General features: G+C 44.9%; 1 protein-coding gene across 1 annotated transcript; it reads left to right on the top strand.

Annotated features, from left to right (window-relative positions):
- Nucleotides 1-23,158: 23,158 nt before the first annotated feature.
- Nucleotides 23,159-28,762, top strand: TMEM17 (transmembrane protein 17). The gene is made up of 4 exons (XM_065402155.1): nucleotides 23,159-23,267; nucleotides 25,556-25,659; nucleotides 26,330-26,443; nucleotides 28,409-28,762. Exons 1-4 carry the CDS (start codon nucleotides 23,159-23,161, stop codon nucleotides 28,760-28,762), a joined length of 681 nt encoding a protein of 226 aa, XP_065258227.1.
- The last annotated feature ends 43,327 nt before the right edge of the window (nucleotides 28,763-72,089 follow it).

The following is a 72,089-nucleotide window of genomic DNA, read 5'->3' on the forward strand; positions in this document are numbered from 1 at the left end:
AGAGGTGTATTCTGTCCCTAGAGAAATGCCAGGCAGTATAAAGTAAAAATCCTACATGAAAGTTGTAATAGTTTGTAGCAAGGGATGAGTTATTGAGGACCCAAAAGTATCCTTTTGTACAATGTAAATCCAGCCCAAGTGTTGCTAATACAATGGAACATAAAGTTTGGCAGAAAAAATGGAGATTAAGAGGAAAATGGGAAGAATAAATTGCCAAACTGAAATAATAATACAACAATACTTTAAGTAGGTCAGAAAAAGAGAAGTCTATGGCGAGTCAGTGGGTGTGCTAGAGTCCTGGGGAGGTGAGGGGGCAATCAAAGATAAGGAGATTGCAAAGAAATCATTTAGCTTGGCTGCAATCAGTCTGCACCAGAGAGGATGATTGGGGTTAGGGTGGGGAAGAAGCAATGCCTATTCCAGAAGTCACTATTTGCGGTGAGGCACTGTCAGAGATACAGATATTAAAAAAGAAAAGAAGAGGTGATGGAAAAATTCAAGACATTCAATTGCAGTGAATCAGCAGGGACTAGATGACAGCTAATTCTGAAGGAACAAAACAGCTGAGCTACTAATAAAAATATGTAATTTATCATTAAACAGCTATTACTGGAGGGGGACCAAAATTACACCCATCTTTTTAAAAAGGAGCAAGTGCATGGTGATTCCAAGATTTATAAAGCAGAGAGCCTAGGAAAAACTGCTGAGGAAAAATCAAGTTACAGGACACCTCAGACAAAACATTACGATCAGTTATACTGTAAATCCAAAGCAATTATAAAGTTATTCTGCATTTATACTGGAGCAAATGTGTTTAGGATCTGGCTCCTACTAGCCAAATGCTAGTGTTTATTCATGAAAAATACTCCTACTGAAGTCAATGAAGGGAATTTTGGCTGAGTAAGGACTGGAGTATTTGACCCCTCGCTGAGCAGCGTGGGTTTTGGAAGGCATAAATTATGCCTTTCTAATCTGTTAGAATTATGTGAAAGAGTTTACAGAGTAATTAATGGTTCGGAAAAAGTTAAAAGAGTGGATGAAAGACAATGTCATTACTTAAATTGACGGTATGGCCTAATGAAAACTGTGCTCAGTTATGGTCCTCATATCTCATTTGACACAGCAGAAAAGATCTTCCTACTGAAGACAAGGGCAACAAAAATGGCCGGGTGGGAGTGGCCTTCAACTCCGAAAGACAAGACCTCTGCCTAGTGAGCTAAAGGAGCAGCTCAAAGCAAACAATGATGAACATGGTTGTGAGAAACTTATTCTGATCCCCATTGAAGCTAAATTCTGATCCCCATTGAAGCTAAAAGATCAAAATCCCATTGATTTCAGTGAGACCAGAATTTGATCCTAAATGAGTAGATATTGTCCAGTATAATGTATTTTTGTGCTCCTTAGACTCAACTTTTCTTTGCTGGTATATCTTGCTTTACATCTCTTACACTCTGAACAACTTTGCAACAGACTCCTTGAAAGGAAGTGTGATGGGGTGTTTGCCTCCACACTAGCCTGGAAAGGATTCATGTGGCCAAGGAGGAGTTAACCTGATGAGCCACACCTGCGGCAGAGTTAGGCTTGATAGGAGAGCACTGATTCAGAATGGAACCCAGCTGGACAGGAGCAGGCGGGGCTGGTGTAAAGTCAGGAAGTTTGCAGCAGAATGAGGGCATACACACACAAAAAAGGCAAGCACATGCTGTAAGAAATGGAATGACAGATTCTGAAATACCCTTGGGTACACAAGAATTCAAAAGCCTAGTACAGAAAATATTAAAAAAGAGGAAGGGCAAAAAAATTGGATTAATGAAAAAAAAAAAAAAAAAAGGGAAGAATTTTTGGATTGTGCCCTAGAACTGAGGACTACGACATAGTTCAGGGCCTTGACAGGACTAATGAAGTGCTTTCGTTTAGAGCAGTGGTTCTCAAAGTCGGTCCGCCGCTTGTTCCAGGCCAATGGGGGCTGCGGGAAGTGGCGCGGGCTGAGGGATGTGCTGGCCACCGCTTCCCGCTGCCCCCATTGGCCTGGAGCGGCGAACCGCAGCCAGTGGGAGCCGCGATCGGCCGAACCTGCGGACGTGGCGGATAAACAAACCGGCCAGGCCCACCAGGGGCTTTCCCTGAACAAGCGGCGGACCGGCTTTGAGAACCACTGGTTTAGAGTACTAACTGGCCGATGTGGCTTAAAGAAAAATATTTTTCAAATAAATAGATAAAGATGGACTATGTGTGCTCTAAGGTGGAAGAAACACATAAAATGATCACATTTTATGGGTCTGCAAAGGCTTTGACAGAGAAAGGGAAATGCTTTTTGAGAAATTCAAATGTCTTAAGTTAAAAAATACATTAGGTTATTTAGTAAAACCATCAGGGAAATGGAGTATTATTAAAAAGGCGCTGTTACATTACCAGACAGACACAGGGCAGAGTGAGAGGATATAAACGGTTAAGGATTGAGGAATTATAGTTGGTGGCAGCTGTAGACTATTCAGTCAACTCTGCTTCGCCATAAAAAAAAAGAAAAAGAGAGAAAAATAAAGACGGGGGCTGCAGAGTGGAAGCCTACAGTCACTCTCTGGGCTTAGGGAAGGAAAGGAGGACAGATGTGGGAGATTAGAAGCCTGGCATTCCAGTCATCAAGGAAGGAGTTTACCGAGAAGGGTGGTAGAGCAGAAGCCTGATAGAGGTGGAGTACAAAAAGGTTCAGGAAAATGGCAGCAAGATTTGGGATGATGGAGACCTTGGCCTCTGATTTGAGAGTCCCTGAGCTGGAATCCAGAGTAGTGCGCAGACCCGGGTTCCCCTACCAGCCATTGGTGAAGTGGCATAGGTTGGAATTGGAGTACTACCAGGAACAATATCCGGACAGGCAGTCTGGTGAGACTTTGATACACTGGAAAGGGAAAACTATAGTGCCCTCGGTGGAGGGCCAAGCCACGAAGAGGGAGCATCCTGATTCACAAAGGGAGCATTGCAACTCCTGAAACATGAGAGGGGTCACAGCACAAACAAGAGACAGCAGGGGGCATCAGACTGGGCGGAGCTATTCCTCAGACAACCACGAGAAGGGGCCACAGCAGTGCATGTGCCCTGTTACGGCAGGACAAGACATCCTGACATTCTGTACATCAAAGTCTTGCCCTTTACTGACAGACTGTGAAATGCTAGAAATTGTCAGCACTAAATGCTATTTAAGGATCCGACTTTCCCTCAGTTAAATAAACTGCAGAAAAGATATCAAACTTGTTGTAACAAAGCAATTTTAAATTCTAATCACATTCTGGAATAGGAAAGAAGCACTTCAGTTTTACCCTTTAACAGTGCTTCAGCGAGGGCAATACAGAGCAAAACTACTCCAGAATTGCAAGGTCCAGGGCCACATCCTCAACTGCTTAGTTCTATTACAGAGTAGTGCAGCTCCACTGATTGAATCAACGGAAGATCTGGCCCATAACAGTTTTTTCCTACCACCTTCCCTATGTTGCCATCCTCCCTGTTTTGACAGCCAGCCAGCATGGAGCTATGAGCTCAAACAGGAAAGCAATGCAAATTTCCTATGTGTACACAGGCCTTGGAAGACAATTTTGGATTCAGTTTTATTGTTACAATGAGTAGCGTCGAAAACAACAACGAATATAAGGGTTTGTACAACGGCAAGTATGCAAAACTAATGACAAGCAAGTGCAACTTATTAGCGGCAGTGGATCTGCCAAGTTTACTTCTTTTTCCTGCAGACTACCAACTTTTGGTCTTGTCTACAGATATATTGGAAAACTAGACCAAGCGACTGCTTTTTCTCATTCCAAGCTCAGTGAAATGAGAGAGTGATTTGTGTGTTAAGTAACTTTGCCATTAAAAAGTTTAATAGTCAGCTTTTATTTCCCTGTCGTCTCAGAATTTACATAATCAGAATCCAGATTCTTCACTCTCTCACAAGACAGAATTGCAAGCAACTATTTCCTCTTTTGTTTTAATGCCCACGTCTCTCAGATTTCCCTGCTTCAAGCCATTCAAGCTCGATACTTGCTAGAAAAATTTCTTGAGGCTATTGGAAAATTTTCAGCTTGCTCCTTAGGACCAGAGAGCTAACTGCCCAAAGCAAAAACACTGCAATACATTTTTGGATCCTTGACTTTCCATTGTATAACCTTAAGGTGTCATCATCAGTTCTTCAAACCACCACAGCAGAGAGTATTGAAAGTGGCTTGACAATTTTGGCATTAAGTGATAACTGAGAGCTAGATCTTGAAAACACTCAGACTGGTAATCCATACTCGGGTGAATAATCCTACTGAAATCACTGGGGCTACACACATAAAAAAGGAACTATTTATAAGCATTTTCAGGATCTGGCTTCAAGTTACCCATCATTCTCTTATGACTCTTTGCCATAAATCAAAGGAACAATAGTGGGAATAATACATGGACTTTTATTTATAAAAATAACCCTACATTTTCAGATTCATGATTTTAGGCACTTCAGTGTTTTGGCTGCCTAACTTCAGACAACTTAAAGGGGTCAGACTATCAGAAGGCACAGATGCTCAGCACTTTCTGAAAATCAGGCCTCTGTAAAGTATCTCAAGTTGGGTACCCAAAAATTAAGGCAACCAAAATCATGAGTCACTTTTGAAAATTTACACCTATACTTGCATGTGCAGAAGAGTATTTGCAAAAAGCTAGCTGTGCAAGTGCCCAGCCTGCAGATTCCTATCTGTGTGCGCAAAAGTGATGAAAGCCATGTTTAAAGTCAGGGTCCAGAGGGGGGTAAACAAACTGTTTTTTAAATGGTTATTTCTTGGTAAGTGTGCTCGGTTAGTTGGGTTTTTTTTTAAAGTTTACCTGAAAAGCAACAAAACCAAAAACCCTATAGGGGTTTTCACCTTTTTCACCAAGTGGATATATGCCTTGACTTCTTCTTCCCCTCATCCTTACACTGGGTTTCTTAGCAATGCTTAAAGTTGGGACCTGATTCTGGTCCCACTGATGTCAAAGGGAATTGGTAATTGATTTCAGTGGGAGCTAATCAACTCCTATGTGCTGAGTAGTCACATCTAATCATCTATCTACCCCCAGTGAATTAGTGTATCAAAAATCCTTTACGTATTTAGCCCTGAATCAGCAAGGTCCTTAAGCATATGCTTTACTCTAAACATCGAGACTGGATGTCTTTCTAAGAAATATGCTCTAATTCCATTCCGAGTTACTAAACTAGATGCAGAAATTAATGGGTGAAATTCATGGCTTGCGTTAGACAAGAGGTCAAGGTCCCTCTTGCACTTCAAATCTAATGATGTGCTTAGTCCATCCATCTTCAGCAAAGTGTGCAGTGCTGTGCTGAATTGAGGCCTTTATCAAGCTGAGAATTGAAAGTATTTCTACCCTTGCTGCTGTCCATTTTACAGAAATAAATTAGCCCTAAGAAATTAAAGCCTTCTGCTTATCCCAGCAGAAACAGTAGGTGATGAATACTTTTTTCTTTAGTAATGCGACATTCTGAAATTAAGTTCACCTTGGCACCTTTCCCCTTAAAATGCATACTGTATAAATAGCAACAAAATATTGGTCTAACAGGAGTTCTCTGCTGCAGAGGAAAGAGAGTGTATTGTAAAAGCAATGGAAATACCACAAGTCATTTGATCCAAAGACTACAGTGGTTATGACACAGGTTAATTCTATCTGTCATTATGAGGACTTAAGAACTAAATGTGGAGTGTGATTTTGTGATTAGAACCATAGGTGCCGACTCCATGGGTGCTCCGGGGCTGGAGCACCCACGGGGAAAAATTAGTGGGTGCTCTGCACCCACTAGCAGCCAAGCTCCCCTCACACCCCAGCCCACCTCCTCCTCTTCCTCCGCCTGCCTCCCAGCATTTCCTGCCCAGCTGCCGCCAAACAGCAGAGGGAAGGGAAGGAGCGGGAACGTGGCGCGCTCAGGGGAGGAGGCGGGGAAGAGGCGGGGCTGGGGCGAAGATTTGGGGAAGGAGTTGGAATAGGGACAGGGAGGGGGCACAGTTGGGGCGGGGACTTTGGGGAAGGGGTTGGAATGGGGGCGGGGCCGGGGGTAGATTGGGGGTCGAGCACTCATGGGAAAGAGGGGAAGTCGGTGCCTATGATTAGAGCAAGATTCAGGGGAATCCGATTCTTCAGACTGGCTGAGCTGGGGTGAGGAGGCAAAAGTGTCTCTAAGCCAGGTGGTAGGCCCAGTCCCTTATACAAGTTGGAGCAGCCTGAAGGCTACTTTACTTTGTGCCAGCTACCAGAGGCTCCCAGGAGCTGTTCCAGCAGACAAGGATCAGCAGGATGCAGGAAAACTCCAGCTACATCCTTTCCACCAGCCATGTTCACTGCAAAAAATGCTCTGAGGTGGCAGCATAGGAACCACGTCAACAGCTACCCAAGGATTTCACTATGCAAAGGCAAACATCTAGTGTTCTTCAACCAGTTTGATGCCTTCGTATAAGTGAATTCACCTGCATACAGTAAAACAGCAGTTCTCAAACTGGGGGTCGGGACCCCACAGGGAGTCGCGAGGTTATTACATGGGGGAGTTGCGAGCTGTCAACCTCCACCCGAAACCCCGCTTTGCCTCCAGCATTTATAATGGTGTTAAATATATAAAAAAGGGTTTTTAAATTTATAAGGGGGGGGTCGCACTCAGAGGCTTGCTGTGTGAAAGGGGTCACCCGTACAAAAGTTTGAGAACCACTGCAGTAAAAGAAAACCTGGCTCAGAGGGAGACGGTACACTGTGTCGTGTACAAATGTGATATGCATTTTGGTGCATCTAGGAAAGTAATTAAATTTAGAAGAGAGAGAGCAAAAAAGATGATCTAATTCTGAAAGGGAATTAAAGAAATTCTTTGAGTTAGACTCCAGCCTTTAAGGATTTTCCTTTTACTCCTGAATGCCTTTCTATGCCTGGCACTGTGTTTTCTCCTATTTCTGTGTTAGCACATACTGTCCTTTAGGGAAAAATACATTAGTGCTAGACCACTGGCCATGATTTCATAACATATATTTATGAAGTTAATCATATTCAGGTCTCTCAAGGCCTCCATTAATCAGAGAGTGGCAAGTTTCTAATTATCCTAACAGGACAGGACTATCAATCATGAATTCTAGTACACTGCAGTAGGTTGCCATGTTTAATACTCAAGGAAAGAATAAATGACACAGACCTTTAGGCATGATCAATGAAGGCTGTTCGGTACTGGAACAGGCAATTTACAAAGGCTACTGAAACTTTTCTAATGTATTAATCCCCTTGTAATTTTCGGCCCACTAAAGCGTCTCTGTTTCTTAGAAGAGGAGAAAGTCTTCGCACTGTAGGGTCAGAGCTCATCTGGTGTAAATTTACCTGGCTCCATCAAAATCAATGGAGAGAGATCAGTTTACACTAGATGAGGCTCTATCCCATGATTTTTTAATAATACAAATTAGATTGGGTGACCAGACAGCAAATGTGAAAAATTGGGATGGGGGGGTAATAGGAGCCTATATAAGAAAAAGACCCAAAAATCGGGACATCTGGTCACCCTAAAATTAGAACTACCAAATCCAGTGAATTGCTAATATCTACTCTCCCTTTTCATTGCCTCTGGATGATCAGGGTTGTGTGGCATATATTTGGCCCAAATCAAGAGAGTACCTAAAACACATACGGAAAAGTTCTCTATTACCCCATTACAGCTTCAGTGACGTTACAGCAGTGGACTGGAGTGAGTCTGACCCAAAGTGAATTAACTCAAATTAAAGTAGAAAGTCAATGTATAGTGCTACTTCAATACAGTCTTCAACTTTCCCAATAGCTCAGGCATGAAAGGTCAGAGCCATGCTAAGAACCCCTTGAGCTATATATTTAAAATGTGCTCATGTACTTGTCTCTTGATCTAATAACTGAGGTTTAGAAACCTCTCTTTACAACTGCGTTTTATTGGGACGTGGGTTGAATTGTCCAAGAATTCAGTGTGTTTCTAATAAGAGTTCCTGTACTAGCTTAATGTTTATGACCCAATACGCTGCTATAATCTACATCTGCAGCTGTGCAGTCAATAGTTCACAAAAGCAGGCAAGATCCTGTTGATAAAGTCGGAATGGGAGAGAGTTTCTTTTCAGAGTCCTGTCGTAAACAGTTTCAGAGAACAGCAAGAACACACAGCACTCTGGGTTAGGTGTTTAATCTTACCTCCATATCCAAGCAGGGGCGGCTCTATGTTTTTTGCTGCCCCAAGCACGGCAGTCAGGCGGCCTTCGGCGGCATGCCTGCGGGCGGTCCACTGGTCACGCGGATTTGGCAGCGTATCTGCGGGTGATCTGCCGGTCCCACGCCTTCGGCGTACCCGCCACCGAATTGCCGCCAAAGCCACGGGCCTCCCGCAGGCATGCCGCCAAAGGCTGCCTGACTGCTGCCCTCACGGCGACTGGCATGCCGCCCTCTGCGGCTTGCCGCCCCAGGCACACACTTGCTGTGCTGGTGCCTGGAGCCGCCCCTGTATCCAAGAGAACAAGGTGGAGTGCAGATTCCATTCACTATTTCCAGAAAATGATCACTTGTTTGTAAACTCCATGTTCCCAGTTCAAGAGCACTCATTATCTTGACTTTCCCCACAGACTTTTCTGGTAGTTTACAGATTTTTGTTGTACAAGACCAGGAAGGTCTTCAGAAGTATGTGGAGGTTTTTATACCTTGGAAGATGGCAGGTTGTATAGTTAATTAGTCACATTACAGTAGCATCAAGTGCCACAGGTGAGATCAAGGCCTCACAGTAGGGAAGGATGGTTCAGTGGTTAGGGCAGTAGCCTAGGACTTGGGACACCAGGCTGCAATTCCCTGCTCTGCCACAGACTTCCTGTGTGACCTTGGATAAATCACTTAGCCTCTGTGAACCTCAGTTCCCCATCTGCAAAAGAATTTCTTCACGCAACACACAGTCAACCTGTGGAACTTTTTGCCAAAGGATGTTGTGAAGGCCAAGACTATAACAGGGTATATTCATGGAGGATAGATCCATCAATGGCTCTATCAATTAGCCAGGATGGGCGGGGATGGTGTCCTGGCCTCTGTCTGCCAGAAGCTGGGAATGGGCAACGGGATGGATCACTTGATGATTACCTGTTCTGTTCATTCCCTCTGGGACACCTGGCATTGGCCACTGTCAGAAGACAGGACACTGGGCTAGATGGACCTTTGGGCTGGCCCAGTATGGCCGTTCTTATGTTCAAAATGAGGACATTAGCACTTCAAGACCTCACAGGGGTGATGATAAATACATTAATGGTTGTGAAGTGCTTTTAGATCTACTGATGGAAAGCACTATGTAAGAGCTAGGTACTATTGTGCTACACACTGTACACATATGTAGTAGTCCATCCCCCAAATAACTTATCATTTAAAATAAGAGAGACGACTGGACAGGACTAATACTCTTTCGGGAACTTAATGAGTTGTTACGGTCTTGCTCCTGCACCACTTGATGGGAACTTTGACCAAGTTTGCTTTGTATGGACACAAGGTACCATAGAAGAAGAAGAAGAAGAACCCAATTTATTGATTGTAGAACAAAAACAAATAGCCAAATCCTGGTTACACTGGTGCAATCCCCTTGGTTTCAGTGGCATTGCATTGATGTAACTGAGAGCAGAATTTAGCCAATTATGTTTTAAATTAGAGGCTTTGAACTAGCATTCTACTGGCATGCCTCAGCCATAGACAGTGCCTCTTACGGGATTTTCAGGCACTCTCAAAAATCTTTATTGGAACATAAAGAGGAACTGTAGGTGCAGGAATAAAGCACGGTTAAAGAAAATCTACTCAGTATAGACTAGTCAGCAAACAAGACACCTGAGAGTTTGCTATTAGTTAAGAACCTATATTTCAGGAACCAAATCCAAATGTAAGCATCTAACTGGTCTGATTTTCAGGATGCTGAACACCTGCAATTCCCACTGAAGTCATGGGTGTTCTGTGTACTCAGCATTTTTGAAAATTAAGCCATTTAACACAGATGCCTACATATAGATTTAGGTTTGAAAAAATGCTGGCCTAACCCCGTAAGTATTTCCTTACCTAAGTATAAAATAGTCCTCTTTGCCTTATGTTTTTTTAAGCAATCAGATTACAATTGTTCTCCTGCATTGTTTATTTAGGACCTAGGCCTGACCTTTTTGCCATGTTTGTGCATAACGCATGGTTTGCAGTGATCCGTCTCCACCGGCTGCAGGGGCACAATCTGCTCTGCCTCCAGTCCTTGCATGGTTTTAATCACACACTCTGATGTATGTCAGTTTGGAGGGAGATTTTTAAACATTGTGTATTTAACCATTGTGTTTGGAGTCTGTAATAAAACAGAACACTCTCTCTCCTAGCACTCTCAAAGCACAGCTCCCAAGAAGCATTCTGCATAAGTGGCTGTGTAGAACACAAGTAAAGCTTCTTGATTCTTCCTGCACAGAGGGAATCATGTTGTACTGGTCCTTGCAATCATGAGATTGGTGTGGTTCTGATGTGCAAGGGGCAACATTTATTGGGGTCATACAGGAGATGCACACCCCAACATGATGTGGAGCTCAGATCCACTATAGCTCCTTCTCTACTCTATTCATGGGGCGGGCCACGGGGGGGGGGGGGGCGGCCTACAGGATTTGCTGCTATGCAGATCCTCCCACTTTCCTCCCTCCCTACTGCAATTTAGGGCTTCAAAGTGGTTTCACAGCCTGGACAGAAGCAGGGATTTCCCTACACACACCCTTGAACTCCCCCATCCCCTGCGACCAGTGGTCAAACCAAGCAAGATGAAGAACACATCAACAATATACCAACATGTCATCTGAAAGTTTAAGTGGCGTATCTACATCCGAGCAGCCCTAAGCACAAATACAGCTACCTACTGAAGAAACAGTGTCTCCACAACCTAAAGACAGTTCCTGATGTTAGTAGGTCAAACTTTTCCCATTTATGGAAGTTACAAAAGATGGCTATTGGTGCACCTCTTGCAAAAAAGCTTATGAAGAAGGAAAGCTTCCCACTGCTACAATTGGTAAAAGTGGAGGAGCTTGATTTGCCAAACCAATCAGCAAGCCAATGCTGACAAACTACATGAAAAGGCTGCAAAACACCAAGCCTCTGGACTGCATCCACATGCAGAAAGCCTTATAAGCCAGTCACTGTAATAGCCAATTTTAGAAGTAATTTATGAGGCTGTTAAGAATGCTGGAGACACAACACAGTTTATGTGAACAAACATGGCTGTCGCATCATACTTTCCATTTAAGCAAGAGATACCACATGCTACAAACAGGAGGCCAATGTTAGGTGCATTGTCACTTGTTAACCCTGAGTTGGACTCTGGTTCTGAACAAGACCAGCAAATGCTCACTATCTTTCTGCAAGAAACTCAACTGATTGGTTAGAAGCACATGGTGCAACAGTGAAAGACTCAGCAGTTGAAAAAAAAAATGAAGAACTCTCTCATGACCTTAAAAAAATTTGCATTCATGGCTGATGAATGAATGCACCGATGCAAATGGGTGTCAAGTATTAAGTCATTGTGTATATTACCTTGATGTCAGTGGCAGGCCAGTAGATGCATTTCTAGATCTTCAGGTTATAGAAAACACATCGGCTGTATCTCTGACAACCCACATCTTAGAAGAGTTAAATGCTTGTAAATTGGACCCCAAACAGATGGCTGCTTGTGCATTTGATGAAGCTGCAAACTTCTCTGGAAGACATGGTGGAGTACAAGCTTTGCTCTGAGAAAAATGTAATCCTAATATCTTCTATACACACCGCAGAGGCCATCTTAACTTCAGTACCCAGAAAGATGATTGCTTAATTTTTGACTCCATTAATTGGCAAACACCTAGAAGATAATAATGTGATAAGTAACAGTCAGCATGGACTTGTCAAGAACAAATGGTGACGAACCAACCTAATAGCTTTCTTTGACAGGGTAACAATGGGAGGGATGTGGATGGGGGGGAAAGCAGAAGATGTGGTGTATCTTGACTTTAGTAAGGCTTATTATACTGTCTCACATGACCTTCTCATAAACAAACTAGGGAAATACAACCTAGATAGAGCTACTATAAGGTGGCAGCATAACTGGTTGGAAAACCATTTCCAGAGAATAGTTATCAGTGGTTCACAGTCAAGCTGGAAGGGCATATCAAGGGGGGACCCGTAGGGACTGGTCCTAGGTCTGGTTCAGTTCAATATCTTCATCAATGTTTAAGATAATGACAGAGGGAGTACACTTATAAAGTTTGCAGCCAATACCAAGCTGTGAGGAGTTGCAAGTGCTTTGGGGAATAGGATTAAAATTGAAAATGATCTGGACAAACTGGAGAAATGGTCTGAAGTTTATAGGATGAAATCAATAAGCAGAAATGCAAAGTACTCCACTTAGGAATGGACAATCACTTGCAGACATACAAAATGGGAAATGACTGCCTAGAAGGAGTACTGCGGAAAGGGATCCGGGGATCATAGTGGATCACAAGCTAAATATGAGTCAACAGTGTAACACTGTTGCAAAAAAAGAAAACATCATTCTGGAATGTATTAGCAGGAGTGTTGTAAGCAAGACACAAGAAGGAATTCTTCCACTCTACTTTGTGTTGATAAGGCCTCAAGTGGAGTATTGTATCCCGTTCTGGGTGCCACATTTCAAGAAAGATGTGGACAAATTGGAGAAAGTCCAAAGGAGAGCAACAAAAATGATTAAAGGTCTAGAAAATATGACCTATGAGGAAAGATTGAAAGAATTGGGTTTGTTTAGTCTGGAGAAGAGAAGACTATGGGGGAACTTGATGCCAGTTTTCAATACATAAAAGGTTGCTACAAGGAGGAAGGAGAAAAATGGTTCTCTTTACCCTCTGAAGATAGGACAAGAAGCAATGGGCTTAAATTGCAACCAGGGAGGTTTAGGTTGGACATTAGGAAAAACTTCCTTGACAGTTAGGAAGTTAAGTGCTGGAATAAATTGCCTAGGGAGGTTGTGGAATCTGTCATTGGAGGTTTTTAAGAGCAGGTTAGACAATCGCCTGTCAGAGATGGTCTTGATAATACTTAGTCCTGCCTTGAGTGCAGGGGACTGGACTAGAAGACCTCTCAAGGTCCCTTCCAGTCCTATGATTCTATGATCTACTCCAACTAGCACTAGTACGAGCCACAGAATCTTTAAAAAAAGCCATAAATTTAATGTCTTCATTATACTCTTTTCAACGAGAATCCAAAAAGACTGAACATCTTGGAAAAAATAGAAGATGCTCTGGAACTAAAGTTCAAATTAGTCCAACCTGGGAAAATCCACTGGCTTTCTCATGAGTGATCTTGGCTATTGTCTTAAAATACTGCATCTGTTATTGCTGGCTTTGGAAAGTATCTACCAAGAAGGGATGGATCTAAGTAGTGAGGCTGGTGGACTACTTTTGCTACTACATTCAGAGAAGACAATCACCAGTCTCTCTCTTGAAGGCTACTGTTGAAACCATTTGGATCATTAAAGAATGCCATCCAAGTATCTGCTAAAATAGTAGTAGATCTTTGTCCAGCAACAGAAGCTACACTTGGATCAGAGAGTTATCCATTGAAAACATACTGGAAAAATCGAAGACTTCAGTCTAAAAGTTGACTAATGAAGGCACTTATATCGAATCCTTAAATGAAGAGGACAAGAAGTGTTTGTTAAGCCAGCTGAAAAAGTACACAGACTTGATCCTTACAAATCTACATCAGCAACTTCTGGATTCTACTCAACCTCTACGTAGCTTTTACAGAAGCCTGTCTTATAAAACACTAACAGTTGAGTGGAGTGAGGCACTACCAGCAATGGGGCTGCCATGTGATCAGGACAAAACAGAGAATTTTAATACAGAGTGAAATGTCATACGACGCATGAATGAAGATTTGACTTCAGCTTCTTTTCTTATCATCACTAGTGGCTCAACCTGATCTTCATGCTATGTTTTCTGGGATGAAAGAAGCAGGAATTCATCTCTTGCTACTCCGAGTCCCAACAGCTACAATTGAGCATTCTTTTTTGTCATTGAATAGAATTGTGTGTTCTGAAAGAAGTCACATTCTGCCCGATCATGTGAACGAACTAATGAGCATATCAATTGAAGGACTGGAAGTACCGGACACACAAGAAGCCACCAAAGATGAACATGCTGCATTAGAGAAGTTCATTAACAGAGCTGTGCAAAACTACAACAAGAAACCAAGAATGATGTAGATTTAGTGCTTCATAGAAGGTAAGTTGGGTAGCCAACTTTAATTTGGGTGATGATTTTAAAACATGAGTTAAATCTAACAAAATGGTCGTCAAACATTTTTCAGTTTTTACTATGGTGCTATACAACCCACCTTCACCCTCACAGTCTCACGCTTCGGCCCTCACCCCCCTGTAAATCTGAACACACCATCTAATTTCAATTTCTGGGGAAAATACTGGATAGAAGGATTCTCGCTGCATAGCTCCCCACCAAGAGCATAGCCCAGCCCTACCGTGATGTGGATTTGCTTCTTTCAGAACTGCCGATAGCCATCTTGTACAAATGGAAAAAAATAAATCTGAGTAGACACCGTGGCCTGGATTCTGGCCTTGGTTATAAGTAGCTATAGAATCCTGTGACTGTGAGGAGGCATAGGTCTAAATGAGGGCTGAATTTGTCTATGCATTTTGAAGACAATCTAACACGTGTCGGCAAACTTTGGCACACGGCTCGCCAGGGTAAGCACCCTAGCAGGCTGGGCCGGTTTGTTTACCTGCTGCGTCCGCAGGTTCAGCCGATCGTGGCTCCCACTGGCTGCGGTTCGCCATTCCAGGCCAATGGGGGCTGCGGGAAGTGGCAGCCAGCACATCCCTCGTCCCGCGCCGCTTCCCGCAGCCCCCATTGGCCTGGAGCGGCGAACCGCGGCCAGTGGGAGCCACGATCAGCCGAACCTGCGAACGCGGCAGGTAAACAAACCTGCCCGGCCCGCCAGGGTGCTTACCCTGGCGAGCCGTGTGCCAAAGGTTGCCGATCCCTGATCTAACATAAACATACATATGTTAATACAGATGTTGTGGTAGAGAAGCATGATTTAAGGGTATGTCTACACTATGAAATTAGGTCGAATTTATAGAAGCCGGTTTTATAGAAATCGGTTGTATACAGCCGATTGTGTGTGTCCCCACATAAAATGCTCTAAGTGCTCTAGTCGGCGGACCGCGTCCACAGTACCGAGGCGCAGCCAGACACCAGGGCGGTTAGAAGAGCACAGCAGGGCGCGGTGCGCATCAGAGAAGCTTTGAAAACGAGTTTTGTGACTGGCCAGGCTACGGTGTGAAACTTCTGTTTGTTTCTCCTTGATGAACCCTCCGCCCCCCCCCCCCACCCGGTTCACTCTACTTCCCTGTAAACCAACCACCCCACCCTCCCCTCCCCGCTTCAAGCACCGCTTGCAGAGGCAATAAAGTCATTGTTACTTCACATTCATGCATTCTTTATTAATTCATCACACAACTAGGGGGATAATTGCCAAGGTAGCCCGGGATGGGTGGGGGAGGAGGGAAGGAAAAGGACACACTGCAGTTTAAAACTTTAAGTCTTATTGAAGGCCAGCCTTCTGATGCTCGGGCAATCATCTGGGGTGGAGTGACAGGGTGGCCGGAGGCCCCCCCACCGTGTTCTTGGGCGGCTGGGTGAGGAGGCTATGGAACTTGGGGAGGAGGGCTGTTGGTTACACAGGGGCTGTAGCAGCGGTCTCTGCTCCTGCTGCCTTTCCTGCAGCTCAACCATATGCTGGAGCATATCAGTTTGATGCTCCAGCAGCCGGAGCATCGACTCTTGCCTTCTGTCTGCAAGCTGACACCACCTGTCATCTTCAGCCCGCCACCTCTCCTCTCGTTCATACTGTGCTTTTCTGTAGTCTGACATTGACTGCCTCCACGCATTCTGCTGTGCTCTCTCAGCATGGGAGGACATCTGGAGCTCCGTGAACATATCATCCCGCGTCCTCCGTTTTCTCCTTCTAATCTTCACTAGCCTCTGTGAAGGAGAAACATTTGCAGCTGGTGGAGGAGAAGGGAGAGGTGGTTAAAAAAGACACATTTTAGAGAACAATGGGTACACTCTTTCACATTAAATTTTGCTGTTCACATTACACAGCACATGTGCTTTCGTTAAAAGGTCGCATTTTTCCTCTTATATTGAGGGCCTGCCGGTTTGGTGTGAGAGATCACTCACGCAGTGCCAGGCAACAGATTTCGGCTTGCAGGCAGCCATGGTAAGACACAGTCTTTTGGCTTTTTTAACCTTCTTAACATGTGGGAATGGTTTCAAACAGTAGCGCTCTCATTTCCCATACCAAGCACCCATTGGGTTGGCCATTTAAAATGGGTTTGCAATGTAAAAGGAGGGGCTGCGGTTTCCGGGTTAACATGCAGCACAAACCCAACTAACTCCCCTCCCCCCCCCACACCCAATTCTCTGGGATGATCACTTCACCCCTCCCCCCCACCGCGTGGCTAACACCGGGGAATATTTCTGTTCAGCAGAGCAGGAAGGTGCACCTCTGAATGTCCTCTTAATAAAATCGCCCCATTTCAACCAGGTGACCGTGAATGATATCACTCTCCTGAGGATACAAAGAGCGATAAGGAATGGATGTTGTCTGCATGCCAGCAAACACCGGGACCATACGCTGCCATGCTTTGTTATGCAATGATTCCAGACTACGTGCTACTGGCCTGGCGTGGTAAAGTGTCCTACCATGGCGGACGGGATAAGGCAGCCCTCCCCAGAAACCTTTTGCAAAGGCTTTGGGAGTACATGAAGGAGAGTTTTCTGGAGATGTCCCTGGAGGATTTCCGCTCCATCCCCATACACGTTAACAGACTTTTCCAGTAGCTGTACTGGCCGCGATTGCCAGGGCAAATTAATCATTAATCATTAAACACGCTTGCTTTTAAACCATGTGTAATATTTACAAAGATACACTCACCGGAGGTCCCCGTGTGCCCTCAGGGTCTGGGAGCACGCCTTGGATGAGTTCGGGGGTTACTGGTTCCAGGTCCAGGGTGATAAACATATCCTGGCTGTTGGGGAAACTGGTTTCTCCGCTTCCTTGCTGCTGTGAGCTATCTACATTATCTCCATCCTCATCTTCCTCATACCCCGAACCCGCTTCCCTGTGTGTTTCTCCAGTGAGGGAGTCATAGCACACGGTTGGGGTAGTGGTGGCTGCACCTCCTAGAATGGCATGCAGCTCCTCGTAGAAGCGGCATGTTTGCGGCTCTGCCCCGGACCTTCCGTTTGCTTCTCTGGCTTTGTGGTAGGCTTGCCGTAGCTCCTTAATTTTCACGCGGCACTGCTGTGCGTCCCTGTTATGGCCTCTGTCCTTCATGGCCTTGGAGACCTTTTCTAATATTTTGCCATTTCGTTTACTGCTACGGAGTTCAGCTAGCACTGATTCATCTCCCCATATGGCGAGCAGATCCCGTACCTCCCGTTCGGTCCATGATGGAGCTCTTTTGCGATCCTGGGACTCCATCACGGTTACCTGTGCTGATGAGCTCTGCGTGGTCATCTGTGCTCTCCACGCTGAGCAAACAGGAAATGAAATTCAAACGTTCGCGGGGCTTTTCCTGTCTACCTGGTCAGTGCATCTGAGTTGAGAGTGCTGTCCAGACCGGTCACAATGAAGCACTGTGGGATAGCTCCCGGAGGCCAATAACGTCGAATTCCGTCCACACTACCCCAATTCCGACCCGCTAAGGCCGATTTTATCGCTAATCCCCTTGTCGGAGGTGGAGTAAAGAAACTGGTTTAAAGGGCCCTTTAAGTCGAAAGAAAGGGCTTCGTCGTGTGAACGTGTCCAGGCTTAATTCGATTTAACGCTGCTAAAGTCGACCTAAACTCGTAGTGTAGACCAGGCCTAAGATATACAGTGTGCCAACAATGGCAGAAGTTAGCCTTTGATGGATGTTCCAAAGCCACATTTTAAAAATGAAGGGCCTGATTCTCATTTATACAAAGGCCCCTTTACACATGTAAAGAAGCCTTAAAATGGATGTAAATGTAAAAGGCTCTATGTATAAATAAATTTCTGGCTCAAAATGTTTACGCTTACGATAGCTCTCTGAACCATAAGGACCTTCCCTATTTCTGCACCAAGAATGTCATTGCCTGTTTTAACAGTTTCCCAATAGACTTAACAAAACTAAAAATCATAAATAATAGAGTAAGCGCTACAGTCATTTTAACTGAACACTGAAGCAGTGAAATCCGTCATCCTTTGAACTTGTTCAATGCTGTTGACTTCAACAGGAACAAGATCCAGCCTTATTTGCCACCTTCTTGATGCTGATTTTAGATTACAATAACAGAGATATATTTAACACATAGCATGTGTGTGTGTAAATATAAATAAATAACTGGTGAAAAAAGGGGACTTCAAGCAGGCCTCATCAGTAGTAATAATTATTGTTTACCAGACCAAAAAATCCTGTGGGTGTTAAATGAGCACTAGGCACCAGAGTGTTAGTGACAGAGAAAAGTAAATGTGCTGCAAGCCAGGAGCACAGCTGTAAAATTGCCCTGGCAGAGGCTGTCAAGCTAATAACATGATCTTTTCAAACATGCATATTATAGTCTTTGTGGTATTTGTAATTCGTTAAAACTCTCAGCCTGTCACTTCTTTACTCCTAACAGTGGAAAAGAGCCAGTCTTTGTACTCTAAGCTTGTATGTGCTGACCAACACTGGATCCATTTTACAGTCTTTATCTTAAAAAGGTAGAAGTTTATTAAAGGAAAAGCTGAGATGGGAATGATTTATACTGCACAGAGCTAGGACTATGACCTCACACTCGGGGCTGGGATGTACTGTACGCACCCAGAAGAAAACAATGTCAGTAAGACCCAAATCAACACATTTCGTAGTACCGCTATAACGATTCAGGTGGAAAGATAAACCTCTGGCACCATTTAAATGAACTCCGTGTTTCTGAAATGCCAAATGTAGAAACTGCTGATATTAAATTTTGTTAGATATACTGCATCTGGTGTTTATGGCTTAGTTTTGTTGCCAGAGAGCCCCAGGAGCTCAGTCTGGGAGCACAGCCAGTGTCTCCCAATTTAGTTGGACAATTGTGGATACACAGAGATCCAATATTCCTCTGATTTAAAGCTCACAGGCAGATTGTCGGAGACTTTTGTTTTATTTATAGTTAGCATGTGTGGAGAGAAATAAAACAGTAATTTAATATGCTGTGCAATTAAGAGTTTATTTCTTCCACACAGTTTCTCATTCCAGTAGCTTATTTCAAAGCATAAAGAATTGGAGTCCCTGGGTACTTGTGCCTCCATTAATATGTGGATAGACATGAAGAGATACAGCAATGGAATTCCTTTCCATTAAAAAAGAAAGAGACTAATATCCAGGCCTACTATAAAAGTTGAACACTTACAATGACCATCTGTATAAATATTGGAAGTGTTCCAGTCACGTGCAGTTTAATGTTCTTCCTTCCCTTATGGCCCACTTTTATATAAAGCACTAAATTACCAGTTCAGCTGCTTCCAAGGCTCTGTTATTTAAAAATATAAGTTCCCCTTCTGCTTGAAATGGAAGAATCTGCTCACTAAAAACACACTACATAAAATCAGAAGAAATCTCCTGTTCATTACATTCACAAAAGATGGGTACATAAGCCATAAGACAACTAATAGAATATGGCTGTATTCCAGCTAATCCTATCTTTGGGGAATATTTTATGCATGTACATAAAAATTAAATATTAAACAAAGGTGTGAATTTTTTTCACTGGGGCAGGTAGGATGCTTGCCATCTGTTAAACACACAGTCCTGCCAAATATTACAGACTCACATCCTGAATTTGGAAACCAAGTGCACACGGCAAATCCATGCATTTCTTTTGGTATCCGCCTTCCACTGGCCTTTCCTCTACTTGCTGCTCAGTTTTACCACTTCACTGATTGTTAAGCTCTGCTACCTCCCACTATTTCTGGGAACCGAGGGCCCAATTTTGCAAATCTTCCCTATGTCAAGAGTGCTTCATCATGTGACTAGTCCCATTGCCTGTAATGGAGATACTCATGTGACTAGAGACTTCACGCTTGACAGGTTTGCAGAATTAGGCCTATAAAATTAGAAAAGTAGAATGGGAGATCAGGGTATCTGTGAAGAGTGACTGGAAAATGAGCAGCACATCATCATGCAACTTATATGGAAAAATGTCTCCTTCACTTCTGAGAACGTAATCAATAGGAAAATCCCAAAGGTGTGAATGATAATGTGGAACCTTGACCTACCAACTCACACTGTGGGAAGAACGTCCATGAAGATCTGACTTAATCATTAATTCACTGCCATACTTTTACTTCATGTCTACCTGCTCCTTTCATAGGGTTACCTCAGAATAGTAGGGATATTGCATCAGTAGCTTAAAATGCATTAAATTATCCAAGACCAAGGTAACAACAATAAAATGATGTTTCAGGCAATTCAATTCAAAGTGTACTCTAATGTTCTGAGACCCATTCCTTTTTATAATGTTTCCCCAAATGTAAAAATTATCTCTAGAACCACTCCATACTATTTATATTTGCTTTCATAGGTAGTTTGTCTAGTCTTTGGAGCTTGATATTGGGAGTCTTATTCAGGACCCTTGGATTCTAGAAATGAGCTATATCATTTTGTCTTTTAAAATTTTAAGTTGATATTTTATGAGGAACATTTAGATTGATTGGCTTACCTTTCTTCTCATACGTAGGACTTATACTGACCCCGCTCTCAGCTCCTACATTTCAACAGAAGGTGCACACAGCATTTCACAGGGTCAGACCCTAATGGTGTTTCCTCAGCTGTAAAATGGGCACAACGACACTTAACTACCTTGTCAGCTTTAATTAATTGCTAGCAACTCCCAACCACTTTCACTCCCACCCAGGAATCACACCCCCTTCTGAACCGCCCCCTCTCCCCGGTTACCTCTAGCTTTCTCCAAGCTGCCCACACACCCTTCCTCCTCTACATCTCTTCTGAACAATTCAAGGAATAAGGTCCTGCCTGCTCACATCTATTCCCACTGTTCAGGGAAACTCTGTGAAGGCAATCTAGCGCCAACACCTTTTACTAGCACTATACTTATGTTTATGGTTACATGTAAAAAAAAAAAATCTGTGTTTGTACTGCTGGGAATGAGGGGGGATTAAATGTAAAATGGATATAAAAATTCTGTACAGTCACAAATAATTAATCTGTGGAACTCACTCCTAGAGAATATTATCAAGGGAAAGAGTTTAATAGGATTATTTTTAAAAAGGGATTGACATTTACATGAATACACTCTGATGTTACACCAGCTAGGCTAAAACTACAAGTGTTATCAATACTCCTGCCAAAAGTCATAAACTTATCATCAGCTGCAGACAAGGGAAAAAAATTAATTGTATTTAAGGATTCCTCACTCTCCTCTGGGAAAATTGGGCCCTGAATATTTTGGTGAATCTTAGCAAACTATTCCTTACTAGGTCCTGTAGACACATGTATGTGGGATTAAGGTGACCACGTTTTCAAAATAAAAAACAAAAACAAAACAGGACACTTTTGCAGTAACATTTTTTAAGGGTCACGAAATCCTCATTCAAAAGTAGTTTAAAAAATATGTACTGGTGTCACTACTGCCAGCTTCTCACTCAAGAGGGAAGTGTCTCAGAGTGGAGGGCATTTTCTAGTAAATTTACGAGTTGTGAATGAATTCACCATGAATCGCTGAACAAGTGTCATGAACATTCAATCTAAGCCAAAGAATGGCTCTTACAGTGTCAACACTTGGGCTTTTCGATCCACTCCAACCACCGTTCATTATTCATCCCATCAAACGTTCCTTCCGCTGCACTATTCCCATAAACACAGAACTCCTCGAACAAACATGGAGTGATGATAAGACAATTTTTAAAAAAAAAACATATAGGAAATGGAAAACTGGAAGGACTCAGGTGCCCTGAAAGCAACTCCTGGGACGGCAGTATACTGTGTGAAAATCTAGGCTTTGGGTGGCCGTGGTGGGTGGGACACACCCTGCAGCCAAATGCACAGGCTCACCAGGGCACTAGTGCCACCCAGCAGGGCTGGATTAACTCTCTTGTGGGCCCGGGGCTATTAGATTTTGTGGGGCCCCTGTATATAAGTCTTTTTCCTAATTTAAAACAAAATGATCACAATTATGACATCGGGCTATTAACGCTATACTAAACTTGCCTTTTAATTAACATAAAGTCGTACTGTGGTTACATTTCAGTCTTAAAACATGTAGAATATAGCTAATTCAAAATAGCCTATTTCTTACCTTAGAACAGCTCTTATATTAGTTTCTTTTGAGGAGGGAGTTTAGGTGCAGGAGGGGGCTCCAGGCTGGGGCAGAGTGTTGGGGTGCAGGAGAGGGATGTTGGGGTGCGCGCTCTGGGAGGGAGTTTAGGTGCAGGAGTGGATTCTGACCTGGGGTGGTTCCCGGCCAATGGGAGCTGTGGCGCCGGTGCTGGGGACAGGGGCAGCGCACGGAGCCTCTCCCCCGCCCCCATGGGTTGCAGAGACATGCCAGCAGCCGGCCGCTTTCAGGAGCAGCATGAGGCCATGGCATGCAGGCAGCCTGTCTGAGCCCTGCTGCGCCACTGGACTTTTAGCAGCCCGGAGATCCCGATCGACCGGCAGAGGCTCCAGGATCAACCAGTCGATCCCGATCAAGGGGTTGGTGACCACTGAATTGTATATAATTATGGATTTATTTTTTCAGCCCCCGCCCCGCCCGAGGCCCTTGGCTGCAGCCCCTAAAGCCCCTGCGTTAATCCGGCCCTGCCCCCCAGCCCTGGGGCTCTGCTCTGGCCCAGGCACTGCCTGGGGTCAGCAATCCCGAGTCCGCCTGAGCGTGGGGCAGGAATGTGACGCCCCAAGGCGCAGCCCCCACCCAGGCTGGGGATGGTGAAGGCAGACTCGGGTACCGGGTCGGCTTCGATGATTGCTACTGCGCATGCTCAAGTCACTCATTAACCGACAGGGGGCGTGGTCCCTCCCTGCTCCGTCGGCGCCTGCCGCCTGGCGTCCCTGCCCTGGTTGCCATAGCAGCGGGTTGGATGCGCGGCCAGCATGGCGCTGCCGGATCCGGTCAGAAGGAGGCTCGGCTCCTTCAGCCGGACTGTGTTCAGCGACAGCAACCGCACCGGCCCGGAGCGCCGAGGCAGCGGCGACAGCTTGGGTAAGGAACCGCTCCCCTGCCCGCAACAAAGATGGCGGCGGCGGCATCCTCACGGGGGAGAGGGGGGGTCGTCGCCAGGAACGAAGATGGCGACGCTAGCCTCGCTATAGCGGGGTTACGGGCAGCGCGTTCCTGCCTGGTTCCGCGGTGTCCCCGCGCTCAGAGGCCCCGGGGCGCCATGCCGGGGGGGCGGGACCGAACGACCCCCTAGTGCCAACAGCTTCCCCTCACCCCACGGGTGACAGCAGCCGCAGCGCGGTGCCTCCCTGCCCCACCCTGGCTTGGGGACGTGGCTCTGTCGGGTTCGACAGTGTTGGCGTCACAGGTGCTGGAACTAGGGGTGTGGGGGGGGGGGTGCTGCACCCCCTGGCTAGAAGTAGTGAGAGTAGCCCTAATACATGGTTTTCACCTTCAGTTCCCCCACTATAAGAATTGTTCCCGCACCACTGCTTGGCTTAGGTACCACGCAGCCTGGCCCTGAGCCTGCCTTCATTGGGGGCTAGACCCTAGGTAGGGGGCCAGACTGTATTGCCAACCTCACCTGTTCAAAAATCACAAGTCAGGCCTCCCACCCCCAAACTCAGGAGGCTATCATCAAAATCGTGAGATTCCCCCCCCCCCCCCCCCAGCTTTTCTTGGCAGAGGGCTAGAAACGTCTTAAAAATGAAAGCTGAGATTCTCACACAATCACAGGATTCCAGAAGCTGGGGCTTTAAGAAAAGCATCAAAAATTATGAAACGTAGTACATTGTGGGGTACCAGTAGACATCAGCCTAGGGCCAAACATATTGTGTCTTTCTGTGAAAATAGTACTGTTCTGACAACCACTGATCCCTTCACACTCAGCCAGGCGCTCAGTGTAACTTACCAGATACTACTACCTAGCATTTTTCATCCAGAGATCACAAAGCACTTCAAGAGATAAAATAAATCAGGCTTCCACTGCCACCAAATTTAGCTGATATTTTAGGTGTTTAAATTTGAGTTGGAGCTGCTGAAACATGGACACTTGACAGAAAGTACAGGTGAGGCAATCATAAAGAGGACCTTCCACACCCACAAATGGTGGTGATTGCTGATTCTTCTATGAGCTGCACTTTGAGTAATGTGAGAAACTTCCAACAGTCAGTTTATTGATCATTAATTCAAGTAGATTTAATGTGATATCAATAAATTGGACAATGGGAGAAGGAAACTTGCCAGTTGAAACAAAACCGTTCCCTGGTGGTCTCATTTTTTAAGGACTTGCTTTTTATACTTTGTGTGTCTAGTTTTTTTGAGCATATGTGCAAATTCTAAATACTATAGAACTTTACCTCCCACTTAATATTGCAGGGGTCAAAGTTCTGTTTTTCTGGGTTTTAGCAGCTAATTTTCTTCTCGCCATAGTGTTTGATTTGTAACTCCATTTTCTTTAATGTACATTCCAAGCTGGTGGTTCTCTTTTTAAAAAAGCACATTAGATTGACATTGCTGGAGTCTAGAATTTTCTATACAAAAGAAAAGTATTGTATGGAGACCACGCAATGCAAGCTTCCCCACCAGCATGACTGAGTTCTGATCTTTAGGGATCAATTTTAATTTGAGGATAATCAAATATATATGCTCACTTAATCCTAGGCCCTGTTGATGAGACTACCACATTGCTACAGTCAGACCTCAGGAGTTCAGAGTGCAGGTCAGTTCACCTCCACTGTCTACTGCTCTCCTGAACTGGCCTGCTCTTCTTTTGAGCTTCTCTTCCACCCATTCATGTTTTGCAAGTGTGGCAGCAGAACAGCTGCTTAACCCCTTCCTTCCTGGTGCAGGTTTGTATCCACCTTGACACGTAGATTCTTTAGAATACAGTAAAATAAAAAAAATAAATTAAATTAATGGAGATATCCTATCTCCTAGAACTGGAAGGGACCTTGAAAGGTCATCGAGTCCAGCCCCCTGCCTTCACTAGCAGGACCAAGTACTGATTTTTGCCCCAGATTCCTAAGTGGCCCCCTCAAGGATTGAACTCACAACCCTGGGTTTAGCAGGCCAATGCTCAAACCACTGAGCTATCCCTCCCCCCTACATCATTCCCTACATCAGTAGGGAATGATGTAGCAGAATTCTTCCCTTGGACATTTTAACACACTATATTTAATGTTGAACTTGGTTGATCTCAGAGTCCAGCCATTAATGTGTTGGTTGAAGTTGCTATGTCTTAAAGTAGAGTAGCGTCTTTCTCTGCTGTATGTAGGAAAGAGAATGTCTGGCACAGACCTTTGGTGATGAGGATTTCTCTCTCTTTCTAGATAATGAAATAGTCTCCAGTTTGCCATTGCAGATGTCCCTCTATTTCAACCTTTACTTTTTCCCATTTTGGTGGGTGAGCAGTGTTGTCATGCTCCAGCTGAAGGTAAGTCCTGAGGGGACTTATCCCCTCCAACATCTGTGGTGCCTGTCTGAAACTTATTTCCTCACACTGTCTGCAAGACTATGGGTTTGTCTTCACTACCAGGGTAAGTTGATTTAAGTTACACTACTCCAGCTACGTGAATAACATAGCTGGAGTCAACGTAGCTTAGGTCGACTTACCCCAGTGTCTGCGTCGACGGGAGACGCTCTCCAGTCAATTTACCTTAATCTTCTCGTGGAGCTGGAGTTTCAGAGTCCTCCAGAGAGCGCTCTGCTGTCGATTTAGCGGTCTTCGCTAGACCCGCTAAATCGACACCCACGGCATCAATTGCAGCAGCTTTGATCTCCCCGGTAGTGAAGACAAGCCCTAATACTCGGCCCTTCTACTCATTACCTTCAACCCAGACATGGAAAGTGATACTTAATAGAGTGCAATGTCTCAGCAAAAATATCAGAGTAGTTGGAGGTCCAGGAGTTCATGACAGAATTAGGGGCAGGTTTGGTTGGAGGCTGATTGAAAAATCGGGGGCTACGGCCTGTCGGGTTCCAGGAGCATTGATAGTGCTGCATGAATTTCCAGATCACAAATACCATAAGCTTCTATAGAGCTGTATAAAATAGTGATAGAATTCCATGGGGACGGAATGCACTTACTTTCTTCCTCTTTCTAGTACCCAGTCTTGCCAGATTACTACAAGTTCATCCTGGTCACGGTAATCGTCCTAGCCTCTCTAATTGAGGCCATCCGACTGTATCTTGGATACATGGGCAATCTGCAGGAGAAGGTATGTTCTGTTGACCTCCTTGAGCATCAGTTCAGGAGCCTTAGGGGGCTGAGTATGATGCTTTGAATTAGAGATACATCACAATTACATTTACTTATAAAGGAGAACTTATTAATTGGACTTGAACTGGGCTTTATGTCCCTAGGTAACTGCTCTGTCAGTTGAGCTAAAGGAGCTGGTCACTTTGCACAAGTGAGCAGGGACTCCTTTGTTTCTGAAGTTCACTAAAGGACAGAATGAGACCGGGCCTTTGTAAGCCTCCTGGAATAAACAAAGGACTTAAATTTAGTCTTTCTACGTTTTGGGGTGGACGAGGAGCACACACAAATTTCAAAATCACCTTCATATTAAATAATTTACTTCCCTCATTCTGGTTTTATGCATTTCTCCAGTCTGAGCCTCTCTTCTACCAGTTATGCTCTTTCAGTGTCTGTCTATCCCTTTCGTCCCCTTATTTCAGTTCCTCCCCCTTTCTTGTTTTTTTGTTTTGGGGATACCAACCTCATTTTCCCTCTCTCTTTTCTTTAATTCCTGCTCCAGCGACCTCACGTCACTGAAACCATCCTCTTCAACTTCATGCAGCTCTCTGGAAGCCTCCCGTCATATGGTGGGTCTGCTTAGACGTATTATAGGATAGAGTAGTGTAGCATGTGATGCTCCTAGAGCTGGCTGATCCAGGGAGCAAGGGACCAGGCTCTGTTCCATACTGATACGTACTGACACTAAACTTTCAGTGCAAGTCTCCTTTTTCTGCCTCTCTATTTGTTGTTTTCTTCTGTCCTGGCTTATTGCTCTGTTAATTTAATTCCCCTTGGAAGACCGTGCTTCCTGCTCCAACCTATAGCACTACCTTAATGATACTGATAGAGGCAAACTGATGAGAATCAAACTATCCCCACTAGTTTTACTCTGCTACTGCACATGTCACCTGAGCTGCTGAACATCCTATAGACTTCATTGCCAGAGATGCAACCTTGTGTCCACTTTCCCTGTCACTGTGGGGGAAGGAGGGTAAAGAGGATCACACTTGGCTGGCAGTTCTGGCAGGAACAGTGAGAAGGCCAGTGGCCACATTTCACTCTGCTTCTGCTGTTACCAGGATGTTTTGGACTCACTAGGTGCAGCAGCAGGGCTAGGACTTCTCTGCAGAGATTTTAGAAGGTGATGGGAACACCAGGGAAGCCCATGATCGTCCACTGAATTTAACTTCCTGAAGCCCTGGATTTAGTTGAAACAAAAATCTGAATAGTAAACTGATTTCCGAGTAGTTCTTGGTTAAACATTTATGTTGTCTCTTTGTTTCATAGTAGAGCTGGCTGGAAAATGGGGTTTCCCCTGCTGAAAATTTTGACTTTTCAGCAAAAATTTAAAACCAAAATACTTCAATTTTGGTTTTAGGGGGAGTTGTGGTTCAGGTACCACATGCTCCTCTTATTCTCAATCAGCTTTGCTCACTGGTTAGACTGTATCATATGTGATACACCACTGTCTCCTCTCCTGTTTAAGGGAGCTGGTGCATCATAGGAGTTGCATAGCCACATTGCATCATGGAAGATGAAGTTCAGCTGGTAGCCAAGCCCATAAGAATGGGTGCATAAGGCAACTCAACTACAATTCCCATGAGGCAGAGCAGTGGTATAACCAATTTAAATTTTCAGATTTGGGGCATTTGTTTTTTGATGAAAGATAGAAATTTTCCACAGAAAGGAGATGGTTTTTGGCAAATAATTTAGTTTAGTCAAAAACCTCAATTTTTCATTGAAAAATAGTTTAGACAGAACATTTTCAACCAGTCCTATTTCTTAGCAATTCCATAGCATACGCAGGCTTTGGGAAGAGGGAGAATGGATTTTTACAGGATACATGTTTTTGGTATGTACTCCAACTGTGTACACATGGCTTGCATTGTTCCGTTGCCATGCTATAATAACTGTTGATGTTAGACGTAATGTCTTTCTGTTGTAGGTACCTGAACTGGCTGGCTTTTGGCTCCTGAGTCTCCTCCTGCAGTTGCCCATCACCCTCTTCTTGCTCTTTAATGAAGGTTTGAAGATCCAGCCACTGGAGCGAGCAGTCCACATCATTTTTGCCCTTTTCCTCACCTTCCAGGTCATTGCAGCTTTTCTTGCCTTGAAAAGAATGGTGAACCAGCTGGCAGTTCGTTTCAGCCTTAATGAATTTGACCAGCTGGACGATCACCCCACATCTGATTATCTAGCCTGGGAGAAGAAGAGGGTGCAGGCTCCATGGGGGGTAGGACAAAATTTTGAGGCGGCTCCTCCATCAAATATTGATTGGGAGTCTGCACTCAGGGCCTGACAGGTTACTAGGATAGAGCCTCAGGATGAACGTCTCTTCCTGCTATAGTCCCTTTGTTCCCATTTCTTTGGCTCATTCTCAACCTTCCTAGTTTTCAGAGCCCCTAAAAGTAGTTCTTCTGCCACAGCCAACATTAAAGATGAGAGATTTGAACTTTGCTTGAACATCACATTGGCACTATTAGCTCTGCCAGTTATACAGTTGACTTCATTTGTATATAGTTATTCATTGGATGAAATGCCTGCAGCGTGGGGTTGGTAGGTTTTATACTTATGCAAACTTTAATTTTTTTAAATTGTGTACAAAAGATTTTTACTGTTCATGATTTTGCACAAGGATATTTTGTTTACAATAAATTCATATTTTATTCATTTTAATAAAACTTCACACTATATAGCTTTTTCTATCTACAGATCTGAATACACTCTACAAACAACGAATTTAGCCTCACACTAGGCCAGTAAGATAAGGAAGTATGCAGAAACAGACACAGAAAGGGATGCAGAAACTACAGTGATGGTCATGCTACAAGAACTTAAAAAGCTTCATGGACAAAGTTTCTAAAGTGACCTTTAATTTTGGATGACTCAGTTATTGGGAGCTCCAGTCAGAGAAACTGTTAATTCAAGAAAACACCATTTGGTTCAGCTGAAGTTTTGGGTATCCAGCACTTCATAGTTAGGGCCTACTTGTCTAAAATGAAGCATCCAATAATTGAGCCATACAAAATTACAGGCTATTTAAACATTTAGAGATGTGATCTGCTCAAGGGAATACAGGAAATATATGTCAGAGCCAGGTATATAACCCCGGTCTCATTTGCAGGTCTCTGTATTAATGTCTGGACTATCCATTCTGGTAATGGCTAAAAGTTTGTTTCTCAATCTTTGGTGATCAAAAGTTAAATTAATTGAATTTCTTCTTGTGGATCCCTCTGGCTATCAGCAGAGCAAAGGCAGTTGCATATGGGTGCAGGGGAGGGCTGGTACATGGACACAGGGTTAATGAAAGGGAGAAGGGCAAAGAGGATAGGGAATCTAATTGCACTACGAAGGAAAGATGCTGTATGGTTAAGGATGGGGTTTTTGTAGGCCTATTAGAGTCTTACAGTGGAGAGGAATGGATAGTGGTCTTGTCTCATATCAAAATTGGATTCTGCAAACTATTCATTTAAATGTTATCTATTATTAAAATTCAAACCTGATGGAAGCAAGTACTTGCAGCAGTGGTTGCCTCAACTTGCACCAGGTCTGGATTTGACTTATTTTGCAGAAATATGACAAATTGGAAGGAATTTGTAAGCAGGAAGTTACCAGGAGTATCTGAAGTAGTATTAAGATTGCGGTCCTTCATTCAGAGTCTGTAAGGGAGACGCTGGTGAGGTTTAAGCATAGGATCTCTGGCCCTGCCCATGAGTTTTGTAGTTAGAAGAGTTACAACATTTGAAAAATCCTTCCCCCCCCCCCCTCCCCAATAGTCCTGGGAATTCCTTTCTAAAATAAAAAGCCCTTTTAACTGTATGCACAATTGTATGTGGTAGCACAAATTGTCATCTTGCCACTGTGTAACTACTGCACAAAGCTGAGCTTAAATCAACAGCTAGAGATCAGAGCCCAGGTCAACTCAAAGAGAAACTTTTCAGAGGCAATTAAAATAAGGACTGGAAAACAGAACAAAAACCTCAAAAGGCCAACCAGAAGTATCAATTCTTGTGCCTGTCTTCACTAGTGAGTTAACGCAAGGTATAGCTCAAGTGTTTCTGTTAACTCTATCCTACCCATACATAAAAAAACCGCTCACTTATTTGTGGTTATGGTAACACAAATTGGTTGGCACAAGTGGGGATATAGAACAGACCTGGAGTGAGCTTACCTCCTTAGCCCCCAACACAACCTCTCAATAGTGTTGATTAGGTTAGTGCTGTGATAACAAGTGAGAGCTGCTAGTCCTCCAGTGCCTTCCCCACAATTCTCTTAGGGTCTCGTGTCCTGTTGTCTTGTCTTGCTATCTACTTGTTCCCTGCTTCCTGACTGAAAGTCACCTCCTGCTGCATATAGGTCTCCCTGGCCCTCATTCTCCACATTCGTCCACAGCAGCCATTATCAGCAACTGCCCTCATCCACATCTGGTAGAGAGCTCCTGTTTTATGATAATGATGCCAAAAACGACACATTTTCAGAGTGCTGACAGCTGCCACCAAGGTACTGGTGAATCTCTGACTCAGGTCTTGCAAAGTCCACAATTTTGGGAACAAGAATTGAAATGCCAGGATGCATGACGACATTTTGAAGAAACTGGCCAGGCATAGAATTCAATGAACAGGACCTCAGTGCTGGAGAAAATCAAAGGGATTAAGATGTTTGTAACCGCTTGTAACTCTAGAGTGCCCCCTTGTGGACAGAGGTTGCTCTATGGCACCCTGCCACTTTGGCCATCGTTTCTCTTCAGGGGCCCTTTAAGAAGTCACATTTATCAAAGTACTTCCAACCAAAACACAACTAGTGAAATCTTCTCCCCAGTTTCAGCTGGGCATAGCCCTATTCTCCCTGAGGGTCTGCTGTCATGCTTTCCCTTGCTTCTTGGGCAAGGTCCCTCCAGGCCTTACTACCTCCTCCTTCCCCACTCAAGTCAACTGGGTCAAGAGCTCTGGCCTGATGGTTGGGAAAGGGTGGCAGGCAGGCTGTCTCCACCTGTGCTCTGTGACATCCAGTGGGGCACAGGTCCACTGCTCTATTTGGGCATAGACCTTTCTGCCAACAATCTACTTCCTGCTGGAGAATTGGACCAATCTAGAGGCCAAGCTATCTGGCCGGCTGTGAAGGTGGATGGGGCTGCTCCAGTGCGTTTCCCTGCAGGGGAGGGTGCTGGTGATGAATCATCTAGTCCTGTCCATGCTCTGGTTCAACATCCTGAGCCTGTTCCCGGGGACCCTGGCCAGCCTCCAGAAGATGATTCTGGAATTTTTCTGGCCAGGGCTGCACAGGGTCTCTGCAGGTTTCCTGGGCTGCCCTCCTTCCACACCTTCCACCATCAGGCCCTGCAGAGACTCCTTTACAGTTCAGGCAGTCGTGCACAGAGCATACCTCCGAGAGTGCCGATACAAGCGGCAGCTCCCCCGAGACCTCTGTGAGCTTACAGTCTTTTACCAGAACCTCCTCAGAACCAAGACCAGGTCTGTAGCGGCCGCCAATGGGAGGACCTCCTTGCAGAATCCGTGCTAAATTCAAACTTTAGTCCCTCTTGGTGTGCCAGAGGCTGGTCTTGGTTGGTGCCACCAGACTCAAACCTCCTGGACTATGATCAGCGGGAATGGGTGAATGCTGTCAAAATTAGCCAGCAAATGGGGCTATCCACCCTGTCTCGTACTCCATGAAGTGAGGGCAGCCTTGCCTCATGCTTCTCTTACTTTCCTCAAGTGGGTTCTGCAGAGGGGTGCTTCCTGCCCACCAAAACTCATCATCAAGTCCATAACCCATGAGCCTCCTCTTTTTAACCCTAACCAGGCAAGCACGACCCTTCATCACCCTAACCGTGGGCAGGGGAGCCCTTCTGACCCCAATGCTAACCCTAGGTCGAGAAGCCTTAACTTTGTAACCTTAACTTTATGCCAGGGAGCCCTCCAGACTGCAGTCATAACTCTAGGTCAGGGAGCCCTACAAACCCCAACGCTTACCCTAGGTCAGGGAGTCCTAGTGACCCCAACCTAACCCTAGTCCTGGAATCCCTATGGGCTGAATGCTAAGCATAGGCCGAGAAGATTACCCTTTGTGACCCTAATCCTAGGCTGGAGTCCTATCCTTTGAAACCTTAACCTTAGCTCGGGGAGACCTGCTGACCCCAACACTAATCCTAGGCCGGAGCACTGCCCTTTTCAACCCTTACCCTAGGCCAGGGAGCCCTGCTGACCTCTAGCCTAACTCTAGGCCAGGGAGCCCTGTTGATCCCAACTCTAACGGTTAGGCAAGCAGCCCTATTCTTTGGAATCCTATCCCCAGGTCTAACCCCAGCATTGCAAGTGTTATTTTTTCTAACCCTAACTTTCACCCTGGGAGCTCTGCCCTTTGTAACCCTAACCCTAGTCTGGGGAGCCGACCTACATTGTGGGATGGAGGAGGAGCGCACACACTTTCAACATCACCCACTGTCAAGGCTAAATCCCCACTCTGTCACTCCGAATGCAGAAAGTGGGGGCCCACAAAGATTCTAAAAATTAATACTTGCCACTCCAGGCTTGTATTACACTCCCAAGGTTATAGCTTCCCTCTGACCTTGGCTTGGTAAATGCTGCCACCACCCAAATGCAGAAAAACAACAACACTTTAACCCAGGAAGGAGCACTTGTGAATTCCTCCCTGTGGGGTACCCTCAAGCCCTTTCACCCCCTCCTCTGGGGAAGAGCTGAGAAAGAAAAGGAAATTAGCTGTGGCTACCAGCTAATCAAGCAACATACACAAACCTCTTAGGACACCAATAATTCAATCCTGTTCTTAAAAAAGGTAAATTTTATTAAAAACAAAAAGGAAAAAATACATTTGGAACTTAGGCTTTTGCTAGATTTTAAAAGAGCAATTCCAAAAATTAAGCACCCAAAATAGCTTTCTTGGGGGTTCAGCTTAAAGGTTACAAGCAAACAAAAGCATCTGGGGTTAGCACAGAGGAGATCCACAAAAATAAACAGAAACAAACCTGATCGTGTCTAGCTAAACATTCTGATCTACTTACAGCTTTGGGTTGTTAAAAGTAGGTCTAGATATAATCTGATGGTTTTTATATCTGGTTCAAACTTTACACCGCATTCCTGCTGCCACGTCTCTTCAGCCCAGAGAGCAACAGACAAAGGGAAAGTTTCTTTCCCAATTTTAAGAAGTTCCACCTTCCCATTGGCTCTTTTGGTCCAGTGCCCACTCCTTTTCTTTTACCTGTGGGCTTGTTAACCCTTGTTAAAGCAAGCAGAGAACAGCTACCAAGAGGATTTTACAGCTAACTGGCTGTCTGGGTGTTCATCAAAGGGAGCTACTCTTCCCCCCCCCCCCAATGTATCACACCCACTATTAAGTAACATACTCCCCACATTCTGGTCTTTTACATTTCTCTAAGCAGTGCCTCATTTCTTTCAGTTGTGCTCTCAATGTCTATCCCTTTTAACCCCTCACTCCAGACTAGGGTGACCAGACAGCAAGTGTGAAAAATCGGGACGGGGGTGGGGGGTAATAGGAGCCTATATAAGAAAAAGCCCCAAATATCGGGACTGTCCCTATAAAATCGGGACATCTGGTCACCCTACTCCAGACCCTGCCAGGCTTTCTTCTGTTTTTGTTCTGGACTCACTTCACTCTCTCTTCTCCGATTCCTGCTCCATGACTGAAACCATCATCTTCAGTTTTATGGAGTTTTTCGGAAGCCATTAACTCACCTCCTTCAGTCAGCTGTTCCTTGTGGACTGATTTATATGCTATTTTGATTTTTTATTCTATAATTTAAAGTAAGGGTAAGGTAGGACAGGGAGGGAACTGGGGAAGTGGAGCTGAATCAATATAAGAAACCAAGCCATATTCATGCATGCAATGGTGAATACAATAGAATTAGAATTGAGAGAGGTGTGCCACACTGAAGGGTTCATATGCCATCAAACAGACAGTGAATCACACACACAACTTTCAAATTTTCAATAAGCTAAGTCGTTATTCTCAATGGCTCTTCCCTTTAATGTAACATCTTTGAATGTCCAAGTTCTAAATAATGTCATTAAAAGGAAAAACGCCTAGTCAGAACTCAGCCTCCCCCATTCTCAGATCATTTTACTTCAAGAACCTAATTTTCCACAGGGGCAAATTCTGGGCATGAAACGTAGTCGGCTTCAGTAGACATTTTTTTGCTTCAGCCAAAGAAAAGAGGAGTGGGCATAATATTTGCTGACCACATACCTCTTCAGATTAAAGATCAATTTAAAGATGGAGCATAGTTGCTGGGTTATTAATAACAGTGGGCTTGTCATATGATCCCAGTCAAAAGCAAAAAAAAAAAATTGAAAAGAATTTCTTTAAAATATTGCTATGCTTTGGGGAAGGGGAAATTATACTTGGAGGAGACTTCAGCTGTACACCTATTCTTCACTGGGACAAAGCTGATAAAAAGACAAAAGAAGGAAACAGGTGCAGCATTAACCTTTCTATACCAACAAGTCAATCTCTCAGATTTCTGGAGATAATTATATCCAGTGGAATGAGATTACACATTTATTCATACCCTCATCAGCTATACTAGAATAGATTTAATATTAATCTCTAAATCCTTAATGTAGCAGCAAAATTTGCAGAAATTGGCACACAGTCAGTTCTTGCCCCACTGGAAGTAATAAGAGAAGGTTACTTACCCATAACTGGAGGTTCTTCGAGAGGTGTGGTCCCTACTGTATTCCACTGAGGGTTACACATGCACACCATGCATCGAGAGTCGGAGTATTTGAAAGTAGTGTCTGTGGGTCTGTGCATGTGCCCTGGCTTGCCTCATGCTTCCAACCAAGGCAATAAAGGGTGTGGTGGACCGACTATATCCAATTCCTTCTCTACCATGAATTGACCAATCCGCAGCAGAGGGGAAAGCGGGTGGGAAGTAGAATACAAATAGGGACCACACAGCCTGAAGAACCTCCTCTTCTTCAAGAAATGGTCCCTATTGTATTCCAATGAGGGTGACTGACAAGCAGTACCTATGTTGGAGGAGGGTGTGAGGATGAAGATGGAATGATCATGTGGAGAACTGCCATGTTGAAGGAGGCATCTGCTGCAGAGTCCTGCACTAAGATATACTGCGCTGCAAAAGTGTGTACTGAACGCCATGTGGCCGCTCTACATATGTCTACAAGTGGAACATCTTGAAGGGAGGTTGTGGTTGAAGTCTGAGCCGTCTCGTGGAGTGAGCCCTGTAAGTGAGCTCACAGTTGGTAGCAGAGTTTAATGCAACCAGAAATCCTTTTGGTGTTTTCCTGGGTGGAAATGTCTTGTCCAGAGTCTCACTGCTACTGCAACAAATAGTCTAGGAGACTTCCTGATTGGTTTCGTTCTCTGCAGGTAGAAGGCCAGAGCTTGCCGTACATTGAGGGAATAGAGTCCATGTTCCTGTGCAGAAGCATGTGGCAGAAGTCAAATTGGTAAGTGGATGGCTTGATTGATGTGAAACTGGGAGACCACCTTTGGTAAAAATTTGGGACGTAGATGTATGGAGACTTTATCTTTGTGGAACACCATGAAAGGCGGGTCTGCCATCATAGCACTGAGCTCACCAACCTGTCTCGTGGAAGTAATTGCAAGCAGGAAGGTGACTTTCATGGAACGGAGGGACATAGAACATGAAGCTAATGGCTCAAAGGGTGGCTTCACTGGCATAGAGAGAACTAGATTCAGGTCCCATTGGGGTGCGACAGGTGGGAAGGTTCTGATGAGGCCTTTCCAAAACCTAGCGGTAATGGGGTGCATAAAGACAGAGTAACCTTCCACCTGAGGGTGGAACGTGCTAATTGCCGCCAGATGGACTCTCAAAGAACTGAGGGCAAGACCTGATGACTTTAAGGAAAGAAAGTAGTCCAGGATGAGGGGGATCCCTGCCAATTCTGGTAAGCCTCCTTTGCGTTGAGCCCAAGATGAGAAGTGTTTCAACTTAGCTTGGTAACATCACCTAGTGGAGTCTTTGCTGCTGCTGGAAGAATGTTTTGTACAGCTGAAGAACATGTCTGTGCTAAAGTAGATGCCCATCCAAATACCACGCTCTGAGGTGTAGTGCGTGTGGATTGGGATGTCAGATCTGCCATTGTATTGGATCAGCAGATCAGGGAAACTGGGGATAGGAATAAGTAGGTGAGATGACAGGTGGAGGAGATTGGGAAACCACAACTGTGAGAGCCAGCAGGGGGTGATCAGAGTGACCGTTGCTCTACCTCACTGGATCTTGTTTAGTACCTGAGGCAGGAGTGGTAGTGGAGGAAAGGTGTAGCTGAGTTGGTCTGATCTGAAAGTAGGCAAGAGTCACTCTGAGAGTGGTGGCCAAGGCCTCTCTTGGAGCAGTATGTGGTGCATTTGGTTCATCTGCAAAGCGAAAAGGTCTCTGGTCAGGGTCCCCCGCTGGGTAAAGATGTCATGCATTATGGAATCATGAAGTTCCTACTTGTGTTTGATCACAAAATGTTTGCTGAGTGAGTCCACAAGTACATTTGATGTCCCAGGAAAATAGGTTGTGGATAAGGGGATCTGGTGAGTGATGCACCAATTCCAGAGATTGACAGCTACCGCACATAGAACATTCAATTTCCTTCCGTGCTGTTTTTTGATATAGAAGACAGTAATGGTGTTGTCTGACATGATGAGAACATGGTGGGAGTGAATGAGTGGAAGAGAGAATTGGCTGGCCTTTCATACTGCTTGGAGATTCAGGATATGTGCATCCTGGATTCTTGGGGAGACCACATGCCCTGTGTCACGTGATTGCCCATGTGGGCACCAGAGTGATGCGTTGGTGATGATAGTCTTGTCTGGGGAGAAGGGAAGGAAGGGAACCCCCAGGCACACCTGACATGAGTCTGTCCACCAATGGAGGGATGACAGTACCTTGTCAGGACTGTCAACATTAGGTCCATGGAGTGATGGTTGGGTGAGTAGATGGACTGGAGACATGTCTGAAGGGATCGAAGGTAGAGGCATGCCAAGGCGATCACATAGGTACAGGAAGCCATGTGACCAAGGACATACAGGCAAGTCCTGGTGGGCACATGAGGATTGTTCCTGATGTGAGCTATGATGTCTCTCATTGTCTGAAATCTGTCTGGTAAGTAAGCTCAAGCTGTGATAGAGTTTATGGTAGCCCCGATGAAGTACAGAAATTGTGTGGGCTTGAGGATTGATTTCTCAACATTGATACAGACCTCGAGAGAAGAGAGGAGGCTAAGTAGCATTGAAGTTGATGCATGGGCGTCTTGCCTGAATCTGGTACCCAGGAGGCAATCATTGAGATATGGAAACACGAGGAGGCCATAACACCTGAAGTTGGCCTCTATGACGGAGATTATTTTGGTGAAGACTCTGGGAGCAGAGTGTTACCCAGAATTGGGCCAGCTAGTAAGCTTAGGGAGGACTAATGACCCACCAGAGTTTGGTAGAAAGCAGCACGTTTATTATACTGATAGCTAAACTCAAAAGAATGGGATGGGGGGGTCACACTCACATACTCACGCTCCCAGAAGAGGCACAGCACTGGAGATGTCAGGATCCTTTAAGGTAAGTGTCCCACAGTGCAGAGATGGATGGTGTGATGAAGGTACGTCTTCCTGAGGCACGATGAAATGCAACGCGGTGAACCACTGGCCAGGCGGTCCAGGTGAAGGGCCTTCACGGGAGGTACAATCTTGTGAGTGCAGTCCTGAGCACATGGCCCCCTTCTCCTTTTAAGGACCTGCTCCTCATGGCCTGTGACTAGAGATGGCTGCGTCTGGTTGGTCACACTCCACCTCGTGCAGTGTCCATGCATTGGGCATGTGATCGCTGCCTAATCAGAGTGCCAGACACCTTGTCTACCTGGAAGCTCTTCTGATCTTCCAGCTGCTCAAGCAGCCCATTCATCCCACAAGCATTCCAGGAGGGAGGGGCAGGGGGAGGGGGAAAGCCACTTCACAGGTATTCAAAGAGGCAGAGGAGACAGAAGGGTGGGGGAGGTGTAACAGACCTTTTGAGCATACAGGTTATACAGAGCATACAGATCACTGCTGCTCCTACAACACAGAGAGACTATCCCAGAGGGGAGCACTCTGTATTGGAAATTATGGGTGCCCACTGTGTATCTCGGGAAGTGTCTTGGGGGAGGGTGAATATCGATGTGAAAGTAAGTGTTCTTCATATTGAGAGCCATAAACCACATCCCTTTCTCTAAGGATGGAATTATTGCTGCCAGTATGACCATGCGAAACTTGAGCTTGCGGGTGAAATAACTGAGGAGCTGAAGATCGAGGATTGGTTTTCACCTGCCTTTTTTCTTGGGTATCAGGAAGTAAGCTGAGTAGAACCCATTCCATGATATTCTGAAGGAGTGTGTTCTATTGCGTCCCTTTGTAACAAAGAGCTCATCTCTTGGGTGAGAAGAGTGTCATAAGAGTGGTCCCCAAAAAGGGTTGGGGAGGGGGGTTTGGAGGACGTAGCATGACAAACTCGATAGTATAGCCACGGTGAATGACATTCAACAACCATCTATCCATTATCGTTCACTAATGGTGGGGACAGAGTGCTAAATGATCCCCACAGGTGGTAGGAGGGTTGTGAGATGGAAGGTTTAGTGATCGGCGGCTCTAGGGCTCGCATCAAAAATGCCTCTTGGCTAGAGGTTGGGTCTGTGAGGTTAAAGCCTGCAAGGAGGGCCCAGGAAGTGAGACTTCTGTGTCTTCTGGCATTTCCTTGGGGGCTTATAAAGATCTCTGTGGCTAGCATTGAGGAGACCTGTATCACTGTGTGGATGAATGTCTGAGGAATTTTCTCTTTGGGGCGGGAGTATAGACATCCAGTGAACAAAGAGTAGCTCTGGAGTCTTTTAGTGTATGTAGTGCCTCATCTGCCTTCTGCTTAAAAAGAAGGGGTTTGTCAAAAGGAAGGTCTTCAATGGTGTTTTGGACCTCCTTAGATAAACCAGAAGAGTAGACCTAGGGCTCTCTATGCATGACTATTGTCCGTTGCATCTACCACAGATTGAAAGGTAGTTCTGGCTGCGAGCTTCCCTTCTTTAAGAAGTGCTGGAAAACAAGCGTGATCTTGTTGTGGAAGTCTATCAGCAAACTCCTTGAATTTGCTGTAATTCAGGAAATAGGCATTGTTAGCCAAACATGGATAGTTTGTGATCCTGAATTGCAGGCTGGAAAATGAGAATACTTTAAGACCCAGAAGATCTAAATACTTCCCTGCTGTGTCTGCTGAAGTAGATTGAGGATGCTGTTCTTTAGATCTTTCTGCAGCAGCTTGGGCTACAAAGGAATTTGGACATGGAAAAAAAATTCAGAGCCTTTGGCCGGAATGTAGTAGCCAATAGGTCAGATCTGATGGAGGTGGTGGGGGTCCCCATGGCATAGGGTACATCGTCTCCATGGTGGCTGGGCTGGTAAGCATTGCCAGGGATGAGGTGGTTTCCGTGGTGCATAAGGATGGTAAGCTAAAGGTTTTTGTTCTCCTGGTTCTGAGTTGTCAGGAGAAGGTGGATCCCATTTCTAATGGCGGTACCGTCGGAGCTGGTGGAAGAGTATAGAGCATAAAGAGTATAAAGTGGGTGAGGGCCCCCAAATTGAGGGCATATCCCTTGGTGGAGATATAATCTCTCTAGATGTGGAAGGGCCCAATGGAGGGGGGCGGGAATCCGGATCTCAGAAAAGGTTTGGCTCAAGTTTTGATCAGTTATTATATACAAACTAGCTCTCTCATCTGTAATTTTGGTGGACTGGCTCCTATCCCATCCTTCTATATGATCTAGACACTATATACTCCATGGCAAGCTGAACCAAAAACACATGTAGTAGCTTCAGATACATTTTTTAAATGTAAGGTTATTGAATTAAATATGAAAATAAATATCAAACAGTACTGTACTCCTGTGGGGGGTTATTTTTACATTAAATTCAGTTCATCTTGAGATCTCCATCCCATTTCAGTTTTCAAGATGGCATTGATTGTCAGCTTGAGATTTCAGAATTGAAACTCCATTAAGATTCATGGATGGAGCAGTTCACACCTGTTCATAGACTCTGTGCAGACTCAGAAAGACATCACTGCATGGTTTTGCACTGTTCAGTTTTTCAAGGTTACCAACAATCATAAGGACTAAAAACATTTTTTAATGAAAGTGGAGATCCTGGAGCACAAATCTCTGGCATGGGATAAATTTTGCAATAAATTCCATGCCTGCAGAATTGTGAAATGTAACGGGGCTCTGACTGTATAATACTGTTGCTGCCATGCTGAAGTGCTACATTTCAGATACTGAAATACACCATTTCTAGATGTCATGCCAATAAACATAAGCTAATGCTTCAGTCCTTTTCCCTCTTATCCTCCACCCAGATGATTTGTATTCTTTTGTTCATTCATTGTATTCCATAGACATTAGGGATAGGACAATTTACTTGGGCAGATCAACGGGGGGAAGCCTTGAAAGATATAGGTTCACTCATCACAATCAGTTCAAGAGGATGCAGGTTCCTTTCCCTTTCCACACCTTTATCAATAGGGACGATTTTTCAGGGGTCAGCTCTGGAGAATGTTGAATTTCTTCTCTACCTCTGAAGAAAATGCAATGCTGCCTAAAACAGATTGCAGTCATTAACCACATGACTGTCTTTTTGTTCCTGACCAGCTATTAGAATGAGTGAGCATAAAGGGCAGTAGTGACTTTCCTACAGGGGAAAAACTAAAAGCTTTGAGGGTGGAATGGACAAAATAAAAAAAAAAATGAATTACAAAAAACTACTGATAAGGAGGCAGGGAAGGGATTAGCCAAACTGGTAGCAGCCAGCAACAGTGAAATGAAACACAATAAAAACTGGGTCATTGAGTTGGGACAGCCCTAGGACATAAAAGACTGAAATGAAGGAAAGCTCTGGATTACTTTGTTCTTGAATATTGAATTTTTTTTCAGAAGCATAAAGCATGAAATATTACAGTGATAAGCCAAGATTGGAGACACAGCCAAGGGGGGGAAAAAAGTCTGGAAGGGATTGTTTTAAATGTGCTGAAAGAATAATTTGGTTTGGTCCTAAACAACAGTAAATTGACACAAGGATTATGCAGAGAGACTGGGCACGGAAGGCAAATGACGACAAGAGCACTGCTGTTTAACTTCCGTATTTGGTACAGGGTGTAGCATGTGATGTGGTGGGGAGCGGTGTCAGAGCTTTGTAATGCATGGAGAAGATTTGTAAATATTTGTATTCTTATTAATATTTTCAAGTACAACTTATAATCATCTGTTGGGAAAACAGCTCATTTTTACTTAGAGACTTTAGCGCTCTTCAGCAGTGTACCATATTCTCCTCACAGCAAACAGGACAGTGTTCGCAAGAAAAAAAATGAAGTACATTTTTGACTCAACGCTTGTGAAATAAGGGTGAAATTCCCTCCCCCACATTACACAAAGCCCCAACTGTAGGTTGTGTGTCAAACTCCAGAAGGGCTGGTGAAGATGGAATTTATACCCTGGCCAGGAACAGGTCAGGGGCTATCAGCCTTTCCACTACTGCCCTTCCTCTCCTCGTGCACAGTGGATCCCAGCTGCTGTATCCCTGGGAGTGCGCATCCCAGTAGCCCCATCCCAAATCTGTATTCCGGGCTGCCTTATTTGGAGCTGGCGTAGAGCACCCTTCCTGGCAAGTAGACCAGGGTGTGACAACCCCTTGTTGCATAGCCTCTCCACTCATACCATTCTGGAGAAGGCCGGCAGCATGTAGGATCGGTATAAATATCTTCTGGGCCTGAGAGTCCCCCATACCATAAACAAGAAGTAGCTGCATTGAAGTAAATGGAGGAGAAAACTTGTGTAATTGGGAGGACTGTCAGGCCCCAGTTGGGTAAACAAGCAGCCTCTCAAATAAGATACCCCAGTATGCAGTTTAAGAGAAGCAAAATACAATGCCAAAATACATAATTCTCCGTTTGTTTATACCAATTTTATGCTGGAGTAAATCCTTTGATGTCAATGGCATTACAGCCAGTGAAAGGCTGGTATAAACGAGTGAAGAATCAGGCTTACAGAATACAAGTCAAGAGGTGCTGTGCATGGGAGGCTTAAAGCTCTCCTTTGCACTGCCCTGCTCCTTGTGTCTAGTCAGGGCTTGTTTGCCTCCCTGAGCTGCACTGCTCTCACTTACACTGTAATATCCACATGGACTAAGGTGCCAGAAGATTGTCCTGACCCCTTCTATACCTCTTCCACCACTCGGGCTAACAGCAGGGAGCTGCAAGGTGCACAGACCCACGTGAGGGCTCTGTCCCACGGAGCAGCTACCCCACACCCAAGGAACGTCACCCCCCTCCTGAGCCTGACTTCATCGTCAGCAAACAGAAGGCAACAAGAACAAGACCATTGACCCATAGGTAACTCTACTATTATTAGAACAATAGGACTAAACAATGCATTTTCATCATTAAAGCTGAGAATCCAGGGGACATTTTTTTAAATTTCACCACATGGCCGGCTGTCACCTTACTTAGGCCGTTTGTTGCTGCTGATATACTACTCTTAGTCAATCGAAAAGCCAATGGCTAGAATCTTCAATAGTGGCTGTCATCCACTTGCCAATATAAAAGTCCGTCTGTGATGGAGGGCTAGGCAACAGCTTTTATTGAGTGCTGGAGGTGGGCAGACACAAGCCTGCCCATTTCTGAAGGCCCCTCCCGCAGCCTAAGGGGAGGATTGACTAAACCCAGGGCTCAAATTATTTTGGGGGACAATTAATAAGAAAACAGGGACAGGAATGAGGTCATAGGGCCATAAGCAGGGAACCGGATTGGGCTACCGAGTAGAGCGCCCCGGACAGCGTCCACGGCTCCTCAAAGGTGTCTAGGGAGCCAGCAGACGCAGGGCAGAGGAACACTGCCTGGTCGCATGATCGAAGGGAGGAAAGGAGATAATCCCCACCGTTGCAGAGCACTTCCCCATCCAGCCTCCTCCTCCTGGTTTTATAGAGGGCCACTTTGGCCAGCGCCAGGAGGAGGTTGATGAGGAGGTCTCGTGACTTCGTGGGGGCTGGGCAACAGCATCTATTGAACTTGCACCCACCTGCAGCTGAAGGCCCCTCTCACAGCCTAAGGGGAAGAGCTACTGGACCTGGGATTCAAATAAGGACAGGGGACAACTGATGAATAACAGGGTCATGAGTGATGGTCATAGTACAAAATCAGGGAACCGGGGTGGAACACCAAGCAGAGAACCCGGATAGCACCCTCTGCTCCTCAAAACTGTCTAGGGAGCCAGTGGACACAGCCTGGATGCGTGAAACAAGGGAGGAACAGAAGTGGGCTCCACTGTCGCAGAGCACCTCCCCGTCCAGCATCCTCCTCCTGTTGCTATAGATGGCCACTTTGCCCAGCGCCAGGAGAAGGTTGACAAGGAGGTCTTGAAACTTTGTGGGGGCTGGGCAACAGCCGCTGAACCAGCACTCTTGTCGCTGCAGCTCTAATTAATTACTCCAGAGCAGACCTCATTAAGAAGAGCTTTGCCAAACTGATGAGCTGTTTGTGGACTTGAGCAGAGGCCGGAGTGAGCCAGGCCTGCCAGGCCTTCACAGACAGAGTATTTGCTACCTTCACAAAGGTTCTGCCTAACACCTACACTGTCTGGTAGCTGTCTTCACTCCCCCACGGTTTGTACATATTTAAAAATTAACATAGACCCTGAATACAGCAACATGGAGCAGGCATTAAAGATACAACTGATGTCAACTCACTTGAGTGAGAAATGTGGTGTGATTTTTTTTCAGATCCTCGTAGAAGTTACCAACTTCTACATAAGATTATTAACTTGAAATTACATAAACTTGAAACTTTTAATTCTAAAAATACAGATGGCTGGTTTTGTAAAATCCCAGAACCTCAGAAATTGCTCTTGCAGTATTTTAACTGATTTATTTAAAAAGCTGAAATCTGAAAAACAACGGAAAAATACCTGAAAAATCTTTTAGTGACATTTGTTTAAGAATACATTTAAAATATTGCCATGTTTTCCAGCTCTATCTCTAACATATTGTATTCTTTTAACTGTGGGTCATTACAATACATAACTCCTGATCTTAGTTACAGCCTGTATTAAAGTTATACATGGACTGTATGGTTCATCACAATACAGAGCGGTTTAGGTACATTCTGAACACGTCTGCTGGGATTGTTTGCTGCAGTCCTACTTAAGGCTTTCTAGTTGTACTAGAAAGCAGGAGTCAATGTCAACAGTGCAAACACTTAAATGAAAAGGGGTGAGGTTTAAGTATTTGATGGTGATCTTAATTGCCTAGAATGTTGTACGAAAGCAAGATTTCTGGAGATGCCCTTCTATAGCAAACATTTCATGTCACCTGCCAGCTGATGAGCATATTGGATTTTTCTGTTAGCAATGAAAAAACAATCAGGGATTTAAAATCTGAATCAAGTATTTACAACTTAATTTTAGGGCTGTGTTAATTTTTAATATTTTGGATTATATATGGGGAGGCTGTTTGACACTTCACCCAGAACTCAACAGGATGGCAAATCTCACATATTTCTCTCATTTATTAAAGTGAAATGGCCTAGATTTTGAAGAGTTACTAGTGATTTTGGGTGCCCAACTTCACACCTTAGAAAGGCCTGATTTCCGAAAGGGCTGAGTACCCATCCTCTGAAAAATCAGGCCCTTTACGGTGTTCAGTTGGATATCCAAAAATCGAGGTACCCCAGGTCACTAGTCATTTTTCAACATGTAGGCAACATTCAGAACCAGAATTAAAAGGACATGTTGGTATTTCAACCTGTAACCGTGCCTCTGGGGTCACAACTGAGGATGCCAAATTCAGGACAAATTGCTGAGAAATAGGGCAGATACACCCCAAGACTGGTGGCTAATCCCCCATAGGATATACCAAACCAGCAACAAAAGTAAACTTGTGTTTCACCACACTGGCTAACAAGAAGACATAAAGGCAGTTTCCTCAGGCACTCCAGTTCTTATACCACCACCAAAAACACTGGATTTAGAGATGAGGGGTTCTTTACACCCAGTCTCATCAAATGAAAGGTTCTTCTGATCCCAAAGGACCAGCCACACACTCAGGGCAATGTATAACTTAGATCTTACCCAAAAATCATGCTGATGCCAATCCTTTAGTATCTAAAATCTAAAGGTTTATTTATAAAAAGAAAGAAAGAAAGGTGAGAGTTAAAGTTGGTTAAAAGAATCAAATACATATAGTAATGGCAAAGGTCTTGCTTCAGGCTTGTAGCAGTGATGGAATAAACTGCTGGCTTAAGTCAAGTCTCTGGAGTATACCCACAGCTTGGATGGGTCATTCAGTCCTTTGTTCAGAGCTTCAGTTTGTTGCAAAGTTCCTCCAGAGGTAAGAAGCCGGATTGAAGACAAAATGGAGGTGTTTCCAGGGCCTTTTATAGCTTTTGCCATGTGGAGGGAAACACATTGTTCTTACTGTGGAAAATTATAGCAACAAGATGGTGTTTGGAGTCACATGGGCATGCCCAATTTCGCTCAGTTATGGCAGGAAGCCATTACCTACACTCCAGACAGCACGTTTACATCACAGTCCACTCAGTGTAGATGGGCATCTCCCATGGTCCATTGTCAACCCAGTGTTTCTTGATGAGCCACTTAATTTGAATAGTCCCTCCAAGATGTGCTGGCTAGCTCCCTTGTGGGCAGTACCCCAGAAACAAACATTTGAAATCCAGGTATAGAGCCAATATTCATAACTTCAAATACAAAAACGATACCTGCGTACAGATAGCATAATCATAACCAGCAAATCATAACCTTTTCATAGACACCTCACTTGACAACCTTTGTACAAGGTTTGCTGCAAATATATAACAGTGGTTGCAACAATGCTCTATATGGTCATATTTTAATCAGATAACATCACACAATCTTACTGCATTTTAATCTTAATGAGGGGAAAGGGTGTATCCCAACATTGGAGGGGCCTTTGAGGAATGCAAGGTTCCTAATATAATTCCACATTGTCATTGTGGTGATTTAAGTTTAATTGTAACACAGCCCAGACTGAAATTTCACTGGAGCCATGTCTACCCTATGAGGACTATATCAGCATAGCTATGCCAGCATAACCCTGTAGCGTAGACGCAGCCTACCACAACAGAAGGGTTTTTCTGTCGCTGCATGAAGATCATCTCCATGAGGGATGGTAAGTAGGTTGAAGGAAGCAGTCTTCCGATGATCTTGCTGTGCCTACACCAGGGGTTAGGTTGGCTTACCTATGGTGCTCAGAGGTCTGGATTTTTCATATCCCTGAGTGACTATGACTAAGGCTACGACTTTGACATGGAGGGAACAGAAGTCACGGAATCCATGATTTCCAAAGACCTCTGTGACTTGAGCCCCTGGAGCCTGGGAGCTGTAGGGTCCCCGCCACCCTGGCGGCTGGGAACTGTGGGGCCCCCCCGCAGCTCCCGGCCGCCACAGGCAGTAGGGGTGCTGTGCAGTTCCTGGCCCCACGGCCAGTGGGGGGTGCCCCAGAGCATGGAGCCATTGAAGCTGGTGGGAGTGCCCAGGAGCATGGAGTGCCGTGGCTGGCCAGGGGTGCCCAGGAGCTCTGAGCCAGAACCACCACAGGTGGCGGGGGTGCCCCGAGCTTGGAGCCACCTGTGGTGTGGGGACCCTGCAGCTCCGAGCCAGGAACGCCTGGATGGTGTGGGGAGCTTTCAGCTCCCCATTTTGTCATGCATATTTTTAGTAAAAGTCACAAACAGGTCACGGGCAATAAAGAAACCTGTCTGTGACTTTTACGAAAAATATGCGTAACAAAATCTTAGCCTTCACTACGACATACCAGGGCACAATCCAGACTAGTGGGGGGCTGTGTCACTACTGCCCTGCAACCTTGGGTATCTTACAATGCCTTGCCATAGTAACTCCCACTTGGGCCATCACAAACAACCTTCCAGGGTGCAAGCCACACCCTGAGTGTCTGTGTGTAACTGCAGGCTGCCAGCTATACCCTGGCTCTCACCAGCCTGCGTTATACTGGAGGGTGACACCAACATTACCCTCAGTCCCGGATCTTCTCCCAGAAATGTATGCCCTGTATTGCCCAGCCCTCTCCTGGAGAGTACAAATATATTGCCTGTTATTCCGTTAAATGAATAATATGCCAGTTGATTATCTTAAATAGTTACCCAGACACTTCAATTTAAACACACTGGATTAGATGAAACAATGAGAGAGAGATTTTAAGTGAGTATAAGTAATGAGGCATAAAAGTCAGAAATGATTACAAGAAAAATAATGACATACTACTCACTAGCATTTACTTAAGAAACTCTTAGTTGCAAAGCAAACTTGCTCACCACATGCTCCAGCAGATTACTGATGAAACTCTCAGGTCGGGAGCCCTCCCACAGAGTCCAATGGCTCTGTGTGTTTCCTTTTGTCTTCTCAGGTGTAGAGAATGAGGTGGAGGGGGGAGGGGGACAGAGAGAGAGAGGTGCTTTGGCGTGTGGTTCCTTCCTTTTTATAGTTTCAGTCCCCCTCTTGAAACAATTTCCATCTGAGACCCCCCCCCCCTGCTGTTTTTTCACCTGTTTGAACTTCCTTTGTTTTCCCTTCCTGCTTGATGACTCTGTTTATTGCTTAAATGCAAATTAAGGCAAGCTCACATTCCTTCCTTTGTTTAGGACAGACCTGACTTCTGCCTGGACAGGGCTGTGGGGTTTGGAACATGTGCTAATGACATTGTACGGGGGAATCTTAGATCTTCACATACAATGATGGCACACATTTTACCAGGACAATACTGACCGGCAAATTATGAGTTTTCCAATGATACCTTACCAGGCGTACTTTGTACAAAGATTATTACAATAGCATGTAGGTGTGAACACAGGGTGTATTCCATCACAGTGCCATAGCTATGTTGATCTAAATTTTAAGTGCAGACCAGGCTTGGGGCTGTCATTTTGGAGTATGTGTTTTATCGTTTTATATCTTAGTAACAATTGGCAGGCTTCAAAACTGTGTTAAGAAAATCCTAAAAACTGCAGCCTCTACTTAACGCTATGGCATGTGCCAAATATTTTCCCTCTCCACCCTCACGTCCCTCTCGTTTGTAAACCAATCTGGATTACTGCATGGTTTGGAAAAATAGTTTAAAAATGAAATAAAAATAAATAGTAATAAAAAATAAACAAGGCTCACACACGGTTCCACAGTCAATTACCTTGGGTCAGTCCAGAAGAAATTGCTCAAACGCTCAAAGTCAATCCAGCCACAGTTGAGATGAGTCATTTCAAGATCTAAAAAAGCACATAACTGAGGTCATAAAAATATCTGTGCTGGTAAGAAACTCCACCTCTGCCCCTTCAGAGAAACAAACAAAGTTAGATCAGCGGAAAATATTTTGACCTGAAGTACCCTGTCAAACAAAAACATTCTTTTCTTTCCTGTATTAACCATTTTGTATTAAGAAAGCCTTTGAAAGCCACCCTTATAGAAAAATTCTATAGAATGTACTTGGGATGAAAAAAAGATAATGTTCTATGGCAATTTGATAAGGTTTTATAAAAAAAAGTTACTCAAAATCTATAGACTTTAATAGGGTGGCATCCTCTATCTATGTTTTATAAAAAAACATTTTATAGAATTCTACAAGCAGGGATAGAATTCACCGAAAAAAATAGGCTATTTCCCCTATAGGTAGTGCCTGATTCTGGGAGGTGCTGAGCAATCACAACCCCTCTTGATTTTGATGGGAACTGAGGGCACAAAGCACCACACAGGATCTGACCCATTTTTTCTTAGCATTGATTGTAATAGAATCCCCATTCAGCAGCAAGTGGAAGTGAAGGGGGAAGATAAGTAAGTGTAGCCATGTCTTCACTGCATGGGGGTAAAGGAGCAGTTCCTGGGCTTGATGGCAAGAAATCCAGTTCTTCCAGGAAGCCAGAGTCATTTTCTCTAGTCAACAAAGAAGTACAGTCAGTTTTGCAAAGTGTGTAAGTAACCTGGAATTGCTGCCTCCAGTTATACAGAAAGTGTTGCAAATTCACTTTTTTGCTTCTTCATGGATGGTACTTCTAATATTAACAACTCAAAACAATGGAACCGAAAGCCTATTGCATTAGAAGCTGAAAGGACTTGCTTGAAGTGCAGCGGCCCTATCAGGACACACAGCAGTACGTACAATCCAGCACTGCTTTTGTAAAGCTTCTGCACTGACAGCATGTTACACACAGAAACAACATCTTGATTTTCCTCAGAAAAGGGCCCCATACACACTCCAGTCAGATGCTTACTTATATATTGCAACAACTACAATGCAAGATGTACAGAACCCAATTCATGTTGGTGTTGACACCATTTTTTACTCTAGGATCTCAAAGAGCTTTTGAAAGCCATACTCCAATTTGACAAATGGAGAAGCTGAGGCATAGAAGGACCCAGTTCACCAATGCCTAGTACTTTGTGTGGTTATTTACACCTGCGTATAGTGGATGTATCTGTCTAAGGTACTTATACGGCCTCCATCATTGTAGCATCTGAGTGCCTCACAATCTTTAATATATAGATCCTCAACATCTCTGGGAGGCAGGGCAATGCTATTGTCCCATTTTACTGAGGTGAGGCTGAAGCCCAGATCCAGCCTTTGTCTGCCTATCTGGCCCATGTAGATCCAGTAGATATGCTCAGAGACCACCTAGCAGATCGGGTCCCATTCAAAATCTGGCTGGAGGAAGAGGCGCAGTGCCCACCGTATAACTTTTAGCTCTGTGGTTAAAGCACTCACCTGGGATGGGGGAGACCTGGATTCAGTGCCCCCTTCTGCCTGATGGGGAGAAGAGATTTGATCAGGGAATCTTCCATCTTTGAGCTCTGGGATATTCTGACATTGGGTTCCTTCAATCTCTCCTCCTAAAGCTATTCTACGGTGGATAAATAGCATTGGACTAGCAAGAGAGAATGGCCCTCTAGCCTGGGGGTTAGGACACCCATTTGGGAGGTAAGACAGCCAGGATCCACTTCCCCTGCTAAAATGAATCTTTATTTAAATACAGTGGAACAGTTTCAACAAGTTTCCCAAGTCCTAGGCTAATGCCCGAACCACTGGGCCATCCTTCCTCTCTCACACACTAACTGGAATAAGCAACAGGTGAAATTGGATTTGGTAGCACTTTGCACCAGTGTCAGGCAGTCAAGGCACAAGGCAGTGAAAAATCATGTCAATTAAATGATTTGCACAAGGTTACAGAGCGAATCACTGGCAGAGCGAAGAGACGAGCCCTCCCAGACCCCAGTTTTAACCTTTAGATCACACTGCATTCCCTATGGGGTTGTGGTGTGTTTTTTTGGGGGGGGGGAGGAGAGGAGGGGGAAGAAGATGTAGGGGGAGACAACAAAATCCCTGCTATCCAAGAATTCCCATTCTACATAAGATCTATAATTACATTTCTGTTATAGTAATTATGTGTATTTCACAGAGCTTAGCGGATGTCATGTGATACAATAGGTGCCATAAAAAGTACTCACTTATTAAGTAATTTATAGCATAATAATTAAAAGCTAATCACTCAAGAGTTAAGATTGTCTGGGAGCAGGCCCAATTCACAGCATGTGCTGTCTTTTTCCAGGAAGTCTTGTTATTTATATAGCAAATTTCACCTATACAAACCAAGAATGTTTTGTACACTTATGAACAGAGTATGCCCCCACACACACTACTGATAATGATCTTACATCTACAGTATATAACAGTTTCTAATGAAGAAATCAAACATTCTTCATGCTGCATAACTAACTCTTAGCGAAAGGAAGAGAGAAAGGATGCTGTGTCCAGTCAAAAGAGAAAATACAGGGAGATAGGCAGAATAGGCTTAGTATTTGACAAGGAATACAGTATAACAAATATTTTTACAGCTGAATAGCTCTGGTATGTACCCTTTAACACAGGTACCAATTAATTACAGTGTGTGCACTACATCCCCATCACCCAGCGTGTGTTGTATTCGAGGGAGCTATTTGACAGCTAAGAAAAGGAGGAGAACCAGCTATATCATTAAGTTCCTTCTTTGTTCAGAGTTGCTTGTTTGCTTTCCTTGGTCAACACTATGTAAAACCTGTTAGCATTTCTGAATCAGGCTCCCAGCAGAAGAGAACATGTAGTAAATAACATTAAAATAGGAGTCGATAGCACTCAAAAAGCTTAGTGGCCACTTATGAAAATTATGGCCTGCGACCAGCTGAAGATCCCACAAAGTTTGTGGCAAAGCCAGGTCTAGGATCCAAATGGCTCGAGTCCTGGTCCAGTGCTCTAACTAGAGCTAGGTGAATTTTTTTGCACTAATAGTTTATTCACCTAAAAATGAATAGTTAACCCGAACCTATTAGCAAATTTGACACAAATGTGCTCAGTAGTTTTGGCCATTTGTGTGTGTGTGTGGGGGGGGGGGGGGGGGCTTGATTCACACAACAGCAGGAGGAGCTGCCCTCCTAACTTTTCGTCCGGTGGTTAGAACACCCAACTGGGGACATGGGTTCAAATCCCGCCTCTGCCTGTTGTGGAGCAGGGATTTGAACTTGGGTCTTCTAGCACCTAAGAGTGTCCTGGCTAGGGGGTATTGTGAGGCTCTTCCACTTTGCATGCAATACTTGAATAGTTGTTGGGCCAGAGAGAGAGAATGACTCCATAGGCTGGTGTTTAGGGTACTCACCAAAGGCAGAGGGGGAAAACCCAAGTTCACCTCCCTGCTCCAATGACTATTCAAGTATTCTATACAAATGGAACAGCTTCAACAGGCGAGGCAGAGAACTCTGCCCCAGGCTACCCCACAGCCCAGTGCTTAGAACACACTCTTGGCAGGTGAGACACACCTGTTCAAATCCCTACTCCACATAGAGCAGAGGGGGACTGAGCCCAGCTCTCACCCATCCCAAATGAGTGTTCTGACCACTGGGTTAAAAGTGATCAGAGGGGTGGAGTCCACCACGGCCTCCTCTGGTCATGTTGTGAATCCAGCCCTTAAAGAGTGCCCAGAAACAAAATATTTACAGCTGAACAAAACGGTTAGTTTGACCCCAAACTGACTGTTGATTCGCTGAAAATTTCTGAATATTTAGGATTCCGTTAGACTCAAACCTAATTTTTTTTTCTTGCAGTTTTTTGCAACTGCTGGTGAACCAGAAAAAAAAAAAAAAATCAGATGTTTACCCAGCTTTAATCCCAACCACCCCAACTTACAACAGGTAAGTATCATCCCTGTTGGACAGATGAGGAGACAGAGGCACAGCGAAGCTAAGTGACTTGCTCGTTCAGCTCTCCATGTTTCGCAGACTGCAAAGGAAATGTATTTTCTGTACAGGAAAAGTGGCTTGCCTGGAAAGTTAACATGCTGCCACTCTTCTCTCACACGGCACTAAGGGTACGTCCAGACTACCCGCCGGATCAGTGGGTAGCGATCGATCTATCGGGGATCGATCTATCGCGTCTCGTCTAGACGCGATAGATCGATCCCCGAACGCGCTCCCGTCGACTCCGGAACTCCACCAGGGCGAGCGGCGGTAGCGGAGTCGACGGGGGAGCCGCGGCCGTTGATCCCGCGCTGTGAGGACGGGAGGTAAGTCGAAATAAGATGCGTCGACTTCAGCTATGCTATTCCCATAGCTGAAGTTGCGTATCTTACATCGACACACCCCCCCCCCAGTGTAGACCAGCCCTAAGTTTCCACTGATGTCACGGAGGTGATCCCACAGAATACCTCGCCTGGTTCTGCTCAAATCCGAGAGAGAATGAATCAGCAAGTTTCAAAGCATGAGTCCATGTTTTCACATCACGAATGGGGGTGATGGTGGCATTAAGCAAAGGTTGCAGACGAGATGCTTCTTGCTAGTCTCCAGCCCTCACGCCTCAACCCCACAAAACACAACAGCTAGCTCTGAAGAATTGCAAGTACAGCTATGTCTACACGAGAGCCATTACAGTGGCACAGCTATGGTTCTGCAGCTGTGCCACTGTAGCACCGTAGTGTAGACACTCCCTACATTGATAGAATTGTTTTCTCATCGATGTAGGTAATTCATCGCTCCGAGAGGGAGCAGCTAGGTGGACTGAAGAGTCCTTCTGTCGACGTATCGCGTCTATACTGGGGGTTAGGTCCATGCAAGTGTCCATGTTTTCACAGCCCGGAGTGACAGCCAGGTCAACCTACGTTTTAGGTGTAGACCTGGCCTATATGTTAACCTGGAGGTACAGGACAGCTTCTGTTTATGTATTCATACTCCCTGTGCTGCAGAGGCATTGTTTCAGGAAAATTCAGGGGTGGGGGTTGGGGGGGCAAAGTTGTGTCAGCATATAGAAAATTGTATATGATTATATCTTGCAATGTCTGGGGGGAGCAAAAAGTGGAAGACATGATGGAGTATATAGACCTATGAAAAGTCTGGGGGAGCAAATGAAGTTGGAGGGAACCACTCCCCTGCCAGCCTAGTAAATGATACCCTAGTTGTACTGGAAGGGACCTCAGAGGTTCTAACCCCCTGCTCAGAGCAGGACCAATCCCCAGGCAGATTTTTGCCCCAGATCCCTAAATGGCCCCCTCAAGGATTGAACTCACAACCCTGGGTTTAGCAGGCCAATGTTCAAACCAATGAGCTATTCCTTTTTTTTTTCTCCCCCCCTCCCCCATAGTTCATGGAAAACTGGTTTGAAAAAAAATGGTGACTTTTTTTCATTAACTATTAAAAGTATTTATTGAAAAATTAAAGTTTTTTTTCCAGCCAGCACTATAAGCCTATCAAAAAAGCACCAACGTTTCCTGTAAAAATGATTGAAGTTTCAAATATTCAAAAAAAAAAAATACAAAAAAGGCAGTCAGCTTTAAGTGCATGTTCCACTTTTATCTAGAATAAACACTAGGAGTTTTCTAATGATTTATTCGACAGGAAGAACAAAGCTGTATCAAATATCCCGTTCAGTGTGAAAATCCTGTATCCACTCGTAGGAGGGCTGCAGAGTACTCAGTACAATTCTGACAGTAATTGTGACAATGCAGCCATCTCAGTACATACCAATATTAATGGTGGGACAGAGTCGTGTTTTTTCTAGGCTCTGATCTGCCACCGAGGCCACGAAGACATGTAATAATACTTGTGTAAGCAGGGTCTGAATGAGTTCTCCCCTGACAGCAGGGCCAGTGCAAGGAAGTTTCGCGCCCTAGGCGAAACTTCCACCTTGCGCCCCCCCAGCCCCGCGGCAGCTCCCCGCCCCCCCCCTGCCCTGAGGCGCCCCTCCCCCGCAGCAGCTCCCTCCCCCGCCCTGAGGCACCCCCCCCCGTGGCAGCTCCCCCCCGGGGAGCCGTGCGGCAGCTCCCCACCCCAGCACACCTCTGCTCCGCCTCCTCCCCGAGCACGCTGCCCCTGCTCTAATTCTCCTCCCAGGCTTGCGGCGCCAAACAGCTGATTGGCGCTGCAAGCCTGGGAGGCGGGAGAAGTGGAGCCGCAACTGCACGCTCAGGGAGGAACGCTGTAAAAAAAAAAAAAAATAAATAAAAAATTGGGGGCACCGCTTTTTGGCGCCCCCAAATCTTGGCGCCCTAGGCAACCGCCTAGTTCGCCTTAATGGTAGCACCGGCCCTGCCTGACAGCTAGGTGGGAGGGGGAGAGCCTTCAGGAGCAAACTGTATTTCCATGAACACACCTACTCTGAGTAGGTATCCAGCAGACAGAAGCTGTTGCTCAAAAGTGATCAACTTTGGCTGGTGTTGGGTTACAAAACACTGTAGTACTGAATTCCGGGGTAGTGAAATGTTGTTATCCATGTTCTTATCTTTATTGCATGAGTAAAGGGGAGCAGAACTGTGCTGAGCCTGTCCTGATTGAGGGGTCACCCTCAGTTGAAAGGAACTTGCTATGGCAGGGGCTCCAATGCCAGACCCTTGTGAAAGTAAGAGTAGGTGTGTTCATGTAAATACAGTTTGCTCCTGAAGTCTCTCCCCCTCCCAGCTAGCTGTCAGAGGAGAACTCATTCAGACCCTGCTTACACTTGAGATGTTAGAAGTTTGGCAAACTGTGTCCTGTCACGTGGTCATCTTTGTAGTTAGGCGGCCACGTGCAGGTTAAAGACAAGGGCAGTGAAAAGAAACTTTGGACTCTGAAGAGGTACAATAGACATCTGTGGAGACACTCACGCTGCCTGTCCCCTGGCTCCAAATAACCACATCTGTTGGCCTTATCTGTCAACTCAGCACATCAGAGGGGATACAGATGTCAGGGAACAGCACCAGGCCCGAGTACGCAAGCCAGCGAGGAGATGACGTCGACAGGACACACTCCGGTCTGCCATTTGTTGCGTTTGTGCACTTCTGTCCTTGCCCATTGACCAGACTCCTGAGATTTATGAAAAATAAAGTAAAATTTCTCTTATCTTCCTGCCTGCTGGAAGACAGAGAGATCACATGAGAGGATCTCCAAGCTCCCGCGGGAAGAGACGCAGACCCGATGCCAGATTTTAACATTTAGGTTTCTCCTGCAGCGCATTAACATTTAATTTAAAAGCCTTAGCCCAAAAGCTGCTCAAGATGCAAAGCTTTAGGGGGCCTCTCAGAGGTGGCCCAGTGCCAAAATGATTCTTTGTCTATCCTCTATTCCTCCCGTGCCCCCTCCTCCATACTCTCTCCTTGCAGGGTCCTCATCATTGGGCCTAAAAGGTTGGCAAATGGGCTGCTCCCATTTTTTGCAGTATTATATATTCATTCAGACAGTGCATAGCCCAGTATAGTGCACAATATTGCACTTGTAAAACTGCAACATCAGCACTCCTTTTGCAATGCAAATTTTCTTCAGTCCATTCAAATGACATTTCATAATGCTGCATTAAGCAATTCCTCTCCTGTAACTACCTAAATGCAGTTTAATCACTCTATACATTCAAACAGCTACAATTGGTTTCATTGGGCTGTTTTGAAATTTAACAAAGACCCCAAAGTTGCATTTAACTAAACTTTACATTACACACAGTGGTTTATTTAAGCATCCTGGGCAGTTATGACTGGCTGGGAGTAGAGGTGCTGGAACAATGTTTATAGTGGGGGTGCGGATGATGGAAACCATGTATTTGGTGTTTGTTATGACTACTTCAAGCCAGGGGTGTGGCAGCACCCCTGACACCCCTCGTTCTAGCACCACTGTCTGGGAGGAGCTGGTGGCTGGAGGTCCATCCAGAGGCCAGTAACCCTAGCACGGCTTAATTTTTAAGAATTTTCTTGCACCTCATTCATTATTGGTATTACTGTTTAATGCTGAAAAAGCGTACATAACCCACACTTTGCTCCTCCCACCCCCGTTAGTGGCTGAGGCACTTACATTTATCCATCTGCCGCTGCTTCTGGCTACAAGGCATAGGGCTAGAGTCACAAAAGGATACGGGCACCTAATTGCTTCTTTAACCACCTAAATCCAACATGTAGGCGTCAGTAACAGTCTCAAGACTACGCCTTAGCTGCCATTTAACCCTGTAGGTGCCTGAAGTTTCTTAGGCATCTATGTTTCCACAGGTAGTCATGTACCTAGCCTCAGCATGATTCTCAAACCAGATATTTCCTTCCCCTCTGCCAGCCCTGTCTCACCTGTGGGACCCAATCTGGTCGTTGTGCTCCGAGCATGCTTGCTAGGTCAGACAGCAGGGAATTTTGGGGGCTGGCTGTGTGTGCGCGCTGAGCAGGGACTTGATGGTGACTTTTGTACATCCCACGTGAGGGCCCTAACCACTGTAGTAAAGAGTCACTTTCTGTCTGTCTCTCTGGCCCAATTCTTTTTATAGAAGGTGGAACAGCTCCAAACAGGAGTGATTGAGGTAACTCCTCCCGAGAACACCCAATAGGCTGGCGATTAAGGCTTTCAGCTGGGATGTGGGACACTTGAGTTATTCCCTGTTCCAGATCAGGCAGAGCAGTGATTTGAAAACAGTTCTCCCACATCCCAGGTGAATGCCCTGTCTACTGGGTTACTGGCTATAACTGGGGATCTCTCTCTCATGAGAAAGGGCTAGCCAGGCTTAGTCACCCATCTCCAGGAGAGGAAAGCCTCCCTCTGGCCTAGATTCACTCTGGTTGGCGCAGGTAATCCACCTCCCCAAGAGGCAGTAGCTAGGTTGATGGACGAATTCTTCATCCAACCTAGTGCTGTCTGCACAGGGACATGGGCGTAGTTAAGCCGACCTCTCAAGGGTGTGGATTTTAGTGACTTTTGGACTCCTCTTTGAAAAGCTATTTCTTATTCATGTACAATAATCCGAATCTATTTCCCACCTATTCTGTACAGCAATGGAGACTGACCTTTCAACTCATCCTGAAACACTTATGTAAGCAATATAATATTTTATCCCATAGCGATCACTTTGTAACCTATATCTCTTCTGTTTAGGATTTTTAGGTAGCATGCATATATATATTAGGAACACAGGAATTTGCCATAACAGATCAGACTCTTCGAGTTCACTACCCTGTCTCCAACGATGGCCAATACCTGTTGCTTTAGAGAGAGGTACAAGAGTAACTTCCCAAGCGGGGAAGTTTCTTCCGAGGTCCCCTCTGTTATGGCCTGAAGTATGAGAGTTTATATTCCTTCGCTGTATAATTCTATCTAATGTAATTGTGGATATTCTCATTATCCATACAAATACCTATTCTTTATAGAATCCTATTGCTCTTGACCTCAGTGATATCCTTTTATCAGTTTCAAATTTGCCTTTCAAATGAATTTCACTGAAGTTCCTTTGTTCTTGTATTATGAGAGAGTGAATAGAGGGGCCTGATCTACTCTTTCTGTATCATTCAATATTCTATATATCGCTGGCATAATCTTTCTTCTTTATTGCCTCACTTGAACTAAACAGTGCTAATCTTTTCAACTGCATACCGAAGTCTCTCCAAGCCTTTTATCATTTTGGTCACCCACCACTGGAGCCTGCTCTCTCTTTTGAGATGGGTGACCAACTGAAGCCATGCTATCCATCCAACTGAATCCTCCTCTTGGTCTCAAACCCTTTACACCAGGGGTGGGCAAACTACAGCCCGCGGGCCGGATTTGGCCCCTCAGGGCTTTGGATCCGGTCCGCAGAATTGCCCCCCGTGGCGCCGCGGGCCCCGTGCTGCGAGCCCTCTCGTACACCCTGCACCCCTCCTGCACCCCAACCCCCTGCCCTGAGCCCCCTCATACACTCCACACCCCTCCTCTGCCCCAATCCCTTGCCCTGAGCCCCTTCCTGCACACCGCACCCCCTCCCACACCTCGCACTCCCTCCCGCACTCCAACCCTGCATACAATTCCCCCACCCAGATGTGGCCCTCAGCCCAAAAAGTTTGCCCACCCCTGCTTTACACCATCTGTATGTAAATACAGAAGATATTCAGCTGTTAGTTCCGCCTGGCTGATGAAGGGCCCTTTCCCAAAGTCTCAATTCACATTGAGCGTCAATTGCACAGAATATTGCCTAGTTCTGATTAAATTACACAAACTTTGATGCAGAGTTTAAAAAACATACTATGTAAAACTGCCATATCAGCCATACAACAACCACCTTAACCCATCACCACATTTTTCTAGCCCAAAGCAGCGTTACCCAACTACTGAGCCAAGAGTACTCGTAGAACCAGGAGCCTTCATACTAACAGGACTTCTAGCCCACCAATTTTCCTTTGTCATAACTATGCAAGGCCAGCTTTGGAACAGGCCATCAAAACTCATCCCAAAGTCTTGAAGAAAACAGTATGAACCAACATGGTTTTCATTTAACACATTCCCACATGTACAAATGTGTTGGTGCAGCCCCTCCTGTTACTGCAGAACACTGCTTGACACACACAAGGAGCGCATACATAGTGGTTAGGCAGTTCCAGGTGAGGCTCAGTGTCTTAGAAAACAATTCAAACAACAGTGATACCTCACCCTGGGAAATTACTTCTCAACATAGTCTTTATTAAATTAAGTAGAGTGTCACTTAGTAACAGAGATGCAGACATTTGGCTATACTAGCTGCACTAGTAACATGTTACATGTGTTGTAACTACAGTGAGGAGTTGGATGGGGGGGTTGAACAGCCCGTTGTTAAAACTCTGCCACTGACTAGAAAAAGGAGGGTTGAGATGAGTTTTGCAGAGGCCTCTCTGGATACTGCTAAGTTAACCCCACTATCCCTGCACCACCCTTCAAAGCACACGAGTTGTACATTGTCCTACACTGTCTAAATATTCAGTAATTCTTAGTTGTAAAATATAAACCTCTCCAGGGAAAGAGTAAACAAAGTAAGAGAAGCAGTTAGAGGCAGAGAGGCATCCTTTAAAAATTGGAAGTTAAATCCTACTGGGGAAAATAGGAAGGAACATAAACTCTGATAAGTCAAGTGTAAAAGTATAATTAGGCAGACCAAAAAAGAATCTGAAAAGCAACTAGCCAAAGACTCAAAAACCAACTGCAAAAAAATAAAAAAATAAAGTACTTAAAATATTGTAAGTACATCAGAAGCAGGAAGCCCGCCAAACAATCAGTGGGCCATTGGACAATAGAGGTGCTAAAGGAGCAGTGAAGAAAGGCCATTGTGGAGAAGCTAACTGAATTCTTTGCATTGGCCTTCACTGCAGAGGATCTTGTGAGGGAGACTCCTGTACCAGACCCATTCTTTTTAGGTGACAAATCTGAGGAACTGTCCCAGATTGAGATGTCAATAGAGGAAGTTTTGGAACAAATTGATACATTAAGTAGTAATAAGTTACCAGGACCAGATGGTATTCACCCAAGAATTCTGAAAGAACTCAAATGTGAAATTGCTATTAAGGTATGTGACCTTTCATTTAAATCAGCTTCTATATCAGATGGCTGGAGGATAGCTAATGTGACACCAAGTTTTTAAAAAGGCTCCCAAGGCGATCCTGGCAATTGCAGGCCAATAAGCCTAACTTCAATATCAGGCAAATTGGTTGAAACTAAAGTAAAGAACAGAATTATCAGACACAGATGAACACAATTTTAGGTGAAGAGTCAACATGGTTTTTGCAAAGGGAAATCATGCCTCACCAACCTATTAGAATTCTTTGAGGGGGTCAGTCATGTGGACAAGGGCAATCCAGTGGATACAGTGTACTTGGAATTGAAGAAAGCCTTTGACAAGGTCTCTCACCAAAGGCTCTTAAGCAAAGTAAGTAGCCATGGGAAAGATGGAAGGTCCTCTCATGAATTAGTAACTGGTTACAAAACAGAAAACAAAGGGTAGGTCTAAATGGTCAGTTTTCAGAATGGAGACAGGTAAATAGTGGTGTCTCCCAGGGATCTGTACTGGGACCAGAGCCGTTCAACATATTCATAAATGATCTGGAAAAAGGGGTAAATAGTGAGGTGGCAAAATTGGCAGATGATACAAAATTACTCAAGATAGTTAAGTGCAAAGCTGACTGCAAAGAGTTACAAAGGGATGTCACAAAAGGAAGTGAGTCGTGAAAAGATTGGGAAGAGCATAAATGATAGAAGGGAGGGATTGTGGGAAGAAACAGAGAGAGCAGCCTGTTACTGCATGCATGTTTGGTGAATATTTGGTTCCGGCAGATTTTCCCCTTTGCCTGCCTGTGTTTTCTGGCATGGGGGAGGTCTGTGCATCTTCCTAGAGAGAAAGCACTATGGAATCTATTCATTCACTTTCCCGTTGGAAGCAATACAAACTGCTAATGAAGTCCATAATGCAAATAATAATAATAATAAAGGTGAATCCAAAGGGAGAGATTACAAAAGGAACAAATAGCAGTTGGGCCCCCAGACTCCTGTTAAAAGACAATGGAAATTTGGTGCCTAGATGCCATTTGGGCCTTTGAAGATCTCCCGCAAATGGTGATTATGAGCTGAAATAGCCTTATCACTTCTCTAGAAATGTAGTAGCAGAGGTGTTTCTTTTCCACCAATTTGTGAAAATGAATTTCCCTTTTTTCAATCCTCTGCTGGATTAAAATATCAAGTCCACTAGTAGCACATGCCAAAGCGGCCAATTTCTCCAAGTCTCCTTTGTTGCTTTTGATTTACGGTTGAGGCACTGGCAATAGCAACTGCATGCTAAATGAACTGTCTGGATTTCTTCATTGCTTTTCTGGTGGTACAGATGAAAATGGATTTGACAAGGGCTTTTCCTTTGTGTACTGTATGTATCACTCCATGTATCCTGTCTTTAGCCTGATGATTCATGCTTGATGACGGTGCTCTGCTGCTAAATGAGGCTATTACCGTCTGCTTTGAAATACAGAACCTCAAATGAATTTATAAGCATTTTGGAAACATAAGTTCAGCTAGGACTTGGTGAATTTATAAATCAATCTGTGTTCAGAGAATGTCTTTTCTCCTCAGCCCCCCAGGATACCTCCCAGCTTCCAAGTTATTCACAAGCCTTCCGAAACCTACTTACACACTGCAATATCTCAGCCACAATGCATGAAAAATAGGTCCCACAGCAAAAATTGTACAGCTTGGCATATAAAGCTGCATGATCTGTTATGTCATAAGGCCAACTGAGCCTGTGAAAGAACAGAATGCTGCAGTGCAAAGGGGCACGTTCATTCTGGATCAGAGAAGCAGAAAAACAAATCTTAACAGGATTTAATGCAAAAATTCAGATCTACTGATGCAGCAGATTCACTCCTTGTCTAGATCTACTTATCTAATTCACTCCATTGTGGATTAAAATGGGGTCTGTAAGCAGTACTGCCAGTGGTCACTGATGCCCTGTCACATGATAGGAGTATTAACCTCTGGAACTTGGATTCAGATCATGTGACCGGGCCAAGAAGTAAAGCAATTTCTTGCCAGAACTCTTGCTTGTCTAACCTTATTACAATACAAGTGGTCTAATGATAGCTCCAAGGGTCCTATTTGTGTCTCAGAGTAGACCTTTGTTATTGTAAAATAATTGTTTCCTTATTAAAAATATGAAACTTCAATACATTGCATTCTAAACCTCAAAATGCCAAAATATGCAACTTTTAGGAAGGGCTGTGGTCAGATATGCATCCAAACCAAATCCCTAGAGTAGTTTTTAATCTGAATCCAGATATGGGTTCAAACATTGCACATTGTTGCATACACATGTAACAGTGCAACTGTTATGATCTCATTCTCTCTCAGGGCCAGATACACAGTTGATGTAAATCAACATAGCTCTATTAAAGTCCATATAGCCATGCTGATTTATGGCCATCAAGGATCTGTCCCTAGGAATCTGCTGGTTGCAGTATAACCTGCAGTTTGTAAGGCAGAGCTGACACAGCATATTTCAGAGGAATTACATGCTGCTCTCTCAGGGAGTCTTCACCTTTGTCTCTGCTCTGTTGTCTCCCCATAATGGAAACATGACATGCTGGACAAACCTCAGTGAAGGGAGTTCAACTTTATTGAATTAAGTTTAGAATCTTTGATGTTCATTGTATAAAAATTGCAAATGTTTACAATATCACAATAGTACATATATTGCAGTTCTTTAGCAGGAAGACAAGATTAATGCACTCTCTGGAAGGCATTAGGAACCTCAAAGGGCTCTTTTGGAACAATACAAGTGAAATGGATTTCCTAGTAAGTACCTTAAGAAACTATGAAGGCAGCATACACGTGCATGTTCTGTTCAATGCACTTCTCTTGTATTTGTCTGACAGCAAACACCATGTCGACTGTGCTCCGGCCAGGTCGAAAACCACATTGACTTTCAGGTAGATTTGCCTCAGAAATACTGGCTATTAGGCGATTCAAGATGATGTGGGCGATGATCTTCCCTCCAACAGAGAGGAGGGATATGCCTCTATAGTTTCCACATTCTGCTTTGCTGCCTTTGTTCTTGAAAAGAGAGACAATAGTAGCATCGCGAAGGTCCTGTGGTATGTTTTCATCCTCCCAGATGTTGATGATCACGTTGTGGAACGCTGCTAGTGCTGCTGGACCTGCTGCTTTATATATCTCTGCTGGTAACCCATTTTTTCCAGGAGCTTTCCCTGAACTCATCTGGCTAACAGCTTTCTTAATCTCATCTATAGTGGGCGGAAAGTCAAGATCTGTCAGAGCAGGTTGTTGTGGAATTTCATTAAGGACATTATTATTCACGGTTGATGGTCTATTGAGAAGGTTGCTAAAGTGTTCTCGCCATCTTTCGTTGATGCCTTCTTTATCTCTAATCAGCATTGTGTTGTCTAATGAGAGCAATGGGGTGGTCCTTGGTTTAAAAGGTCCATAGACAGTCTTAATAGCACTAAAGAACATCTTTAAGTTCTGGGTCTCAGCATAGTGCTCAATTTCTTTGGCTTTGCTCTCCCACCAGTTGTCTTGTATCTGACGGAGGTCTTTCTGTGTTTTGCTCTGAAGGTACTTGAAATGGTCCCGCTTAGAGACTGAGGAGGGGTCATTTTGCCATTCGATAAAGGCTTTTCTCTTTACTTCCGATGCTGAGCATATTTCTTCTTGGTTCTCATCAAACCAATCCTGATGTGTTCTTTTCTTTGGTCCAAGAGATGTTATTGCTGTGTCAGTCACTATCTGCTTGAACTGGTCCCACTTTTCGGTTACAGTACCGATCAGTTGTCCGTGGGATGTCAGTTTGTCATCAAGACTCTTCTGGAATTTGTTGAAACATTGAGCATCCTTCAGTTTGGCTATATTGAAAGCAGGTCGCACATGCTTAGGGCGTTTGTGCCGAGAAGGAACGATGTAGAGTTGAAGAGACGTCCTGACTAATCTGTGATCTGTCCAGCACTCTGCGCCTCGCATTACTCTGGTAATCAGTACATCTCGGATGTCTCGCCTTCTAACAATGGCATAATCTATCAGATGCCACTGTTTGGAGCTAGGGTACATCCACGTCGTTTTGTATTTGTCCGCTTGTCGGAACAGAGTGTTGGTAATGGTCAGGTCATTTTCAGAACAAAGACTCAAAAGAAGTAGTCCATTACTGTTCATTTTGCCTACACCATGTGGCCCGATTACTCCTTTCCAGTTCTTGCCCTTTGGACCATTCTAACACGACTTGGCTGCCCAAAAAAATTTGTCCAGATTATACGCCTTTTTCATGACAGCATGACAGGCGAAGTATTGTCTGATGGAGCCACATCATCCCCCTTTAACATCACCAACGGCGTGAAACAAGGATGTGTTCTCGCTCCTGTCCTATTTAATCTGTTCTTTACATGTGTCCTTAACCATGCACTGAAAGATCTGGACCGAGGTATATATTTGAAATACCAGCACAATGGTTCACTTTTTGACCTCCGTCGCCTGAATGCAAAGACCAAGACAGTGCAGAAACTCCTTCTTGAGGCACTCTTTGCTGACGACTGTGCCCTCATGGCTCACACTGAAAATGATCTTCAGCACATTGTCAACAAGTTTGCTGAGGCCTCGCAACTTTTCGGACTAACTATCAGCCTCGGAAAGACAGAAGTTCTCCATCAACCTGCACCCGGATCAAATGCTTCTGTCCCGAGTATCTCCATCGACGGCACTCAGCTGAAAGTAGTGGAGAACTTTAAATATCTGGGTAGTGTCATATCCAGTGATGGATCACTGGATAATGAGATCAATGCACGAATATCCAAAGCAAGCCAGGCACTTGGCTGTCTGCGTGTCAGAGTTTTAAAACACCACAACATCCGGATGTCAACAAAACTGCTTGTGTACAGAGCTGTTGTTCTTTCATCTCTTTTGTACAGGTGCGAAACATGGACACTATATAGGCGTCACATCAAGCAGCTCGAAGCATTTCACATGCGCTGCCTCCGCAACATCATGAAGATCCGCTGGCAAGACAAAGTGCCCAATCTCGAGGTCCTCGAGAGAGCCCAGATGACAAACATCGAAATGATGATCATGAAGTCACAGCTACGTTGGACCGGTCATGTCAGCCGCATGGATGCCAACAGAATCCCCCGCCGGCTTCTGTATGGTGAGCTCTCCCAGGGCATCCGGCATATAGGTTGTCCACGGAAATGTTACAAGGACACCATCAAAGCCAATCTGCAGTACAGCAGTATCAAATCTAGGGACCTTGAGGATGCCCCCAGCGACAGAACACAGTGGCGTGCAACAGTCAGAAATACCTGCATCGCCTTTGAGGAAGACTGCTGCCGGCGTCTACAAGAGGCACGCGAACGACGTCCCAGAGCATCAGCAGCGCACAATCCACTGACCGCGAACTTCCCATGCACCATCTGCAGCAAAATGTGCACCTCTAGAATTGGCTTGTATAGCCACCAGAGGGCACACCATGAGACCAACAACTGATGATCTGCACAGATTTGTCATCATCGGATTTGATGGACTACCAAGACCTTAAGAAAAGGAGAATGCAAATTCTCCAAAGCCAACTTTTTAAAGATACACCCTGGGGAGAGACACCAATTAAATACTAAGCAACAGAGGGTCCTGTGGCACCTTTAAGACTAACAGAAGTATTGGGAGCATAAGCTTTCGTGGGTAAGAACCTCACTTCTTCAGATGCAAGTGAGGTTCTTACCCACGAAAGCTTATGCTCCCAATACTTCTGTTAGTCTTAAAGGTGCCACAGGACCCTCTGTTGCTTTTTACAGATTCAGACTAACACGGCTACCCCTCTGACAATTAAATACTAGTTACCTACTACTGGAAACTCCAAATCAAAGACCCCCAAACTGTATAAAAGGTGGAGTAAACTTGTCACGAGTGTGCTTGTTCTGAGCTGAAGTGGTGATGAATTTGTATCCACAAGGAATCCCATGGGGAGGGGATTTCAAGGACTGCTCCTGCCAGAATCTCTGTTTTATTGTTTGTAATATGATTTTTCTGTAGTGCTTTTTACATTAGAATACAGTAAGCTTGCTTAGAAAGCCCGGTGTGGTACTTCTGCCTGTTGACAATAACTCTCTGATCAGTCTCTGAAGGGAAAGCAACCAAGTGTCCTTAGGCAGCCTGCCTGTGCTAGGAATTACACAGTGCACCGCCTGGGAATGCCCTGGTCAGAAGGGAGAGGAATGTCGGTTGCCACCCAGGAGAGGGAACGGCTGGGGAGCTGGAAGCCTGAGAGTGAGGGTCCCTGCTGAGGCACTGAAGGGAAACACAGTTCCCCATAATCTAAATTTAAAAAAAAAAAAAAACATTCAGACTGAAGGTAGCCAGCTGCTCTTTGTGTATGCTAAACCGGAACCCCCGGGCTGCCGATGAGCTGCATCAGAGCCCCAGATCCAAATGACCCTGAATCTTGAGGGGGTTTGAAATCCAGAACAAGATCCAAATCTGTAGGGCCAGCCCCTTTCCCAGGAGTGATAACTGAAGCACAAACCCTGAAGTTCTCACTGAGCTGAGCCTTGTATTGACATCGGTAAGGGTTTTGCTGGAGTAAGCTTTAATATTTCACCAAAAATATAGAACCCGGTTCTCTAATGTCTTTCACCTTGTGCGGTCACTTACTCCTAACACACTAACATTCTAATTCACTGTCAGCCCAGGATGTTGGCTGGGACATCAGCTGGCCGGGACCCCTTTCTAAAAGCCTGGGACCATCCTGGCCAAACTGGGACTGTTGGCACCTTTAGGGGTGTGAGCTGAGATATGGGTTAAAGGGAGAGGGATAGCTCAGTGGTTTGAGCATTGGCCTGCTAAACCCAGGGTTGTGATTTCAATCCTTGAGGGGGCCATTTAGGGAACTGCAGTAAAAATCTGTCTGGGGATTGGTCCTGCTTTGAGTAGAGGGTTGGACTAGATGACCTCCTGAGGTTCCTTCCAACCCTGATATTCTATGATTGTTCTTGCTTTGTCTCCCCCTCCAGCATTGCACAGCATAATAATTAACTGTACTCCAACATTCTAAAATCAATCAGCATTTGCAGCCAGCACTGTGTTGCTTGCTTTATCCCCAGTCTATCAGTAACCATCCCTTGGAAAGCAGCTGGAGACAGCTATCAGTGGGCTCAAATGCATGTACTCTGTGCAGTAACAAGCAATTGTCTAAGGAAATTGCAATGCCATTCACATGGCTTATTCTCTCTCTTCCTCCCTCGGACATGCCTCCAGGAAGTAAACATGGTCATGCATTTAGCAGGTCATGCAATATGGTGCTCCTAGCAGCAACCTTCCTGTTTACACAGGCCACAGAAAAATTGTTCATTTTCTTCTCCATTTTCAACCAAGATGAGATGACAAAATTTGTCACCTCAGTGACGTCTGATTGTTTATGCCACAGTGCCCATCATTATCTCCTGATTGGTCCGCAGGTTCCTGTTTTGCATGTGTGCTGATCATTTAATAAATGTCGGATTGTTTCCAGCATTGGACATGCTGTCGCCAATACTTTCAGGGGTGGGGTTGCTCTTACGCTGATTTATAGTGAGCATTTAAGAAGTGCACATGAAATATGAGCAAGTAGCTAGATTTAACATGGAGTATTTTTCTCCACAAATTGAAAGACAAGCCACATGCTAAGATTTATCATCAAATTTAAATGGTGGCAAAAACTAACTAGGGTGATCATCATTTCAGTGTTGGTTAGCCCTGTTTTTAAGCTGATGGTTTAGCTCTGCTGTTTTCCTCATCTGATTAAAAAAAAAAAGAGTCCAGGCTGAAACCTCAAATTAAACACCCCTTTCAATGTATTTTATTGGCAGACGAGAGGTGGGCTGGGAGGGACAGTCTCAGATCTGAACCTACCTCTATGGCTTTGGTTCTGGATCAGATGCAGAACAAGAAAGGACCTATTTTCCCAGTTCTTGTTAGCACATGGCTGGCATCTTGTGAAAACAGCCATTACGGGGAGATTTCCACTATTTGAAGTGATGGAAATCTCACAAGGTCAGGCAAGTTTGTGAGATTTCTACCCTTTGGGGCAGACAGCCCACAGGAGTGGATCACAATATTTTGGTACTCCAGAATCCAAGCTCATACCTTAGCCCTGATTTTGCCTGAACCCAAATCCCAACCTGTCACTGAAACCCAATGCCACTGTGGCCATCTCTGAGTGTGATGAGGTTTAATAAAATGCATTGGTGATTTCGCTTACTTCCACATAAGATGCAATGGGCCCATCCTGCAAACACCTGTTGAATTCCCCTTTCTCCCATGGAGTACCTCTCATGATTTGGACTGGTATTAATACCTTCCAGTTCCATAGCCCCTTCTATCCTAGGATGGGAAAGTGCTTTTCAAACATTAGTGAACTTAGGCTCAGAGTATCTTCATGCATTAGGGCAAGGATTACTGTCTCCCTCTTACCGATTAGGAAACGGAAGCAAAGAAAATGTAAGCAACTTGCCCAGAAACCTACCCAAGAACAGAACCCCTCAACTTTTGCCCTGCTATGCTTCCTCTGATAGCAGAAGAAACAACGACATATTGACTTCTGTACTGGATGTATCCAGGTGGAAATGGGGCCCAAGCAAGAAAAGTGCAGATGATGTTGTCAGGTTTCCCAGAACGGCATCATCTTTGTTTTCACTTTCCCACAATACAGCAGATCCGGACAATTCTCACAACCACTTGAGTCACTTCCAGGACTGATTTCTCTTCAAGTCCTGGTGGGTTTGTATTAATCACAAACAGCACTCTGTTAGCAGACAGTAAAGAATCAAATTTCAAGATGGTCAGCAAGCATTACTTCTTTCCTTGGGTTTATTATCTCAGTGGTGTTCTGTAATATTGCTGAGGATATAGTTTGCAGCAATAGCAGTGATAGGAGTATGGACCATTAAGGGGAGATAATTCCACATAGAACAGAGCAGCCAGAAGTCCCAGTTGTGCTTCTGTCTTCTAGAAGATGATCTATGTTACTGCAATCTGCTTATTAACCACACTGCTATGTCAGAATGGGCCAGAAATAAACATGCAGCATGAATCAGAGATTTTTAGCATTTAAAACACTTATATATGCCATACGGCTTACACCCAATTTCTTATGAAAGCAGTTGTTAAAAACAATTCCATACACAATCAGTGTTTTTACACCCTGGGGAAATTTTTTAAACTGGCATCCGAAATACACAAGACTCTCTTGTGGTCCCAAATTGGGTAGTTAGTTGCACAGTTAACCAATGATTTGCATTCCCAGCTTCCGAGGCTACGTTTGAAAATTTGGCCTTAGCAGGGTCAAATCCTTCAGTCCTTGTACATCGAAAATTCTCACTGATTTCAAGGTAGGTAACAAATGCACGACTGGGCCCTCTGCATATATCACTTTCAAATATATTTCCAGTCTGATGTAATCCGGAGTTTCTGACTTTTAAAAGATACTATTCGTACTGCTAAGACACAGTACACTACTCCTAATTCATTATTTAATAGAACAGTTGGCTTAACGTGCATGGACTTGCCCAATGATCTTGCAAATTCCTTCTGAAACAAAAGGTTGTTAAACCTGACGTAGAAGGGCTAGTTCTGTGGCTCTCCTCTGGTTAAAAGGCAGGGCCTTCCACATGCCTGGAGCCAGAGAGGCAAAGAGTCAGCATGCCTCCTGCAATCCCTACCCTCCAACAACTCTGTCTCCTCAGACCTAAGAGGGTAGGAGCTCATCTGTGGAGCCAGAAATTCAGTAAGATACATGGAATCAGGTCCACTAAGGGACTTCAAACCATAGTCTCGGACTCAGTCTGTGTCCCTACAAAGACACACTGGGAAGCCGGCCATCAGCACCAAGCACCGAGCTGCTTCTTTCTGGACTACCTATGGGAGACAGGCCAGCTTTTTGGTACTCCGAGTACAAGGTATTGCAGCAGCCGAAGGTTCCATGCACACTATGGAAAGTTACTCCTCTATGGCGCTTAGTTACAACCGAGGTAGCATCCACACTTTTAAAACTTGGCTTTGTCGTCCCCAATCTCTCAGGGTATTTAAGAAGGTACTTTCAGCTCACAAGCAGTTCCGTTGACTTCAATGTTAGTAGCTCTACCCACGCGCTTAAACTTAGCTACTTTGCTGAATTTGGGTCTTAGTGAAGACAGGATTGAACAGAGACTTTCATGTGTAGATGGGACCTAACTGGTGTCACAAAGGCACATGTCATAGTAATCAGATCAGCATGTGACAGACACAGCTACAGCATGGCGTCATCATTCAGAGGGTAAAACCAGTCCTCATATGAAAGCCTTTCAAAGTGATATCAAAGACCTATTTTAATGGGATGTGATCTGCACAATCATATTTTCAAGGTAAGTGTTTCAGTAAGAATATTTTATACCGATGACAGAAGTATAGTCACTAGATTACTGATTAAGACTCCAATCCTGTTTTCGATGGAGTCAATGGGAAGTCTCCCATTGCCTTCAAATAAGGGTACTGTACGGAGTTCACAGCCCTCAGACCCTTGCACAGCCAAAGCCACTGTTGGAGTTACTCCAAGGACTGGGCCCAACACTAAGTTACTAGCACCACTGCCTGCAGCCTCTCCCTTTCCCTGGAGGTCTCTACCAGCTGCTAACCAGCCACAATTTTGCTTCTTTTGGGAGATGTGTCTGGGCACTACAATGGTCATGCATTGAGCCATGGATAGAATTCAGGTCTTCAAACTCCTCAGGTAGGCCAGGTTCCTGCTACCTCAGAAGCCATCTCCCACTCAGCAGCCTCAACAGCTATTTTCATCCAGGGCCACCCAGAGGATTCAGGGGGCCCGGGGTCTTCGGCGGTGGGGGTCCCCGCCGCCAAATTGCCGCCGAAGACCCAGCACTTCGGCGGCGGGTCCCGGGGCAGAACGACCCCCTGCCACCGAAGACCCGGAGCGGAAGAAGCTCCGGGGGCCCGGGCCCCGTGAGAGTTTTCCGGGGCCCCCGGAGCGAGTGAAGGACCCCGCTCCAGGGGTCCCGAAAAACTCTTGTAGGGGGCCCCTGCGGGGCCCGGGGCAAATTGCCCCACTTGCCCCCCCCCTCTGGGCGGCCCTGTTTTCATCAGGAAGAGAGAAATTGTCCCACACACAAGCGTGAGACTTATGAGCAGAGGAGAGGCAGAGTTTTCTTGGAGACTAGCCCACAGCATTGGAATGGACTTCTACCAATGAGCGAGCACAAACCTCAACAGTTCAGGACAAAGCCCAGCTCTTAGCCACACACTTCACACAGTGCTTTAAGACCTTTACATTCCTGCATGCCCTCTCCAGCACCAGAGGAAGAGCACAGGGCCAGAGGTAAATCAGCTTTAATGAAGCCACTCAGTTACACAAGGGTTAGAGAAAAATTCAAGGTGAGGGTGCTCAGACACTGCAGCAGGAACCAGGCCCCTCTCTCAGTAACAGATATACCAACATCTGGATACTAATAACAAAGGGCTCCCCACTTCCTAGGGTGTTGGGTTTGATTTAGGTTCTTAAAAGAGAAAAGCAAAAACATTAGGCCAACAATGTCTCCTACTGATGGACCACTGGCCCAGCTACTACTTTGACCATCCTTAACAGCACAGTACAGGAAAAGAAACCAACCATCCTAAAGTCATAGTAGACTCACCCCATCCTGCAATCTGGGTTGAAAGCCTTGGAGTGGGCTCCCTTGCCAGTCTCAGATCTCCTGTGGCCACTGACAGCAGGTTATATAGTACTTCAGAGGTAGGCTAACAAGAACCACCTACCAAACCAAGCTAATTGTGTCTAACCCCT

The sequence above is a fragment of the Emys orbicularis genome, chromosome 3 (genome assembly GCF_028017835.1).
Source record: "Emys orbicularis isolate rEmyOrb1 chromosome 3, rEmyOrb1.hap1, whole genome shotgun sequence".
NCBI classification, from domain to species: Eukaryota; Metazoa; Chordata; order Testudines; family Emydidae; genus Emys; species Emys orbicularis.

Bases quoted from the DNA above. Each gene is read 5' to 3' on its own strand.
- TMEM17 (XM_065402155.1), top strand. From the start codon at position 23,159: ATGGCGCTGCCGGATCCGGTCAGAAGGAGGCTCGGCTCCTTCAGCCGG. The intron at 23,268-25,555 runs GTAAGGAACCGC...CTCTCTTTCTAG, and splicing joins AGGCAGCGGCGACAGCTTGG to ATAATGAAATAGTCTCCAGT. The intron at 26,444-28,408 runs GTATGTTCTGTT...TTTCTGTTGTAG, and splicing joins TGGGCAATCTGCAGGAGAAG to GTACCTGAACTGGCTGGCTT.